The 65744-nt window shown below is 41.0% G+C and overlaps 1 protein-coding gene across 1 annotated transcript; it reads right to left on the bottom strand.

Moving 5' to 3' along the window:
• Nucleotides 1-11502: 11502 nt before the first annotated feature.
• On the bottom strand, nt 11503-32353 carry MEX3C (mex-3 RNA binding family member C). Its single transcript, XM_047086248.1, has 2 exons — nt 31606-32353; nt 11503-14537 (listed from the first exon to the last, which is right to left on the bottom strand). The coding sequence occupies exons 1-2, from the start codon at nt 32351-32353 to the stop codon at nt 13312-13314; spliced, it is 1974 nt and encodes a 657-aa protein (XP_046942204.1). The 3' UTR covers nt 11503-13311.
• Nucleotides 32354-65744: the final 33391 nt, after the last annotated feature.

Here is a 65744-nt window from a genome sequence, read left to right as displayed (position 1 = left end):
CTGTTATCCTACACTTTGCCCTCAGCTTGCCCCCACCCCTTCCCCGCTCCCTCATCAGATGGCCAAGCATCCTCGTCCCAGGATGGCTCACTGTTCTCTTCTTGTTGTAGCAGATGTAGTAACTAATAAAGTGATTAAAAACTTCCTTCGTCAATAAATGCTCTGTATTCATGACATTGTCCCTGTCAAAAGTCTTGGGTCTACAGTAAAAAGTGTATTTGCAGTCAGGAGACGCGTCTGGGTGGCTGGCTCAGTCGGTTAAGCGTCAGACTTTGGCTCAGGTCATGAGCTCGCAATCTGTGAGTTCAAACCCCGCGTTGGGCTCTGTGCTGACAGCTCAGAGCCTGGAGCCTGTTTCAGATTCTGTGTCTCCCTCTCTCTCTGCCCCTCCCCCACTTGTACTCTGTCCCTCTCTCACTCTCTCTCTCTCTCTCTCTCTCTCAAAAATAAACAAACATTAAAAAAAAAGAGAGAGACTGGCTGAGGCGGCCATATCTAGATTCTGTCTCACAGGCCTTTAAGAAAAACTCCAGGAAGTGGCTTCCTTTTATGGCAGTCTCAGTTTCCGGTTCCTAGAAATAGCTGATTCCAATAGCACCTGACGGCCACAGGTCACAAGTCACCTGAGGGGGCCTGAGGCCAGGAGTGGATGACAGCCACATTTTATCTGGACATCCAAACACGCTGCAGTTGCAGGCCGAAGTGCAGCCACACCCTGCAATGGTCCCAGGGCGTGCAACACAATCTGCACTTGATGTGTTTATTTCCATTCCACTGACAGACACGTGTGCTCTTAAAAATGCAAACCCACACTGGCGCCCATGCCTAAGACAGTTGCAACAAATTGCATCACCTGGATTTTCTTGTTTAGAATAGCTAGTCCATGCTGGCAGCGCAAATTGGCCAGTTGTGAGCTATTTTAAACCCTTCCTGCTCTTTTTTCCCATTTGTGCCAAGGGCACACAAAGCTGCCCAGAAGGAAGGAATTCAATCAGCATTAGAAGAATGCACTGAAGTTCTGTTTCCTAAACCCCAGGGGAGATCTGAGTGGGAGGAGAGGACCCAGCTAGCCAAGGACAGAGTCCTTTCTCTGCGTCTGTTACCCCAGGCCAAAAGCTGGGCCCAGCTGACAAATGTTAGTGGGAGGGAAGGATGGAGGGTGGCTGGTAGCAAGGAGAGGCCTGGGAAGGAGTGGGGAAGAGGAGGGGGAGGAAGCACTTCCTGAGGATTCATCCTGGCCCCAAAGTTTTCAGCTGCCGCCCCCAGAGCCCCATCCCTCTTGCCTGGCCAGGTCCAGATGGCCCTGGCAGAAAGGGCTGCCGGCAGGACCGGTCATCATCCTGTCCTTACCCTGGTGTCTTTACTCCACCCAAGGCCAGAAACTTTATGGAGCCATACTATCGTTCTTGGACCCTCTAGTCAAGTACCCGGACTGCTGTGCTGAAGGTCCCCTTTTTCTCTGATCTTCCTCTCTGGTCAGTGTCAGAATCAATACATTTTTTTCCCTCTCTCCAGCCTCCTCCCCCTTTGTGAAATGAAACACAGGTCCCACTCTAGACTCACAGAGGGTTTGGGACGGCTTGGTGGGGTGCCTTGCATGCTGACTCCTCCACGCGGCCAGCCCACCGCCTGGGTTCATTCTGGAAACTGACGACTGCAGTGCCCACCGGCCTCCCATTGTGAATAGTGTTGTTCCTTAGTTCAGTACTGATGCGCTGGCCGGGACTGGAGTCCTCTACAGGCCCCCAGGGTGTCATGGGAGGAGGGGAGGCAGCAATGTGGGATCCAGTCCAACCTCAAAGAGGCACCACACTGCATTGTACCAGCTACTGGGGGTCAGGCTGGCCTTGCAGATAATAGGATACTGGGTGTCAACGCTGGTTCAGTGCCTGTGTGGTAGGTGCTCGGTAATGTGGAATTAAGATACACCAATGTCCAGGAGAGCCTGATTATTATGAACCCCATGGAATAGACGGGTATTTTTATGAATGAAGTACTTTATACCCGGGGGGACTCTGTTTGACCATAGTTAATATAAGGTATGAATTCAGAGCTTTAAATGCGGAAACGTTTTGAGTAAAGGTAGGTTCCAGGCTGGCCCTGAGGGAGACTTCCTACCAAATGGGCAGCGTGGGCTCAGCCTCCCCAGTCTTCGTTCTGGCTCAGAGTCTCCTGGCTTTCAGTTCTGACAAATCTCTCGGAGCCTCATCTCCCCCCACCCCCATCTGCAAAGTGGGGGGAACTGCCCTACGTCATAGGATTGGCAGAGGCGTCAAATACAATCATATAAGGAACTCTTTCTGGAATGAAGTCAAAAAAAGGAAGTGAGGCATTTAAATGAGAGACCTGAAGGCCCTGAGTCTGGAGACCTGAGACGAAGAAAATTCTCTCCCTAGCTTGGGCTTCTGTGTCCCCTGCCGTGTGCTGTCAGGGTCCTCCCCCATTTGTACCATCTTTCCTGATCAAAATAGAATGTTACTCAAGTACAGAGCCGTTCGTTCCTCTTTTGGGTTTAGAAGCAACTGCAGCCTATGAAGCCCCTGAAGGACCTGACCTCGGGGAAATCCAGGCACGGATTCCAGTGAGGAAGGGGTTCCCAGAAGCCCGAGGAAAATCATCATCTGTTGCGAAGCCGGAGGATTTCTTCTCGTGACGTGGTTTCGTAGACAGCGAGAGCACAAAAGGTTCTTCAAGATCTCAGTTCCACCTGCCACGAAAGACAGCACTAACGCCAGGGATATGCGGTATGTGATAAGCACCTAGGCGCATCGATTTTACTGTTAGAAGTGCATGTGGGGAGTTGAGGCGTTTTGATATCAAATAGGGATGTTGTTTTGGAAAATGCAAATTGCTCACTGATCAAGATTAAACACAAGTCTTCCAAGAAATATCGGGCTTGCAGCTTAAAGCAGTAATCCACAAGTCTGGCTTTGGGAGAGTGCAACCCCTCCACCTCCTCAGCACACAAGGCCTGCGTGGCCACCCCACGCAGACGGAGTCAGGACCTCCAGGGTGAGGTCTGGCCTCAGAGCGTCCAGAAAGGCTCCCAGGTGACTCTAATGTTCAGATGAAATTGAGTGCGGGCTCAAGGGTGTGCTTGCTCTTGAAACTCAGGGTAGGGGCTGGAAAGGTCTGGGGCACGCTCCCTCAGCACTGGGTTCTGGTCCCTTTGTAGATGAGCTCGTGATTTCTCTAAGATCCGACTGACATCATGACAAATCCAACGGGGAGCTTTGCTGGATCAAACCAGTGTTCATATCAAGCCCTAGAGGATGAGGACGTCCACCGAGGTTAGCCCCAAATCTTGTCACGCTGCACAGCGTGGCCTAGGACACTGTATATAGATTCGGCAAAAGGAACCAAGGTGGTAGGTGGCTTTTTCCATCTTTTGATAATGAAGAGTGAACTATCTAAGGATGTCTCACAAAGCCCTGCAAGAGTAAGATAGCATCCCCCAACCCCTCCCACGGCCTAGAAGGTTTCTGAAGACCTCTGCTTCCTTCATGGAACCAGGGTTAAATGGATAAAACAGAAAAATTAGACTTCTCAGAAAGGTGCAAATGTCCTAACTTTTTGAATAAGACCTTGGCACCAGTTTATGGACTTTTAGGCAGCTTAGCCCTTCATTGTTTGTTCCACAAACAGCATAGTGTCTTTGACCAAATAGCTTTTGGGGTGTCTTGATACAGCCACCAGGCTTGTGGACAGCCTGTCCGAGGTGGTGGGTGAAGCGGAGAGAGCCCTCAGTCCCTGGAAAGTGCAAGAGAAGGCTTTATGAAGAAGCAGGGGGAGTGCCTCTTAGGAACACCACCTGTGGCATCCCAACCAGAATAGAAACTGCTCAAGGGCAAGGAAGTAGTAAAGAGCACGGGTGAAGGAGGGCCTCAGAATCCCACCAGCCTGCGTGAATGCCAGTTCTGCCCCTCACTGTGTGGCCTCAGGCAGGCTCATGCATCTGCGATGGTCTTGTCATCTGTAAAAGAAGGGGTACTTCCTTCTCAGAGTTTAAGGATTAAATGCGGCTATATAAATAATAGAACGCTTAACTCAAGTACTCATAAATGGTGGCTATTTTAACCATTTAAAAAGTTTTCTGTCCCTTGCCAATAGAACGTCTAGTGCCTAGGATTTACTCATGTTGACTGGCTGAATGAGGGCTTGGTCAAATGTTTACCTCAATAAATTCAAATGTTTATCTAAAGCAATGGTTCTCAAAGGGGCAATTTTGCCCCCCCAGGTAACAATCAGCAGTGTCCAAAGGCATTTTGGATTGCTGCAACTGGGTGTGTGTGTGTGTGTGTGTGTGCACGTGCGTGTGCATGTGTGCATGTGTTTGTACAAGTGCCATCTAGTAGGTGGGGAACCGGGATGTTACCAAACATCTACAATGCACAGGACAGCACCAGTCCCCAATTATTTGGCCTGAAATGTCAGTAGTGCGGAGGTTGTAAAAAGGGAGAAGCGGGGGTTAGCCCACTCAGATGAGGGGACAGAGGGAAGCAAATAGACTGAGTCTGGGGTCTGGTAGTAAATGAAAACTCCTGCAGATATCCCTGGAAGAGGAAGCCTCATCTCACTGAGGATAGCATTAGCAGTTATAACACATAAGGTTAAGTTAGAAAACCTGGATTCTGAGTTGATACTCAGAGATCAGAGATCACATCTTTGGTTAAGATGTGAAAAGGCAACAGAAATTAGAAGATCAGGGGTGCCTGAGTGGTTCAGTCAGTTAAGTGTCCGACTTTGGCTCAGGTCATGATCTCACCAGTTTGTGAGTTAGAGCCCCGCGTCGGGCTCTGTGCTGACAGCCCCGAGCCTGGAGCCTGCTTCGCATTCTGTGTCTCCCTCTCTCTCTGACCCTCCCCTGCTCACGCTTTGTCTGTCTCAAAAATAAACAAACATTAAAAAAAAAAAATTAGAAGATCAGAATGGGAAAGTGGCTGGAGGTTGAAACGGTGTCCAGAAAAGAAAAAAAAGGCCTCACATAGTAGTAATAGATGAGATCCACCCCTGATTTTTAAATTTTTTAAAAAAGACTTTATCTGTGAGTAATCTTTCCACCCAATGTGAGGCTCAAACTCACAACCCTGAGATCAAGAGTTGCACACTGCACCAACTGAATCAGCCAGGAACATCCCCATCCCTCATTTTTTATTTTCTTCCCAGGAGAAGGCAAGCTACCCACTAAGAGACTATAAAGCACTAAGCAAAGGGAAGCTTCCAAGATTCCGGAAAGACCAATTCCTCAGAAAGTCAACAAAGGTATCTGGCTGGGCCAAAATCTGCTCATCCTAGGGCCTCCAAGATGAAATTAAAAACCTACGTAAAAATCCCGACTTGAACACGGTTTAGGCCAATTTTGACATTTCACTTGCTGGCAGGGCGCTTCAGTGCTCAGTAGGAGTCCACAAATCAATTTTGAAACAAGAATTGGTGCCTTAGCCCAGTCCAAGTCCTTCTCTGTCCTGATAGTTTGAGAATACAGTGGGGCCCTATTGTGGGCTATGGAGACCTTTGATGGGAGTGCCCACGGACTCCCGAACCAGAGTTCAATGGAAAATGCTCACACCTCAGTTGTATAATCTTTCTGAAAATGTTTTCACATTTGGGGATTTTTATTTTTGCCTTAAGCTAGTTAAGCTTTTAAGCTTCAGCTTTTTTCCCTGCAAAATGGAGATAATAGTCCCTGCACCCTGAGGGCTGCGGGAAAGATTCCGTGAGATTATGTACCTGAGTTCACTGTACCAACCGGGTCACCCAACTAACAGTGGTTTTCTAAAACCCAAAGGCTTTTTACTGTTGGTTTACACTGCTCTTTAGCAACACTTCATATTTTCTCAGGGCTGTGCGGAGATTTAAAAAGAACCAGAACAAGAGGGATGCTATTTAGGAAAGCAAATTAGTCCCCTCACGGCACCTCTAGGTCTCTGTTTCTTGAGTTTCAGGCAATCCTCACTGGTAATTACTCCCATTTCACAGATAAAGACAATGAGGCTCAAAGTATACAATCTGCAAAATATGGGGTTAGATGCCCTCTACTGAAGCCAGGAAAGGGAACTTGAATTGAAACTGAGACCAACACTGAAAAATAAGCTTTGTGGGCCTAGCCCAGGAGCGGCTTCCAAGATGAAATGACCAGCAAAGCACAGGAAATGACAAAAATGAGATGTAGTCCCTATAAGGTGGCATGCTCAGTTCCTCTCAGTGCTCTACTTGGATTTCAAGGCCTCAGAGAGACAGTCTGTCTGATTCCACCTTTTACCTGGAAAGATTCGCCTAAGGATATCCAAATGGTAGTGATGGAAGAGACTGCGGAAGAATGCTAATGCTAGCCAAGTTACAAGAGGTAGGGGCAGGAGCTGAAGGGCCACTGAAGAGGGTGACGAAACAGAATAGCAAGCAGGCTGACCTATTAGCAAAGAAAGTAAAAGCAAAAGGGCCATCTCTGTAATTCTTTCCCACAAATACAATCTTTAACCGGAGGCTAGATTTTCCAGAACATACTAGGAATCACCTGCTTGGGAAGAGAAAACATAAAATATGATCCTGGCTCAAGAATCCTCAGCATAAGCTTCTAGGCATGAGAATAAGATTTCTTTGATTTTCATGTGGATCAAGAAAAGCCACTGGGATAGGCTAGGAAAATTAGACACTTTCGGAGCTTGTTTTCTCAGCTTTGAATGAGACGGTGGCTCTCAGAATGTCAACTCTGGGAAACTTCACCATGTACTGAAAAAAACAAACCTATGTCTAGCCTCTAGATACTGGAACTTCCAGAATTAAAAAGAAATATCCTACGCAATACTATTGGGTGACTTAACACACGTGCAAAGAAGAATGTCCTTTCCAAGAAGTACGAATTCAGTAATGTACAGAATAACAGGAAAGCTGCTACTGAATCCAAACACAACCGAGAGCCCATTCATCATCTTTTCTTGGTTTTCCCCAATAGTCTGATACAGAAAAAAAAGTCCTCAGCTGAGGTAGTACAGACTTTTAAGAAAGAAGCTTTAAGAGCTGCTTTCAGACACCCACACAATTATTTTCACACATACACAGTTCTTAAAATTATTTCCACCAAGTTCTTGTAGACTCCACCAACATGGAAGAAATTAGCCCATCTCTCCTGTGTTCTCTGTGGTTTTAAAGTCTTACTTTCAGAAAAACTTTTTTTCCTAAGTGATATTAACCATTTCCTAACAATAAATAGGCATGGCTTTTCTTACTAACTCTACCATCACATTCTTCTAATTGTCACCCAACAGTGAACCTTGAAGACTTTAAATAAAGGTTATTTACAAACGTTCAGCATTAGCGAAATCCACAAGCTAGCAATCCTTTTTGAAATCTTAACTGTGTAAGTTTTAAGTTCATCTTTCAAGTACAAGGCCTAGTTTCCGTATTTCAGCACATCTATGACTCAGGTAGACGTGAAATCACTACCCCATTCAGGTCACTTGTTATGTCTTGGTAATTCCCTTGAAATTGCAGGAACAGAGAATGTCAAAAGTTCCACTGTTTGCTTTTGATCTTGGGAAATGTCACGGAAGATATGAGCCTTGATGCTTTAAAATAGAGAAATACCTACAATTCATTTCCCAGTTAAAAAAAATTGCCTTCTTACAGTTCCAGGATCACATTTAAAAAGCCCTCCAATTTTTGTAGTTAGTAGAGGCTAACTACTGTTGACTTTTCCAAGTACATTCTAACTTAGCCTCTCCATCTGTCTCTGGGGGGGCATAGGTCATCTCTGTATTTTGAAGTTTCATACAGCCTTTAAGATGGTGAGACCACCTTTTCCCATCTTGATGCTCAATATTAATGTATGCCATAAATTATGCAGAACACTGCTGGAGGCTTTGGGTAAACACTGAAATGTTGCTGGGAGGCACTGAACAAAAATTTACATAATCTTGGCCCTCATTTCCCGTTTCAAACTAGCAAGCTTCGTATTACTAAGCCAGTTCTTTTCAGTTTTGCTGTTGTGTGTTCAGCTGAGTGTCATAGCTCCTCCTTAAGACTTTCATGTTTAATAAGTTATTTATGCACACTCTCACAAAGATTGAAGATTTATAATTTTTAAATTTTCTTAAATGTTTATTTTGAGAGACCAAGCTAGAGGGCACAAGTAGGGGAGGGACAGAGAGAGACAGAGAATCCTAAGCAGGCTCCGTGCTGTCAGAGCAGAGCCTGACACAGGGCTCTATCTCACAAACTGAACCCTGAGATCATGACCTGAGCCGAAATCAAAGGATGCTTAACCAACTTGAGCCACCCAGGTACCCTGAAGGTTTATAATTTTTAAACACAAACACAAAGGCAGCAGCAACTCATTTAGGCAAAATGTTACACCTCCATTTTCCATTAGACGTTAAAAACAACACCCTGACGACCTAGAAATGTGTGGTTTCTCTTCAGCTCTTTTCCTCTTGGGTTATCAAGCCCCATCTCAGATCAATGAACTCTGTTTACCATTTAAAGTATCTAGGGGCACCTGGGTGGCTCAGTTGATTAAGCATCCCACTTGGGCTCAGGTCATAGCTCACGATTCGTGAGCTCGAGTCCCACGTCAGGCTCTGTGCTGACAGTTTAGAATCCCTGCTTGGGATTCTGTCTCCCTCTCTCTCTCTCTCTGCCCCTCCCTGACCCATAGTCTGTCTCTCAAAAATGAATGAATGTTGAAAAGAAAGTTATCTAACCATTTATCCTCCCAAAGGAAGTTCTCTTGCATTGGTGTACCAATGCTACCTCTAAAATGTAAAAGCAGGGGTGCCTACATGGCTCAGTCTGTTGATCATCCAACTTTGGCTGAGGTGATGATCTCACAGTTCATGAGTTTGAGCCCTGCTCAGAGCCTGGAGCCTACTTCAGAGTGCGTTTCCCTCTCTCTGCCCCTCCCCCACTGGTGCTGTATCAAAAAATATATATATGAAAAAGATATTTAAGATGTAAAAGCAGATGAACATTAATACGGGGGCAGCATATGGTAGGGAAATCTAACATTCACAACTTTCAGTTATTTCACATGGTCAGCTTGAAGATACGTAATGGGAATACTCTAGATACCCAAAAAGGAAGGTATGGCAGTTTAAAGAAAACAGCTATTCTGAATCTTTATTAAATGGAATCTCATTAGGTTACTCAACACCCCTTCCTAATTCATCAGTGCTCCACTGCCCATAGTTAATCACTAACAGAAAACAGTTAAGGTGTGGAATAGCCATACAACAGTATTACTGCAACCACTGAATTATGTGCTTCAGGAGACTGAAGTATACAGACATGAAAGACATGTTTGCAGTATATTATAAATAATCCTAATCCTTATTATTTACAAAAAGTTTTGGAATGAGCAAAGTAGAAACTTAAGTGGGGCTGGGAGTAGGGGGAGTTGGTAGCATATTGAGAACCATCGTCTGGTTTTTATGCTAACAGATGCACTGATAAGAATAATTGGAAGTGTTGTAAGTACCTGTACGTGCTTTAAAACCTAATTATTCTAGCCTCTTCATTCTTGCTAAAAACCTGCTTTGCAAGGGACTTTTGATAAAATCCTGTATTGAAAGAATTACTGCTAGCTGTTTTCAGTTCAGCATCTACCCTCCAAGGCTATGAAAATGGAATACAGGTGACCTCTGCTATCTGAAAGTTTGCACTGCTTTGCTTTTATGAAAGACCCACATTAGTACCTGTTTTCGTCAACCAAAGGAAATCTGAAGAGGATTTTTACTTTTTTTTTTTTTTTTTTTTTTTAAAAATTTTTTTTCAACGTTTTTTATTTATTTTTGGGACAGAGAGAGACAGAGCATGAACGGGGGAGGGGCAGAGAGAGAGGGAGACACAGAATCAGAAACAGGCTCCAGGCTCCGAGCCATCAGCCCAGAGCCTGACGCGGGGCTCGAACTCCCGGACCGCGAGATCGTGACCTGGCTGAAGTCAGACGCTTAACCGACTGCGCCACCCAGGCGCCCCGAGGATTTTTACTTTTTAACTGCTTCTATGTCCGGTTTACAAAAGTTTTCACAGGAACACTTCAATTTCAGCTAGGGGGGGAAACATGTAATATCAAGTACTCAGTAGGTCTGCCTAATTCTTAATTGTTCACGTTGTGGATTATCCAGTGGTGTAGCAATTCCCTGGTAACACGGGTCCACAGGCTTCCTAGAGCCTCTCTTCTCCAATACTTCCAAAAGCAAGAAAATTAACGCAAGCATCCAAGGAAAGGCGGATCCAGACTTAGAACTTGGGTAAGTGCTTATCCGTTTTGCTAACATTGGTTTCAGATAGTTTCAGTTTCCTCTGGCAAGGAAAGCCTCCAAAGTAGCTTATTTTCAAGGTCCTCTGAAAGATCTTGACCTTATATTAAGTAAAAGAAATTCATATTCACTGGTCAGCCTGCACTGGAGCTGACCATGGTTAATACTGAGCCCTAAGTTTACTGTTTTTCCTTATACGTGCATGCCTACGATCAAGTTAATTTATAAATTAGACACAGAAGATTAACAAGAATAAAAACAATTATAACAATATGTTGCAATAAAAGTTATATAAATGTGGTCTCTCTCTTTCTCTCAGAACATCCCCCTTCTTTCGTGATGAGAGATGATAAAATGCCTACGTGACGAGATGAAGTCGGGTGTCTGTCTCCAGACCAACAGCAGCTGACCGTGGGTCACTGAAATGGCAGAAAAGGAAAACTGCGAATCGGGGGGACAGAACCTGGCACTGTAACACACCCCAAAATTTTGCCCTTGTAGAGACTGATCCTAAAATTAGCAAAGTAATTCCAGGGCAGTGATCTTACCCATCGTCAAATCTATGTTTTCCAGTCTCCTAGCACAGCCTCAGAATTTGTCCAACACCTAGTATGGAAGGACTTACTATGGCTGTGCAATCTAAGAATGAACAGAATTTTGGTTTCTTTAAAACATCTTAGAAAGGTCTTTATTTTTGTTTTGTAACAAATGGCAACAATTTAATCAGTATCAAATTGTTTCATTAGTGGAGTAATATTTTTATCAACCACAAACCTTTCAGAAGGTACTAAGCAACTGAAAGTTAAAAACTTGTTACCTTCGTATTAGAAAGAAATTGTTTTTCTAGATTTAGTGATAAAAAGATAAAAACCCGTAACAAAGGATAGAAACTGAATAGAGTCTAAATGGATTCAGGATTTTAGTTAACGTCAGTGTATAAAAAGTCATTTACTGTTTTGTCTAATGTACTTGTGGTCAACTACACGAACAAGCAACCAATCTAACACTAGCTAAATCTCTAATTTTACTATAATGTAACACTCATTTAAGGGAAAAGCTAAATTTGGGTAGGAGCCTAAGTGACACATTTAACACTAAGAACACACTAACAAAAACCACTGCAAGAAGGAACACAGGTAGCTGGCGTGTGAGAGGGGCAGTTCTGTAACAGACATGTTCAGTTTTGGTAAATGGCTATCCTCCAGTCTAAACTAATGATGGCATGAAAAACACCAGGGAGAATACATTCAAGTTAATGGAAACAAGTCTTTATTAAGTAACTTTTAATATCAGAAAAATAAAACTCTTATAATTCTCTTTACAGCAAATATATAATATCAGTGCTTTGGCCATCTTAAGTTAAAGGCCCTTTATCATAAAATATATGGTTTTAAACTTTACTCAAATTGAATTTATAATCCCTATGACTTCCCTACATATACATAACAAAAGAGTGTAGTAAAATTAGCAAATACTAAACTATATTGATAATTTATCATTCTTAGTTTGTGGTTTTTAGAAACAGTACACGCACCTAATATATGTCGATTCCTTGGCTTATTAGTTGCAGTGTACGATGCAACAAAATACAAAATACATGCTTGGTGAACATTCGTTCGTATCTACAAGACGGCAGCTAAAGATTAGGTTTCAATACTGACATTTAACTATCCTACAAGCAGTTAGCATTACATCATAATATGCCATCAAGGCAATTTTTATACTGAAAAAATCAAAATAAAAACCGTTATTTGTAAACTTTTATACGAAATGTAACTCTTCAAGTGGAAATAAAAAATAAAATTTGTCTATTTACTATTCAATACACATAGGATTTTCAATTTTTGTTATATTGAGAAAAAAAGCTCTTTTGTGTTGGGAAAATAATGCTTCAAAAAATAATTAGTAGAAAAACCCACCAGTATATTGTTTTTGTCCTTTCAATGCCAGCACAGATTTGGGAACATACTGAGGATGAAGTTACAGACATCCACAGGTGAAATGTAAAAGTGTATCTTAAAGAAATCTTTCCTCGTGATTGGAAATAGTTTTGAAATGAAGTAAACTGATTGAAGGTCATCACAGCTGCTTTTGTAAATTATGCTAAGGGCATTATTATCCCTCTCTCCCTCCCCTCCCCTAAATTACTAAAAAATAAAAATATATTTATAATGTGCAAGACAAATATGGATTGAACATAAAATGTTTCACATTTTGATCTATAGTCTAAAAATTAATCAACAGCTTGATCAGACTAATGAATGGAATGTTCGCATCCTCAATTATTAGCCAATATAGGTGCATCCCAAAGCCCTTCCCGAAATGGGAAAACCCAGGTGGTCATTTCCACATTCACCGAGGGAGGCAATGGGTAGGAATTCACAATCGACACAATTGCATTCCTGATCCAATGATCATACCAGCCGTGAGCATTCTGGGCGAGATGAAGGTCAATGTAGCAGTTTTTGTCCCAAATTATAACCAGTGATCGAGTAAACTGCCATCAGCCCTATTATTACCAATAAGTAATCACAATGCATTAAAAAGTTACTTGCAATCCTGCAGAATTAGGCATAAGTTGTTGTAAAATAAAAAACGAACCTGTTTTGTCAAAACTGGCAGTGTAAAGAAGGCAGCACTGGAAGTGTCTGAATCATCTGTAATGCCAAGTACCCTCCATAAACTCTTAATGTGGTTAGGCTTTGGGACCCACTGTTTTGAAATCTAGACGTATATACTTTTCTCATAGGCCACACAACCTATGATTATCTTCACTCAGCCAAGCTGAACTTCAGTTTTAGCAATTCTTATACAAGCTATGTCTCTGGGTCTACAGGATAGTATTAATAATTCAAACCAAACTAATAGACAAGAGACCACTTAGGTTTAGTGTTACCATAGCAGCCTTTTATAAGTTTACTAACAACTTTAGCCTAATCCCAATAAAGCCTGATAACAGTCATAAGAATTCATTAGGAAGTTTACTGGGGGTACCATTATACCCATGCCTTTACGAGTCCATATAGAGATATAGTATTTATGTATATATATATAGTTAAGAGTGAATCTGGATTGCCTGAGTAACAGCTGTCTGGCAAACTGGACATGATGGCGTTCTCTTTTCACAGATCTTGTTGGCACATTCCATGCAGAAGAGGTTGTGGCCACATGGAACTAGGGCAGCAATAACTTCATTCTCAAAGCAAATCACACAATCGTGCTTTCGTCTCGATTCTGGAGGTGAGCTAGAGGTGGAACCACCATTGGAAGAAGAGTAACTATTGGTACCATTAGAAAAAGCAGGGATGTATATTGGAAGGCCGACATGGTTGCCTGTACTAGGTGGGTCGCTCCTAACCCTCCGAGCAAGTGGGTGTTCAATGCTCTCGGGAAACGTAGGAGACAGACGAGGAGTAGATGGCTGACTTCCTCTACGCTGAGTCTTCATGTTACCAGAAGGATCACTCCCAAAGCCAGAGAGTGGGTTAACTGGTTCAAAGGGGGTCCAGATAGTTTGAGCAGATGTTGGTAAAGAGTCAAAGGCAGGAGAATCAACCGCAAGATCTTCTGAGCCTACAGATGGTAGTGTATCTCCAAACCAAAAGTTCCCTGTGCTAAATGGGCTCGTTGGACTAAAGTCAGCCAGCCTATTGCTTCCAAAGTAGGAATCTGTGGAGCCGCTTCCCAGAGAACTGGAACTATCGTTTCGGTAATTGGAGATCATTCTTGCGCGGCTAGGAGGAACCGGATTGGAGGAGAGCCACGCGGAGCCAAGAGTGCCACCTTCAAAGCTTACGTCGGTACCGTTGTAATGGAAATCATTCTCTTCGTTGAGCTCAATATAGTTTCCTGTACGCATGGCAATATGCATTTCTATTTCTTCTCGCGCTCGGTCGACATTTTCGGGCATCCCTGTCACTTCAAAGACAGGCTCCTTATCTCTGCTTGGAGTTACTATGTATGTGTGGGTCTGCTGCTGAATTCTTTTAATAGTTGCTCCTTTCGGTCCAACTACCAATCCCACGACACGATAGGGGACCCTCACTTGAACGGTGGTTTGACCGGGCAGATTTGGACTACACGACAATCCTCCCAGGGCAGGGCCATTTTTGTTTCGAGATGCACGAATCATGGAGAAGTGCTCTGCAGCTGAGAGAATCTCTCTTTTGGCCATGGCAACATCTTCTTTCCGTCCAGTGACAACAAAAATGGGCTCCTCACCACGAACAGGTGTCTTGATATATGTGTTTGTCTTGGCTCTCAGTGCTTTAATTTTACAACCTGTTAGAAAGAACATATTTCATAAGAATCAACATTTATGTCAATGATATTGATAAAGACAAATCACAGAAAGCTCCGTGCAAGCCAAATGTCTGCTTCTGGACAGCTGCGTTTTTGTTGTTGTTGTTGCTGTTGTTGTTTTAATTTTAGTTTTTCTTCATCATAAAAACTTATCACTAGATGAGAAAGCTTTCCTAACTCCACAAATGCTCCCTGGTCCTCCGGTATACTTGTGACCTGGTCTTTCACTTAGGAAGAGGCGGTGCCTCTACCAGGAGATCTTAGAAGTCATGCTAATTGTTTCCTTTCCCTTGTTATCAGTCACTGCAAATGATGCACGAAATCCTCTGTACAGGCAAGCTAGACCACAAGCAGGTCTGACTTTCAGAACGGTAATAATTAGCTCGCTTGCAGGATGTTGGTGGCAAAGAAAAAACCACTAATGCATATGTAAGACACTGACCATCTACTGTCTCATTCAATCTATACAAGAACCCTAAGAACTTGATTATTACACTTTTATTGATAAGGAAAATGAAGCTCAGGAAAACGGTTAAACCCAGTCTAACTTAAAATCTATGGTCTTTTTGTCAGTCGAGAATCTCAAATTTCATACAACTATACTATAAAACAGAAGTTCTTTAACAGCTTTCCACTTAATTGTCATCTTTTAACATTACTCTTTCCTCTGTAAACTCACCTGATGAGCAAAATGCTCATGGCCCAAAGGCTGTCTCACATCTGCTGCCATCAGTTGAATGTGAGGCTTACTAAGTAAGGTATCCCCATAACTGCTTATTCTAGTTGTACGCAAGCACTAACTCAATTAACTATGACACAAAAACCAGTGAAACATGAATGCAAAAAGACACTGTACTTGTATGAAAATTAAGATGATTATTTTTGAAAGTCTCAATAAATATATGTACCTTAAAGAAGAGAAGGGTGAATTATGCATGAGTGAGATGACTGTAAAGGCCTGGGGTAAAAAACTAACACAGAATGATGCTGCACTCACTGTAAAGTTCTTGCTAAATTCAAAAGAAACATATTGGAAATTGTATGGAATATGGGCACTGGATGGATTTTATTAAAAGACTACTCAGATTGGCAGACCCACTCTCAAATGAAAGGTTTTGGCCCCAAATCCTAAATGCATTTAAGTTAAAATATCGGAGATGCACATACATGACAATCCATTAATTCTTTTTTTTTTTTTTTAATTTTTTTTCAACGTTTATTTATTTTTGGGACAGAGAGAGACAGAGCATGAACGGGGGAGGGGCAGAGAGAGAGGGAGACACAGAATCTGAAACAGGCTGCAGGCTCTGAGCCGTCAGCACAGAGCCCGACGTGGGGCTCGAACTCACATACCGCGAGATCGTGCAAATAGGGGAGAGAGGGAGAGAGAAAGAGGGAAAGAGAATCCCAAGCAGGCTCCATGCTCTACACAGACCCTGACGCGGGCGGGGCTTGACCCTTGGGATCATGACCTGAGACAAAAATCAAGAGTCACTGGCTGAGAAACCCAGGTACCCTGAGGCCAGGTGCTCTTAAAGACACATGTCACACTTTGGGGGTGGTCTTTTTCTTAAATCTTTCCTCCCTTTTTTGCCCCCAATGAATTCATAACACATACAAACTGAGTCTTTACATATATCATTTCTAACCTGCTAACTGTAAAAGCTCCTCCTCCCCCAAGTCTCCCTGCCTCCAGTCCCACCTCACTCCAACCCATTGGCTATATTCATTTTAATCAAATGATGGTTTCTAAATAAAGCACAGATCACATGATCACTTCTTTGCATAAAGTGCTTTAATGGCTCCCTTTTACCACAAGGATAAAGTCCAAGCAATTTGGCACACAAGGCTCCTCTTTACCTGGGAACCGATTACCTCTCTCTAGATCTATCTCTTTACCACTTGCTTTTTCTCCTTCCTCACTTCTGTAACTCTGCAGTGTGCTCTTATCGTATTAAACTCCTTACCCATGCTCCCTTGCTTCTGTGACTAGAATGTTCCTTTGTCCTTGCCTCTTTACTCCCACCTCTGCTTGCTTTTTAATTCCTGCTGGCCTTCATATTTTAGTTTAGATGCCTCAACCTCTACAAAGGTTCCTATCCCTCAGGACTTCTTTGTGTACCCTTCTAAGCATAAGCATTCCCAAACCACTGGATGGTTGACTAGAAGTATATACCTTTAGGGCGCCCATACAGCACGTGTTGAAACAAAGATTTGTTTCCTTTATAAACACTGGGCCTTTCTTATACATATTGCTTTGAATGTAAGGTTGTTTTTTGCTGAGCTTTTCAAGACTTTCATCTTCTAGCCCCACATTGCTAACGCAACTTTGTTGAAGGGAACTGATTATGCTAACTTCAATTGTAACATATGCAACACAACTTTCTTCAACCTACCATTGGATTTTTGGAACTTAACCCACACCTATTCCCCCTTTCAACAAACTGTAAAACTTACAAAGAAATGGCTTGTTTTCTCACTGCTGGATCCTAGGTGCCTATCATAAAAACACTTTGAGAGTCAAGATTAATTCAAAGATATTCATTTGAGAAGATTTGGCAGGGAGGGGCTAAAAGCAAAACTGCAAGGAAAGCATTTAGTGCAGTAACTGGATAAGGTAAGAAGGGTCAAGGGGAGGAGGTGGCTTGGGGGCAATCAAGAAATTACTTCAATGAGTTGAATTTATGCTACTGTAAAACTCGAAAGTTTTAACTACAAAGACTGCTGCTGTAGGGGTGCCTAGGTGGCTTGGTCGGTTAAGCGTTGAACTCTTGATTTTGGCTCAGGTCATGATTTCACGGTTGTGGGATGAAGTCCCGCATTGGGCTCTGTGCTGGGCACGGAGCCTGCTTGGGATTCTCTCTCTCCCTCTGCCCCTCTCCCTTGCTTGTACATGCTCTCTCTCTCTCAAATGAATGGATGAATGAATAAATAGTGCTGCTGTAAATTTACATTTATAAAGAACTACAAGAAGATTGAGTTGATAGTGAGAACTACAAGAAGATTGAGTTGATAGTGTTACTTTTGACTATAAGGCAATGCTACTGCTTTTGCTCCACAATAGAGAGTGAATTAGAAGACACGAGCAATAAAACTTCCATATCTATTTTTTTATATAGACTGAATCTTCAGAAGACTCCCTCTTTCAGCACAAAAGATGTTGCTTAGGGCTGTGAACCGAGAGCACTTTCCATTGGCCAATATGTGACTGATGGAGAGCTATCTAAGAAATTCTAAAAGGCTGTGATGTGAACAAATAACTAACTGTTCACATTATACATCCAGGGGAGTTATTGTTATTATTCAGATACTCTGGGCTACAATTTAACAAGAAGGCAGTCTGCTGGAATCACATTTCTAACAAAGAGGGTCCTGTTCATCCTGCAGAAAAACACTGGGAATTTCTATTAAGGACAAAGAGAGAAATAACCAAAGAATTTGAGGTTAGTTTCTCTCAATCCTTACTAATACTGACCACTAGAAAATTGAATTAAGTAAACTTCTCCAAATAAATACTTTTGAGACTAGAAGCAACCATCAGTCGCATGATACAACACTTTTTAATACCTAGTAGGATAAAAATATGCCTAAAGGTACCCAGAATGCTATCTGGCCTAAGGCCGGTACTAACAAAGAGGTGTTTAATAACTGGCTCTGGAGGACTGAAGACAAATATTTTGAGTGGGGACCACTTCTGAGATAGGGGAGTCAGATAGGCCTATCCTGCCCCAAAGGACTGTGTACTTATTTAGGTCTTCCAGGTCAGAGGAGGTAATGGGAAGGTAGCAAAGCCCAGCCCCTCTAAGCCACTGCCAACAAAAATAAAAGAATGTATTTCTTCTCTCTCCTAAATTTTCTAAGACAGTTTTAACACAATAGCCTCAATTTGGATTAGGACTACAGGAAACCTCATCAATCATAATGTTGTTTCTATAGGAACATATACACTGAGGTTCAAACAACCAACACATGATTTCTAGGAATGAATATATATATATGTATATACACACACACACACACACCAAAGTTGGGGACAATCTGACTAGGGAGACTTCTAAATAGGCAACACAAACTAAAGAAAAAACAAACTTGTTTTATTATTTTATAGGTGAAGGAGGTCAAAGGTTTTTAGAGTATTTTAGATTAAGTTTCTATTTGCAAAGTCTAAGATATTTAAAAAATCATTGAAGAATTTATAATCTCAGAGTGGCATAAAATTCAGAGGCCATAAAAGTACAGATAAATTAGATTACACTTAAAAAATCTGCTGCATGGCAAAAGTCACCAAAAATAATTTAAAGAAATAATTATTTACAACTTATATCACAAATGGCTAATTTCTCTCTCTTACATACATACATATACCTGCCCTACGTATCAGAACACCAAAACCTAATTTAAAAAAATAAAAGAAACTGTTCACAGAAAAGGAAATCTACAAATGGCTACGAAACATGAAAATTCCCATTTCCATGTGAACTGAAGGGTCTTTTTCCACCTATAAGAATATCAAATATCAAAACAAGTATCAAAAACAGTGCTACTAAGAACAGGGAAAAGGACCTTTATATTTAGTTGCTGGGAGTATGAACTGCCCAAGGGCAGTTTGTATTATTTATCAAAATTACAACTGCATGGATCCTTCTGCCCCTACAGTCCCACTCATAGAACTGATCCTGCAGAAATACTTGCACAGGTATAAAATGACCTTTGTATTATATTACTTAATTATATTAGCATGAGGCCAGTACAGCTATATAATGGAATACAATGCAGTCATAAAACTGGTTCACTTAGGGGGACAGGGTAGAAGGGAGCCTTAATTTTCCTCCACACTCTTTATTATTTTAATAATTTTGAACCGTACAAATGCATTAGTTTTTTCCAAGAAGTATGATTAAACCAGAAAAGTTTTTTAAAATATAAAGAAATGACACATTTTACTGGACTTAGCATATATATTCATTAGACTTTTGGCTAGTAGTGACATTATTTTAAATTGTATGAACTGCAGGGTAAATGATTTCATAACCTGAAATCTGAACAAGGCTTTTTAATTCTAAGACGTGAGATCTAACTATGGTCTTCTTACAGCTACTGATAAAAAGAACAGATGTCAAGCTTTGTACCAGAATGTGTAGATGTAGAACGTGTAGATGTAGAATGTGTAGAATGTTAAGAACTAGGATAGCACAAAGTTTTATAGTTGTAATTCTGTTTTGATTTGGAAGTAAATCCCCCACATGAAAAAGTCTCCAATCTAGCCCTAGTATACGAACTCATTTCCCCTTTCTATCTATATCACTTGGCTGGGGCTGGGTTTGCCTCAAAACCCTGGAGCTGTGGCCAGATTCATGGCCTTCTTGCTCCCTGGTGAGCAGAGGTCCGGTCCCGCCTTGCTTCTGCAGAGTAAAGAGAACCTCTCCTGCCAGAGGCCTCAGCAGTTAAGAGGGACCCGTCTCTCTCTCATTGCTGGGAGAGGAGTTAAAAGGAAGGAAAAGAGCTGAAACGATGGATGTTCGGGGTTTCTCAAACCTGGGGTTGCAGTATCAATTTAATAGGCTGTAATCAACATTAAAAACAACAATTAAAATTAAAAACAATAACAAAACTCAACATGTTCCAAATATTTCAGTACAACATGTGTAAGAAGGGCTGCAATGCCAAATGTTCTTTTACTGGGGGTGGGGTGGGGGTTATCGAAGAAAAGTTTAACTGAAAGTAGTAGAGAGATGTGATGTGCTCTGGATAGCCTGCGAACAAGCCAACAGTCCCCACTGGGAACTGCCTATGGAGGCCTTCTGGCACGACACTGTAGGTGGACTCTAGAAGCTGGAAGGAAAATGGAAGGCTCAATCCAGAAATCTTTTTCTGTTCTTTAATTCTGCTTACTATCTGCCTTAGATTTCTAATGCTACCAAAGTTACCACACACAGTGAAAGGTGGACACATCTTCAATGACAGCAAGGGGTTTAAATTCCATCTTGTAGGGGCAAAGAATCTTTTTTTTTTTTTTTAATGTTTAGTTATTATGAGAGAGAGGGAGTAGGAGGGAGGAAGGGAGGGAGGGAGAGAGAGAGAGAGCATAAACGTGCACGTGGGGGAGGGACAGAGAGAGAATCCCAAGAGGGCTCCACGAGGGGCTTGATCTCAGGAACTGTGAGATCATGACCTGAGCCGAAATCAACAGAGTTGGACACTTAACCTACTGAGCCACCACATGCCCATTTTTTTTTCTTTTCTTCTTCTTCTTCTTCTTCTTCTTCTTCTTCTTCTTCTTCTTCTTCTTCTTCTTTTAAAGAATCAAGCCCCAAATGTTATGTGAACTGTTGCTGATTTTTCACAGAGTATTTTGTTTTCTAGAAGTTCATTGTATTTTCCATTCACTTCATAAATTAGCTACATACACCTTAACTTAAGGTGACTTGAGAAAGCTAAACACCAAAATTGCATTATGTGTATATATCCACTTTGGGTCATCCTTGGCATGTACCTTTATTCAAAACTTCTCCCCAAGAGTGTTGTTTTAAGGGAAAAGAATCCTACTAGGATATCGGTGTAGTACACACACACACACACACACACACACACTTTAAATAAGTCGTGGTGGTGGTAGGGCGCCTGTATGGCTCAGTTGGGTGGCTCTGCATTGACAGTGCTGAGCCTGCTTGGGATTCTCATTCTCTCTCTCTCTGCCCCTCCCTTGTTTGCAGGCTCTCACTCTCTCTCAGAACAAATAAACATTTATAAAGAGATAGACAGATAGACAGACACACAGATGAGGAGGGGGAATGAAACTCTGTGAGTAGCTCTTTTACCTTTGAGAAAATTAGAACTCCTTGGCCTGACATTAAAACCACCCGCTGCCCCCCTCCCCCACTTCTCTCCCATCGAGTAGCCATAACCCAGCTTCTTCTAGACTTTATCATCTCCTAAACATGCCCTGTTCCTCCTGTTCCTCTTCTGTCTCTGCTCAGATACTTCCCTAAATAATGTGGAAAACCCATAGTACTTCTGCTCCACACCTTATAGCTTCTGAGTAACAACCATGGCCGTTTGGAAGATGAGGCTGTACATGTGAAGGCTGGCTCTATGAACTCAAAATAGTACAAGGTGCTATTAGTAAAGGTGCAGACTCATTATTACTGCTACCACATATGAATCTTCCAAGGCATAGTTTAAAGGAAACAATGTAAGAAGCAAAATACTGATCATCTGAAGGCCTGGGTCTTAAGTCTATCACCAGTTTCTCCCCCCCCCCCCCCCACCCCGTTTCTACTCCTGGTTTCAATGTCAGGTCATTCAACCTCTAGGTCCTTTCTGATGCTTACATTTTTGACCAAGTCCCTCTTCTCCTAGGAAAAAGTCACTGTTTCTTTTTTAAAGTTGTAAAAGAACTTGGGACAATCAGATACTACCTTATTTCATACACATATATCTTTTCTTCCTTTCCTCAAGGAAAAGTAGGTTGAGTAATAATGGTTGGGAACATTGACTTCGGATGATCACTAACCAGCTTTGTGAACTTTAGCAGGTCAGTAAACCTTTATCTTTCCTTCATGGGTGAGGAACTACGATTAAAGATACTTTTCTCACTTGGTTCTTACAAGGATTAAATGAAATCATGTATTAAAAATGCTTATTACAATGCCTGTTTTTCAAGTAGGTGGCTCTGTAAAGGGTAACTTTTTTTTTAAGTATTTATTTTTGAGAGAGAAAGAGCACACACATATGTGACTCGGGAGGGAGGGGCAGAGAGAGAAGAGGACAGAAGATCTGAAGTGGGCTCTGCTAAGAGCATTGAGCCTGATGCGGGGCTCGAACCCATGAAATGAACTGTGAGATCATGACCTGAGCTGAAGTCAGACGCCTAACCTACTGACCCCACCCTGGCTCCCCAGTAAAGGGTAACTTACAAGACTACCCAACCATGCCCAACCACTCTTCAAGTATTTCCTGAAATAATAATGATAAAATAAAAATCTGTAGCACACTTTTCAGTTTTCCAAACTTGTCTAGATTTATTCCCATTTAATCATCATACCAGTGCTTTAAGAAGGGCAGGAAAGAACCTGAACTGCTCAAGATCTCCCAGCGGGAAAGTCAGATCTCAAACCCACGTTGTCTTAACAACCCCACATGCCTCTTATGACTCCATACTATTTTTTTCTAAAAGCACCGGAGGAACATATTATTTCATGTTTCATGATACATTAGAATTAAGAGGGGATCCTATTCCTTGAGGGATAGTCCAGACACACTATTCAAAAGCTCCTTTAACTTTACCGGAACTCAATTTCGGTATTATGTTTTCAAAGACTGATGGATATCATCAGCTAAATCCCAATAAGAGAGTGTTTCTTACGCATACTAACTTAACCCAACAGTTACATTGTTTAGATCAGCAATGCAAACTATTCATAAATGCGCAGTATCATAAATGCTTTCCTTTCTAGAGTTCAAGTGAAGTGTCCTTGTAGCTCTTCTAGTCAAAATCCTCAAATTTTTTGTGAATACAGTCTCACTGTAGATATCATTCTGTCAGCACTTCAAACAGCTTTATTATTGTGATTTTAGTTTTGTTATTATTGACTTTTAATGCTTTAAATCAAGAAGGTTGCTACTGGCCATAAAACAAAGCTCCAAATTAAGTTCAGGTTGACTGGCTCCTTACATAAAGGGTTGGGGATAAAAGCAAGAGGGAAGAAAACCCCAATTACTACAATATGGAAATTAAAACAGGAATAGTAAAATGGCAAGTCTAATCCAACAATCCAGTTAAACACAATAAACATCACAAGCATCTACCTTGCTTTGGGTACTTTATCAAGGATGCAAAGATGACCAAGATTCAGTGCTGCTCTCACTGACTTGTATCAGTTTCAAGCACCAGAATGATCTGATGTTTACACATGTTCATGTACAGATATCAGTCTCTCTTCTTATATTGTAGACAGTATTCAAACCTTCTGTATCTTTGCTGAGCTTTTTGTCTGCTTGTTCTACCACTTACTGAGATAGCAGTGTTTAAGTCTCCAATTCCATGAGATTGAGACCCTGGGTAAGTTACTTATATCCCCATAGATCTGTTTCCTTATCTGTATGGTGGGAATAAGAATGGATCAAATGAGACGATACACTGTCTCACACACTTGAAGGTTTATAATTAAAAAAAAAAAAAGCTGTTTGACTTTGAATCAATTTTCTATAGGAAGTTGAAAACACTTAAAGGATTTATCTCCTGAAGATAAAACTTAACATTTTGATTATATAAAGCATGCTGAAATATTATCAACTTTACTGAACTTGGAGGGGATATGTTGAAGTCAACCTAACTGGGAATCTGAAATCTGGTATACTTTTGCATGATTGCAGGGACTCTTTTTGGACAAAAATCAGAATGTGAGAGCACTAAGAAATAATCTAATTCAACCTCATTTTATACATGAAGAAAACCGAAGCCTAGAATTGCCCAAAATTATGAACTAATAACTCCTAAAATACACCATTCTCTCAACCTAACTTATTTTTCTAGTAGATTCTTAAGAAGGAGTTAAACAAAATCTAAAATTCCCCTTCTTTTTTCACTTAGACAAGAGAACTACTTAATAAAAAAAAAAAGGCTCATATTTAGCCTTTCACCAAAGCTGAAACACCTAGATAAGGGTGTAAATTAGAGAAGAAAGCTAGAACAATTCTCCTAACTGGGGATTTTAAAATTAGGATCATGCGCTTTAGAAGATGTTAATAGAAACCTTAGAATTACTTCTATTTGGGTACCATATAATAATCAGATTCATTTGTAAACTTTAAAAAAAAAATATACTGTGGACCATTTAGTTAGTGGTATACCCTGGGAAAAACTTACTAAAGTGACAATTTTCAGTTTCAACGTAGTATGTGCTCAGAGTACAAATCTAGCAGAAGATTTATAAACTTTACCCTGCCTCATATATAATTTATTATGTCTGTACTTTCAATTGTGCTATGAATCTGTACTAATGACATCTTCTCAAACTTGATCCCAACAACAAGTGGGGGATGGAAGGGGCCAGGAAGAACAAGTCATTGGAACAGGTTTTTTTCCCACAAGAAATGCTCAGTAAGGTTAAGTGATTTGTCCAAGGTTACAGGCAACAAATGGTGAAACCAAGTCTTTAACAAGTTTTTTTCTAAACTCCCAAGTTCCAATGTCCTTTCCTACAGTACATTAAAATGGTACTGATGGCAAGGGAGAAGGTATGTCAAAGGGAAGATGAGTGGTAAGGAAAAAGGGACAGTAATAAAAAGGTCAGCCTGAAATGTAAATACTGTTAATAATAGCAACCCTTCTGGGAAATTTTTTAGTTGTTTGGAACTATTCCCTCCCTACACTCCTCCAATGGTGTCCAAAAGATCAACTACTTCACGCTAATCTTGAACTACACCTGCAGTTTTCATTAAAGGACTGTCTTTATAATTTCAAGGCCAATCTTATTATTCCATGGTACTTTATTTGTAGTCAAATCAGGATTCTCTGCATATAATGAATTGTAATTTTTGCTTACTGGACAAAGGCAACAAACCATGCCCACATGAATTGTTCTTAAATCCCAAACACTGGCACGGAAGAGGTTCTAATGTTATGCAGTGCTCAATCATAGAATAAAGACTCGAACTGTCCAAATGGCACTAGGCTGTGCATATATTCAATGTAGCATAGTTGGACTTGGTAATACTAATACTAGAAAATTATTTTAAAAGCTTAAATATCATATTTAATCTTTAAAAATGTCCATATGGTACCTAATGGTGGCATGGGGAAAAAAGTTAAAAGTAAACTCAGAAATTATGGTCTAAAAGCCATCTGGGAGGTATTAAGATGTAGTTTAATAATAATAATAATAATAATAATAATAATAATAATAATAAAAAACTATCACTTTGGAATTACCTGAAGATCAATGGGGTTTTAAAATAGATCTTCCATAATCTACCTGGAGTTTCCTAAAGGAGGTTTTAAACTGCAAATACACTTACCTATTTAGTCTCTTATGAACATTGTTACTTATTTTTTCATTTGGAGTTCAACTTCAAAAATTCTACATGGCCTAAATTACATTAAAAATTCTGTAACAATCCCTTTCATCATAAAATAATACTGTGGTGGTCACTATAGCTGTTCAGTAATATTCTGGCTCTCTTCTGTGGGCACATGGTTGTAATGGACCTTCTTACCTACTTGAAGTTAGGTGTGGCCCCATGACTTACTCTGATTAACAAAACAGGAGATGTAATTACTACTTCCGGGTCTAACATTTAAAGACCAGCATGTCCTATGCTACTGTCTCTTATTCCGCTGGCACATGGGAAGACCAGCTAACACTTGAGATGGTGGCCACTGCACTGGCCCGTGTCCCTGAATAACTGAAATGAGCAGAGCCCCTGCGAATAAGAAATTACCCTTTATTGTTTTAATACTGAGATGCTGGGGTTCGTTGTCATCACAACATAATTCAAATCTATCCAGACAGAAGTGCCGTGTAGCCAGAGGCATTCAGACATCAGATGGTTCTAGTTGTTACACGTTAGAAGAATATAATGTGTGAAACTGCTAAAGCCAATAAAGGTAAATGAGATTAAAAAGCGGTTCGACTTAATTTCAGATTTAACTCAACAAAAACAGTATGTACTTATTGCTTAAACTTTCATGTGTTTCCATTTATTTGTATCATTCAGTTTCTAGAGGTATTATCGATAAGGTTACATCCAGCTGAAGAGGTATCTGAAGCCTAGGGAGCTTAAGTGACTTGTCCAAGATCACAAAGTGAGTTACTGGAACAGAGTAATCAAATTTAGAAATTTTAATTTCTGATTGTAGACTCTTTCCAATATACCACAGCTGAGCAGAGACTGTTGAGGGAATTTGGGTAGTTTTTTATATTAAAACATATATTCTGAACATTTTTGTATTCGGTTTAAGGCAAAAGTATCAAATCTTTCAATCTGTACAAATATCAAATTCATTCAAAACCAAATCCACAAAATATTAAGCACTATCTTATAACTAAATACTATCTTTCCTTGAAAACTTAAGATATAAGAAGAGCTACATAGAATTCCAACCCATAAACTTTGTTGAAAATTTTCCTAAACAGGAATCTCTAACAGAGTAACAGTTCCCGTATACTTGACTCCCTGGATCATTTTTAGATTGTTGGTAACCAGGGGGTAGAAAATACACCCTTGTATTACCACCTTATTTTCCATTTCCTCCTAGTGAATCCAAATAGTTCATTAGCTGAATGAGCCAGGAAGAAAAGGCAGTAGATTCCCCACCCATTTGCAAAACAATAATTGAACCTTTCCCAATGGTCCCAGAGCTAACAAACTATTATCAACTAAATTTAAATTTTAAAGCCTAGAAGTTACAATATAAGCTTTGTAAAGCTAGCAGGTATATAACACAAATTAACTTTCTGAACTATAAATAACAGTGAATTTTTAGTTAGGCATATGAGAAGGAGAATATTAGAATGATAACTGTGCCTTCTGGGTAGCAGAGACATCAAAATTTTATTAAGTAAATTAATTTGGAGAGTGAGGATATTTGAAGTTATCTATACTAGAAATACAGTATCCCAAAGATTAGGGAAGAAATTAACTCAAATATCATTAACCTTCCTGAGCAGGATGCTTGAATACAGAGGCAGCAACTTAATCTTTGATGTCAAACAAACTGGTCTAAATCCAAGTTCCACTTTTTTTTCTTGGAGCAAGTTATCTCTTGGAGCTTCAGTTTCTACACCCATAAAATGGGGATAACGGCCTAGAAGGATTATGGTACCTGGCAAAGAGATGGCCAATAATCCCCCCTACTCCATAAAAGAAAAAGATAATGTACTTTAGCGTTGTTCTGAAACAGTTCCTCCTCAAGAAATGTGTATTTCTTCTTGAATAGGGAATTTATGTATGGCATGACCTAAGTTTCTCTTTTTCTTTTGAACAAACATACACAAATAAGCATATACCTTATTTCAATTATGTTAAAACTTAAGAGTGGTTCTACCCTAATAGAATGGGGAAAATTGTCACAAGGATGTGTTTATGAGATATTGAAACAATGTAACATATTCATTATTTTAAAAGTGACCACACAAATAACCACTGGGAAATCAGTGGAGACAGAGTGGCTCAATAAAGAAGAAAACAATGTCCGAAGGGTTCTAGCTCAGTGACAGCCAAAGGTACAGAGCCCACTAGAGTGTAGACACAAAAAAAATAGAACTCCAATTTCCACTGTTACCTCATTCTTTAAATTTTTTACATGTTTTTATAGTATATATCAGATACATATCATTCATACATAAATATACAAACTTTGGAAGTACAAGATTAATTTTTTTGACAGGATGTACAATCAAAAAAAGCTGGAGACAACTCTTCCAGGCTATGAGGCAAGAGAACAACATACATATAAAGTCACTATTGAAAATAGATGAAGACCCATGTTAAGCTTAAACAGTAACATACACCCCCTATGTTACAAATTTCTAAGACAACTGAATATATGACATTCAATATTTACTTATAATGTAGTTAAGAATGGGTATAGAGTTTATTTTAACTCACTTTTTAACCTAACTGGACATCAATGGCTGTACATTAAACCTCATATTAACCACTGCGAATGTGTCTTGTGGATACTATGTTCAACAAAAGTTTAAGTCTGTTGTCAGGTTTTTTTTTTTTAAGTTTACTTCATTTATTTTTGAGACACAAACACACAGGCACGCGCGCGCGCGCGCGCACACACACACACACACACACACACACACGAACGGGGGGAGGGGCAGAAAGAAACGGAGAGAGAGAAGGCCAAGCAGGCTCTGCACTGTCAGCATGGAGCCTGATGTGGGGCTTGATCCCACAAACTGTGTGAGATCATGACCTGAGCCTAAATCTTTCAAGAGTCAGACACTTAACTGACTGAGCCACCCAGGCTCCCCAAGTCTATTGTCAGGTTTAATCTCTAGCCCATATTCTAAAACTTCAGTGCTTATCAAAAAGCCCCTTTATTTAGCTCATGGCTTTATTTTACAGTATTGTTGGTTTCAATATGAGATGCAAATCTTAAAAAAATGGGGCCAATTTAACATTTGCAAATATGGGAGTGCAAATATGAGGTCAACACTGACAACTTTCATCACTATCAAAAGCAGTGGGTTGTTTTTTTTTTTTAAAGATACTGGAACCAGAGGCCATCTACATGAGTTCTAGTCTATATGACTCAGAATTCCATTTGTCCTACCCTTTGCTTCAGAGCTGAAGTCAGAAATGTCTCCATCTGTGTCATATTTATTTCCAAAACCAATTAAGAGATGACAAACAGAAAATTACGACTTTAGGTAATGAACAAAATGGCAAGAATGGATAATCCTTAAGAATGAAAGTTTAGTTCATCCAAAGCAGACAAGTAAATTAAGTGATTTGCCCCATTTATTCGCTTGGAGAAAAGAGAAATTACCACCCTATAGAAGGATGCAAACATTAGAAGTTGCCTTGTTCCTGGTGGGAGTGGGAACACACTTTACAGGTTTGGTTATGGTGCTGGCTGCCAGGTGGAGATGGGGAAGGGGTCAATGATCCACTAGGTGCATGGTTCAGAACAGGAAAAGGGGGACAAGACTTTCTGCTCTTAAGATAAGATAGCGGATGATGACATCCTTTTAACAGGACTGTCAGCTCTGGGAAATATTAAGTGCAAGAGAATAGTCAGCAATTTGTCTCCATGTCCTAAGACATAAATAGAACCACATTTCCTTATTAACCAATGAGCACAGCCCAGAAAAACTAAAGATTTTATCTCATTTGCTGTAATTCAGGAGATGGTACAAAATAAAAACTCAGAATGAATTCAGTTTACTTTTAAATAATGGATTTGTATAAAGACAACAGTCTGTGCAATTAGGGATCATTTTTTCGTGCTTTAAATATAGAAAAGGACAAAAGTTTGTATTTAACTAAATATACAAAAGATATCATTATCTTGTCCTTAGTCAAACTGGCAAATAACGTAAATGTTCTTTTCTTTTGTTATCCTAAACTGTAAGCACACTGAAGCAACTTGTGCTCAGGCAGTGCAATCCTAGTATAGCATTTAGTTTTTCGTACTTTGGCCTGAATAGACACCTTCCCAGCCTCTTTTCGCCACACTCCTTTTAAGACCCCAAGTATCAAAAACAAAAACAAAAACAAAAACAAAACCCCCAAAACTTTCTAATCATACTTAAGAGATCATTCCTCCACACCTTTCCTCACATTGTTCCTCAGTCCTCCTTCTTCATCTCCATTTAAGTCCTATCCATTCTTCAAGTCCCTACAGGGTTGATGTTCTCACAAGCCATGTCTGTTTGTCACACACTCACTAGAGTGAGTGCCATTAAACGACATGTTAGTTTAGTGCCATTCCACTGTTTATTAGACTCCTAGTTTAAGGGCAGCAAGTTTGTCTGAATCAACCTCACATTCCCAACTGCCATAAACCCTCACCTGGCAAAACAGAAGCTTGAAACATAGCAATTCCTTGATGTACTTAATTGAATGGCCAACTCATTTTGGATTTATAAATTGAGATGTTACAGTTTTATTCTATGTAAGGTGAAACAGCGCTCTCCTAGATTAGTATCTTAAGTATGGCAAAACAAAGAACAAAAAAGCCCCCCAAGCCCATCCAAACAAGACAAAACAAAACAAAAACAAGGCATCTGAATCTTATTTACCAAACTATAGGAATAAATTCTCAATTGAATGGTACCAGCTTCGAACAGTGCCTTTAAAGTACTAGTCATCAGGCAGTCTGAAATAAGCTATCTCCTTTATCCAGATTTCAGACGGGTTTTTCTTATTAAAATCCGAGAGGTAAGAAATGAGCCAACTCTGACATTTGAAACCACCATTTCCACAGACCTCTTATTTATGTGTACTTTAGACCACTTGGGAAAGATGAGATCATTTAAGCAGCAGCGCCATTATTTCTCTTTATTTGACCCCAACAATGCTCTCAAACTAACAGTAAAGAGACATGCATCAACCAGGCTAAGCTATATTGAAATAAGGCAGCTGGGGTAGTATTTACTCCTTTAGTATTGAAGGGGAGGGGCTGGGGGGAAGCTATACTAAAGAGCAGAGGACCTTCCCTAAAAATGTCGGTTACAGAGGTACTCTGGGCATCCCCTTCCCCCACCTTCACAAATCTACTCCTGGAATCTGAGACATAGGTCCTTTGTCTGAACAATGTGGGAGGAGTCTGTCTGCAGTGCTGGTGTGCTGGCAAGTGAAGAGAATTTACTGAAAACTGTATAATCGCATAGAGTTCCTTAACTCAATTACCTTAGTGTCCATTTTCTCTTCATCGTGTCCACTAGAGTAGTTCTAAAAGACAGCCAATGTGGCATTTCGAGAGTTAAAATGTATCAAAGGGAATACAAAAAGATCAACAGAGTTAGGCTGCTCTTCAAAAGCTAAGTTTCTGAATAGCGGAGGGGTGGAGGGGGGTGATGGCATTACCCACCACTTGAACATCCCCTTCCCTCTCGACTGAGCTCTCGTACAAAGCCTCCATTCCTGTCAATTTCTTCGTCTGAACAAGCTGCTCCCTAAGGTGAGCTGGGTACTGTCGGCTGCGCAAACTTGCAATCTCGCAGCTTTCCGTGCACAACACCGAATCCACCACCGACCCGACCTTTTACCACCTCACTGAGGTTTTTGGTGCCACGCCAGCCTGGTGTTCCACGAATACAGCCCGAGTTAAGTGAACACCACCGGATTGGGTGCCTCGAGAAACTTAACACCTTTCACCATGCAAAACGAGCGGAATACCGTGGGTTTTCGCAAGGTGACCCACCTTCTCATCTTATCTACCCACGGTTCCTCGCAGACCCCTTCGCGATGGATTTGGGGGACTCGCCGGGTTCAATGTAGCAGCCGGGAGCTCGCCTCTTTCGGCTCCCCCACCCACGCCCGGGGCCATGCCCAGCTGGACTCCCCTCCTCCCCGCCGCACTCACCCTGGCGACCGACAATCTCGGCGACATGCTCGGAGCTGGGCACCGGGACGCACTCGGTGGTGTTGACGCTCTTCCTCCGGAGCAGGGCCGCCTGCTCCCCGTTTAGGGCGGCCGCCGCCGCCGCCCCGCAGCCGCCGGGGCCGTAGGCGTGGGACAGCATCGCCGCCATCATGCCCTGGGCATCGTCCCCTCCGTAGAGCACCCCCGCCGCCGCGGCCGCCGCGGCCGCCTCCCGGGCATCGAAGCCGGCGGCGGGCAGCAGCACCGACCCCAGGGACCCGCCCGGGATCGGCTGGGTCTGGGAGGTGGCGGTCGCGGGCGGCGACAGCAGCAGCAGCGACTGTCGGTCCTCCTCCTCTGCCTCCTCCAGCTCCTCCTCCTCCAGCAAGTCTCCGTCCAGCTCCGCTTCCTCCCCCTCCTCCTCCTCCTCGTCCTCCTCCAGCTCCAGCTCGGCCGCCTCCGGGGCCCCGGGCCGGCCGGGCGGAGCCCGCTCCTCCGGAGACAGCCCCGCCGCCCGCCGGGCCTGGCCCTGCGCCGCCGCCGCCGCGGCCCGAAGCGCCGGGGTGCCGGGCTCCGCCGGGCTGGGGTCTTCGAGGCCTAGCGCGGCCAGGCGCTCCCTCAGCAGGAGCCCGTCCCCCTCCAGCTCCGGGCCGCCCGCGGGCGGCGGCAGCGGCGGCGGCGGCGGCGGCTGCGGCAGGGGGGCCGGGGCCGCCGCCAGGGCCAGGGCCGCGGAGCTGCCGCTCGGCATCGCGGCGGCGCGCTGTCAATGGCGGCGGCGGCGGCAGCGGCCGGGTCAGGCGCGGCGGGCGGCGAGCCCCATGGCGGACAGGGCTCGGGCCCTGCTCAGCGCGCAAACACCTTTCCTCTGGGGAGGCGGCGGGGCTGGCGACCCGGGCCGAGGAGCGCCAGGGCCGCCCGGAGACTGGAGAGGGCGGGGTGGAGGGGCAGAGGAAGGAGGCAGAGGTAGGTAACTAGGTGGGTGGGTGGGGACGGCAGCGGGGCGGGCTGCTGGAGGTGGCAGCGGCTCCCCTCTCAGGGTTTCTTTTGTTTCATGGCCTTAACCAGCCCCCGGCGCGCGCGGCGGCGGCGACGCCCCACGCCGCTCTCCGAAAGAAGCCGGCGAGCTCTGATTGGCTGCTTTTAATCTCTGGGAGCCCGCCCGCTGCTCCCCGCAGCCTTCTAATGCCTTTCCCTAGCCCCACTCCCCACCCTCTTCTCGGGCCCCGCCCCACTCCTCCCCAGAGCTCTCTGATTGGGTGACCGGGACAAGCCAGTCCCCGAAGCCTTTTCCTTCCGTCCTCTCCCCTCCCCCCTCCCCTCCCTCCCCTGTCCCTACTGGCTCACGAGGAGAGGGACTGTGATTGTTCGCTTTACACGTCACTCATTGTGACGTACCCAGGAGGGGGCGGGGAAAGTAGGAGGGGCGAAGGCGCTGTAACAGGCTGAAACTGGGGCCGAGCAGGGGTTTTCGCGCAGGCGCGTGCAGCTGCAGCGCACAGCTAGGTTTCTTCCTTTCTCCTCGTCCCACTTGCCCACAAGGGTCGGGTCTTTTAGGGCACTGTGTGAGCGGCCTTGGAGTGGGGTAGTCGTGGGCACGGTGGGCGTTGTTTCCCCGGGTTGAGAACGAGATTACCTTCTTTCAGGGTAAGGGCCTAGGGAGAGTCATCGGAGGAGGGGCCAGTGAAGTGTCCTCCTATCCAGCCGTGGGGGTGGTTTGCTGAGCCGCGTGGCTTCTGGGCCTTCCCTGAGCGACCCGGGAGCGCTCCTCCCTCCGGGCAGGGCCCTCCCACGCCTGGCTGGCCAGGCTTCCAGTGCCAGGAGGCCGCTGGGTTACTGCGGGAGCCTTGATGGGCCGAACTTTCGATCTTTGGGGCTTTTCAAGGAAATTAAGAAGTCATTGTTTCCTCCTCCTAGACGAGAGCGTCTTCCCACGGTATGGCCCGGGTGATTCCGGACCGTGCTACCTTTTCTAAGAGGTTTATTCTTAAATGGCTTGTTAAAAACGAAGTCTATTACTTTCCAGCATCTTAGGCCATGCCATAACCCCCACCCCTACCCCAGGTACCAGTTGGGTCTCCCCAGGTCAATCTTAACCCACGTTGCCCTAAGAGATATAATGTGAGCAACATAGTGTAATTTTAAGGTTTCTAGTGGCCCCATTAGAAAAAATGAGAAGAAATAGTAGACTTGATTCAGTGTTTAAAATGTCATTTCAACATACAATCGATATAAAATTATTAGTGAATTGTTTTATAGTTTTTTCAGTCATTGAAAATGGTGTGTATTTTACTCTTGCATACACTTAGCATACCTCAGTTCAGTTCGCTTCACATTAGTCATATTTTAAGTACTAAGTACAAGGACCTCTGGACCTCTTGATTTTTGAATTATAACTTGGGACCCTTTCTACATTGGATTTATTTATGATATCTTGCTTCAAACTCAGATCTTATGAATGAATTTTAATTGAGCACCTACTCTTCTAAGTTGTCTAGAATGTTCCAAAGCCAGTACAAGAGAAAGCTATAAACTATGTCTTCTCTTTCTCTTGTTTGATCCCTTACAGTTATCTGCACAATCCTTACTCTAATTTACCCCACCCCTCCAATCAAAGGCCTAGAGAATTTTAGCTAAGAATAAAACTTCCCTGTTACTCCAAGGTTTCCCTAGACTTCATATTCTGTATGTTGCTTCTGTAACAATTTATTTGTAGATCTAAGAGAGCTCTGGAGCAGTGATTTCACCCCTGGATGTACATCAAAGTCAAGAAGGGCTTTAAAAAAAGATAAATGCAGAGCGGGGAGAGGCAAACTCTGGGTATTGGGATTTACTAGATCTGGAGTGGACATGTTTTTAAAAAGCCACACAGGTTCTTCTGAAGCTCAGCCAGGGTTGAGAACACTAATCTAGGGTGTGGTTTTGGGTTTACAGAAGGAATTTGCTATTAACTGTACTGAAAAGTGATCTTTTTCTCCCCTACCTTCCCAATTAGGTACAATTTTCACTGATTTATTACACCTACACCCTTTGTGAGATATGCCCCAAGGACATATTATTTCACAACATCTTAATAATATACCAGTGAATAGCTCGTATAACTCAACATTTACTTAATAGAATATACAAATACTGTATATTTGCTGTCTGATATTTCAGTTTAAACAATAATCATTATTTGAAGGGTAGGTCATCTAGCAAAGCAAATCTCATCAAGGGTGAAAATCGAAATATGCAGTGGCCACTCCCAGAATACGTTGTTCATTGGCAGAAAATATGTAGAAGTACAAATGAAATTCTCGGAAGTTCCTTTCACCACCTCTTTCCATGAGTTGTCATGTAATGCTCATGCCTGGGTCCTAAGTTCTCTTCCCAAGGACCCAAAGCAAAAGCGGGAGTGATCCTCTGCCAAACAGTTTTCTTCTGAGAGGGAGAGATGTGAAGAATAGATTCATACAGGGAAGGTCCACTCAGCTAAGATTTTTTAAAATGCTAAATGGTTTAACTTAGGTGTTCATAATATAAAAATTGCTTTCTGCTTCATTCTCACGTAATAAATGAGGTTTCATTAAGTTCCCATACACAAATGTATGCATTCATGCATTAATTTATACTTGATCAATATCGTGATTTATGAACAAGGTAGGCGATATTGAAGCTCACGGACCTTCCCATTTGGGTCTAAATTTGTCTTGTATTAAATTTTGTTTAGGAAGCAAATTTAAGATTTGCTTCTGCTCTAAATATATGCTTGGGATTCTTTCATTTAAGTTCACTTAACAACCCAATCCTTTCTATCCCAGCCACACAACACACTAATTTGTCCCTGAGTAGGGTTTCTCTTTCAATCCTCTGCTGCCTTTATGAGGTGGGTTGATACACTGGGGCAGAAGAGTTGCTTTAAGGATCTCAGGACAAAAGGTGAAGGACAGAATTGGCTACATTTTATCAACTCACAGGCTGACTGCTGAACTAGCCTTTTAAACCTATCTAATTATAATGATTTTAAGGTTGGAACAACTGTACACTAAGCAAAGCTTAACAAAGATGTTGGCCCTGGCAAGAACGCAGATTATTAGACAGCAATTTTGCAGCAATTCCTTAAAGACTGCCTCAAAAGTGCCCACAAAAGCACACTGAAAGATGCCACTGAGACCCTCATCTAGGACCCAAAACTAAACATCTGCTTCATTTTAAGGCAGGATAAGTTTCTTTAGGATAGGACGTCCCGTGGGAGTGGCAGTACCCAGCCCCAAAATAAGTCTTTTAGAGCATGACAATGACTATGTCCTAGTGCTTGAAATGGCTCCTAATCGCCTAGGAGCCAAGTCTCCTACCTGAAATTCCAGGCCTTCCACGCTCTGGTCAGTCATTCTTCCAAGTGCTCAAAATTGTTACCTAAACACATTTAAATCTTTCCTACATTAACAAACAAGAAGTGTTCCTTGATGGCATCCCCCTTCCTGTCACCACTCTTTTTTCTCCAAATCCACTGCTCCAACAGTTGTCTGTTTTTTTTTTTTAATTAAAAAAAAAATGTTTATTTTTGAGAGAGAGAGCATGAGCAGGGGAGGGGAAGGGAGAGAGGGAGACACAGAATCTGAAGCAGGCTCCAGGCTCCAAACTGTCAGCACACAGCCCGACATGGGGCTCGAACTCACCAACCATGAGATCATGATGTGAGCTGAGGTCAGATGCTTAACTGACTGAGCCACCGAGGCGTCCCTGTCTGTTCTTCTCCACCGCACACTGCTGTGCACCCATGGGCTCTTGTGGTTTCCTTGAAATTATCCTCACCCTGTCCCTGAATTCAATGAGCACTGTTTATTCTTCCTCAGCTTAACCTTTCCACGGCAGGATTTGACACCGCTGACTGCTCCTTAAAAGCACTTTGTCTCTTGGTCTGCCTTCTGCTTCCCTTCCTGCTTCCATAGTCCTGCCTCGTTGTCTTCTGCAGGCTCCGTGTCCGTATCACTCCCTTGGGTAAGTCATCCAGGATCTGTCTCAGGCTGCATTCTGCTTACTCCATACTCTCCACCTAAAATCTTATCCATTCCCAAGATTTCTGTTACCTTGTTGACAATTTCCAGATTCCTGACCTCTCCATTGAGTTCTATCGATGTCTCCACTTGGCAATTCAAGTTCGACCCCAATTTAAGCTCCACTTCCTAAACTGAAATCTCAGTGAAAAGCCACTTTTTAGCTTCATACTCAAAATCACCACTATCTACTCAGTTCCTCTGACCAAAAGCCTGGTAGACATTCTTGACCTCCCCTTAACCTGCATGCCCTGTAAAGATCAAGTCCTGTGGGTTTTACCTCAAATCCATCTATCTTTCTGGATTTTTACCACCATTCCCATAGTCGAGGCCACCATCATTTACATCATGAACTATCACAATAGTCCCCAAACAATATTCTTCTATCCAGTCTTTGCTGCCCTCCAATTCATTTGCCATGCTGCAGCTGAAATGATTTTAATTCAGGTTTACATCTTCCACTGCCCTGCTTAAAATCTTTGCTGTCCTTAGAATAACATCTTAATTTGTTAACATAACTTACAGCGTCTTTTATATCTGGGTCCTGCCTACCTCTTTAGCCTGATTTCATGCCATTCTTCCTCTTTCATTCTTCCCCTCTGCCAAAGAGGACTTCTAGCAGCCATTTCTCTGTATATGATACGTACTTTATTATGCCTTCAGGCCTGAAATATGGCTCTCCTCTGCCCACTCTTAGCTAACACGTGCTTGTCCTTCAGGGTTCAACCTATATATCACTTCCTCTAATCTTCTAGGGGTAAGATTAGTGTCCTTGTAGCAGGCTCTCATGGCATCCTACATATCCGTAGCAGCTATTCATATCTCATTGTTTAATTGTCCCTCTTGCTCTGTTTTCACCCTTACCGAGCCAGTGTCTACTCTACGTCCTGGCACATAGATGAGCCATATGAATTTGCATAACTAAATGGATATTCTTCCAAATAAACTCTATACTTCAGCTAGTCTGAGCTTTTGGCCATTTTTCAAACACATAATCTCCCATCTTTGTGCCTCTGCTTGTGATGTTTTTCTGCCTAGATTCCCCTTACCTTCTATCTTACCCTCCTACCTCTCCACCTATTGTTAAGCCTCAGTTTAAATTTGACTTCTCCCAGCATACTTTCCTAATTGAGAAAGGGCTAGTTGGTCCCTCTGCCTAGGAAAATGCAATTTTCCCTTGCAAAATGCAATTGAAGGCAACATTTTGTATACGTCTTCTGAATGCTTAAACAAACCCCTAAAGTCTATCCATGGACCCCTTTAGGTTCCTTAGACCTGTGACACAGACTGGTGAGATGCTCACTAAGACCATTTTCTCTTCTTCCTGAGCACATAGCTAGCCTACATTTCCTGGGCTCTACTGCAGTTGGGAGGAGTTTTACACCATTTCCATTCCAAGCCCTTAGAAATCCCTCACACATTATCTTCCGCATTCCTTTCCCATCTGTGATGTAGATGAGTGTGATGCCCATGGAGCCACATGTTAAAGATGTCAGAGCCACAAGATGAGAGGAGTCTGAATCACCACATGGAGGAGAGGTGCCCTCCTATCAGAGATCTGTGTTTTAGACTTATGTGAGAGGAAAAATATTTTTGTTGAGTTTGAAGTATTATATATTTTTGTGTACATTTGTTAAAGCAGTTAACCCATTTTAACTAGTATAAATGGCTGGGTTGAAAACCTCCAGTTTGTAAGGAGACAGTGAAATGATCAGTTGTACCAGGCATTAAGGAAAAGGAAGAAATAAACATAAGGAGCACAGAGGCAGGTTTTTAGGGTAGTGAAACTATTCTGTTTGTAACTCTAATAGTGGATATATGTCATTATACATTTATCAAGACCCATAAAATATACAGTACCAAGAGTGAACTCTAATGTGAGCTAATGGCTTTGGGAGATAATGATATGTCAGTGCAGGTTCATTGGTTGTAACAAATGTACCACTTTGATGCAGGGTAGTAGAGGGAGAAGCTATGTGTGTGTAGAATCAGGGTGTACTTTCTGCTCAGTTTTGTGCTAGCCTAAGAATGATTTAAAAAATAAAGTCTTTTGGGATGCCTGGGTGGCTTAGTCAGTTAAGCGTCTGACTCTTGTTTTCCGCTTGGGTCATGATCTCATGGTTTGTGAGTTTGAGCCCTGTGTGGGGCTCCACGCTGACAGTGCGGAGCCTGCTTGGGATTCTCTCTCTCTCTCCACCCCTCCTCTGCTCATGCTCTCTATCTCAAAATAAATAAACTTAAAAAAAAAGTCTACTAAAAACGTTTTTAAACTTGTTTTGCACATTGGCAATATTGAGTTTGAGAATTGGTATGCTTTGGTCACAAACTGCCTGGGATGATCCCACTTGTAGCACAGAACCTGATAATATTTATTTATACGAGGATCAACCCACCGAGATGACACAGCATTCCTCAAAGTACATGCACCAAACAACAGAGCTTCAAAATATATGAAAAACAAAAAACCTGATAAAGCTGAAAGGAGAAATAAACAAATCCACAATTATAGTTGGGGCCTTCAACGCTCCTTTCTCAGCAATTGATAAAACTGTTAGCCAAAAAAATGAGAAAAAATGTAAAAGAACTAAATAATACAGTTAGCCAAGAGGATCTAATTGATATTTATAGAGTACTCTACCCAACAACAGCAGAATACGTGTTTTGCCAACTGCCCATGCAAACTTTCACATACATATCCTGGGCTGTGAAAAAAATCTCAACAAATCTAGAAGAATTGAAATCATATAGAGTACACTCTCTGACTATAATAGAATCAGACTAGAAATCAATAGCATAGAATAAATAAATTTTGAAATACATGGAAATTATATAACACTCTTCTAAACAATCCGTAGATCAATGAGGAAGTCTCAAGGGAAAAGTTAAAAAATACATCAAATGGAATGAAAACTAAAACGCAACATTAAAATTTGTGGGACACAGCTGAAGCAGAGTAATTTATGGCATGAAATGCTTTTGTCAGAAAAGAGAAAAGTTCTCAAATCTTTGTTAGAAAAGAGAAGAGGTCTCAAATCAGAAATCTAAGTGCCTATCTAAAAAAAAAAAAAAAAGAGCAAAATAAACCCAAATAAAATTGATACAGCTTTAGCAAGACTGACAGAGAAGATACAGATCACCAATATCAGCACTGGAACAGTGGACCAGTGGACATCACTACAGATCCTGCAGCCAGTAAGAGGATAAGAATACAATATTGTTAATGTTCATGACAGCTTAAAATAAATGAACTCATTCCTCAAAAATCACAAAGTACCAACCAATATGAAATAGACAATTTAAATATCCTGTAATGGTTAAGAAAAGTGAACTTGTTTTTTGTTTTTACTTTTTTAAGTTCTTATTTAAATTCCAGTTATTTAATATATAGTGTTACATTAGCTTCAGGTATACAATTTAGTGATTCAGTACTTCCACACAACACTGGTACTCATCACAAGTCACTCCTTAATCTCCATTACCTGTTTCCCCCCTCCTCCACCCACCTCCCCTCTGTTAACTATCAGTTTGTTCTCTCTAGTTAAGAGGCTGTTTCTTGGTAAGAAAATTGAACTCATAATTGAAAAACTCCTGAAAATGAAATCTCCAGGACCAGATGGTTTCACTGGAGAATTCTACTAAATATTTAAAGAGGAATTAAGACTAATTTTATGCAGTCTCTTCCAAAAAATAGAAGAGGAAGGAATACTTCACAGTCATTTTATTATGGCAGCACAGATACTAAAACCAGACAAAGACAATACAAAGAAAACAAAATAAAACTATAGACCAAAATCTCTCATAAATACAAACACAAAAATCTCAACAAAATTTTATAAAATCAAACCTAGCAACATATAAAAAGAAGCATACATACATCACCACCAAATGGAATTTATTTCAGCTATTTAAAGCTGGTTCAATATTTAAAATCCATCAATGGAAAACATATGTTCACACAAAAACTTGCCAGGAATGTTCATTACAGCATTATTCATAATGGCCAAAAAATGGAAACCACCAAGATATTATCAGCTGATAAATGGATAAACAAAATATGCTGTATCTATCCCATAGAATATTATTCAGCCATAAAAAAAGAATGACACAGAGGAACCCTGAAAACATTTTGCTAAGTGAAAGAAGTCAGTTACAAAAGGCCACATACTGTATGATTCCATTTATATGAATATCCGGAATAGGAAAATACATAAAATCAGAAAGCAGATTAGTAGCTGCCAGGGACTAGGGAGTAGGGAGAAAGGGAGCGACTGCTGAAAGGTATGGAGTTTCTTCTTGGGGTGATGAAATGTTTTGGAATTCATGGTGATGGTTTAAAATCCTGTGAATATTTTAAAAGCCATGGAATTGTACACTTTAAATGTGTGCATTATGTTGTAAATTATATCTAAGTTAAAAAGCCAATGAATGTAATCTACCATATCAACAGTCTAAAAATCTCATTATCCTCTCAATTGGTGCAGAAAAAGCATATCACAAAATTCAATACACATTTGTGATAAAAACTCTCAGAAAACTAGGAATGATGGGACACATCCTCAACTTGATAAAATCTAGGGGAGCCTGGGTGGCTCAGTTGGTTAAGCATCAGACTTCGGCTCATGTCATGATCTTGCAATCTGTGAGTTCAAGTCCCACATTGGGCTCTGTGCTGACAGCTCAGAGCCTGGAGCCTGCTTTGGATTCTGTGTCTCCCTCTCTCTCTGCTCCTTCCCCACTCACGCTCTGTCTCTCTCTCTCTCTCAAAAATAAATAAACATTTAAAAAATTTTTAAAAAGCAAATGAACATTAAAATTTTTTTTTATTAAAAAAAAAAAAAGAAAATCGGGGCGCCTGGGTGGCGCAGTCGGTTAAGCGTCCGACTTCAGCCAGGTCACGATCTCGCGGTCCGTGAGTTCGAGCCCCGCGTCAGGCTCTGGGCTGATGGCTCAGAGCCTGGAGCCTGTTTCCGATTCTGTGTCTCCCTCTCTGCCCCTCCCCCGTTCATGCTCTGTCTCTCTCTGTCCCAAAAATAAATAAACGTTGAAAAAAAAAAATTAAAAAAAAAAAAAAAAAAGAAAATCTACCAAAAAACCCTATAGCTAACATTATACTTAATGGTGAAAGACTGAATGCTTTTCCTCTAAGATTGAAAACATGGCAAAGATGTCTACTCTTAGCATTCTTATTTAACATAGAACTGGGAGTTTTAACCAGAGCAATAAAGCAAGAGAAAGAAACAAAAGATATGCAGCATGGGAAGGAGGAATATTTATTTATTGTTATTTTTTAAAGTTTATTTATTTTGAGAGAGATAAAGCATGTGTGCATGTGCTTGCATGAGCAGGGGAGGGACAGAGAGAGGGTGAGAGAGAATCCCAAGCAGGCCCCATGCTGTCAGCGTGGAGCCTGACTCAGGGCTTGAACCCATGAACTATGAAATCATGACCTGAGCCAAAACCAAGAATCCGATGCTTAACTGACTTTGCTACCCAGGTACTCCAGAAAGGAAGAATATTTAGATGGAATTGTCAAATATAAACAGGAAGTTAGTTGAAAACCCAAAAGGGAAGACCATCTCAATAACAAATTTCTGTTGTTTTTTTTTTCAAAAGAGAAACCAGCAGAATTGATCCCCAAATTTATATGGAACTGGTTTAAAATTCTCATTGCAAAGGAGTAGTTATTACGAAAAGTACAGTCAGAAAAAATGACACATAGGCACCAAAAAATTGAAAAGGGAGAAAAAGTTTCATTGGCTAACTAAAGAGTTAAGCTAACTAAGAATTAACACAAAGATAAGCTATGGCAGATGCTGTGCAAAATATATAAAACAACACATTTGATGAAAAATTAAACAAAAAAAAAACTGAAGAGGGAAGTAAAATGCAAGCTATAAACAGGGAAAGGAAAACTATTGAAATGAATCTGGAATAAGTAAGTAAATATTAATTGATAGAGATGCTAAAGAAAATGTCTTCATAAGGCTGGAAAGGAAATCTGATTACACAACCATGTTGCAAGTAAACAACATGATTTGTATTGGAAATTTATGATTATAAGTTTATAATTATAAGTTTAAATACTCAAGCTATGTAAAGAAGTTTGATGGATGAACGTGTAAACAATTACATTCTTTCATTTTTTCCCTTATTTTGGGTAGCAGCGTACAGGACTCTTACTCCACTCTATTTCTAATTGTCTGCCTGTTTTTAAAATTTAATTATTGTGTAATGTTGGCTTTCATAACTTTGGAGGTTCATCCATTCAGAACTCAGCATCTCTACCAAGTTCTAACCCATGGACTATGTCTTCCGAAGACAGTGGGAAATGTGTACCAAACAAAGGGGAGTTTGCTACTTTTCAGCTCGACAAATTCTTTATCCTGTCTGTGCCTCAGTTTCTTCACAGATAAAATATGGAGTCATTCATTCATTTATTCAAAAAATAATTATTTAACTTCTACATGTCCCAGGTGCTTGGAAGTATTTGGAATACATTAATGAACAAAAGAAAGATCTCTGTTCCTGAAGAACTTACACATTTAATGGGGGGGAGGGAGCATAAAAACGTAAACAACAAATGTAATATATAAACTACATAGTATGTTAGAAGGTGATCGTACTATAAAAAAGAAACAAGAGTGGAATAGAGGAAGGATGGTATAGACTGCAAGGTCCTAGGGCATGATGAAGCTTTGTATTGGAAAGTCGGAGTAGGACTAATTGAGAAGATGTCTAATCAAAGACTTGTAGGTGAAGACGTCATCCAGGTGCAAATCCGGGGGAAAAACAAGCCAGGAAGAGCAACACATCTAGAGTGAAGGGCTAAGTTTGGAGCAGATTAGCCAAAGCTTTGTAGGCCATTTAAAGAACTTTAGCTTCACTTTGTGTAGAATGAGAAACCATTGCTGGGTTTTAAGCAGAGAAGTGATGTTTCCAAAGGTGTTGAGAATTTTGCTTATAGGAGCCACAGATAAGAGCAGGGTCATAAGACACAGTAGGATTCAGGACACATTTTTGAGGACAGGGCCAGGTGGCTCTGTGGTTTTGACGATCGTGGCAATCAGAACGATGGTGATTCCATCAGCGGCGAGAGCTGCAGCCAGATCAGGTTTGGGACACATATTTTTGGATTTCAGGATCATTGGTAGCCTCTTTTGTGGCTCTTCTCTGACTTGGTGTTTCTCATCATCCCTGCTGGTCATTCCCCTCGTCAGCTTTGCAACCCTCTAAGTCTTGTTTTTAGGGAGGTAGATCAGCCTAATTTTCCAGGCAGCCTATTGGCTGGTTTCTCTCACACTTAGCACTTAATTGTCAGTGTCTGCTAAGCCCTCTCCCACAGGACGGTGGTCCTTGAGGGAATATGAATGATTCTTTGTTGGGAAGAAACAGAAACAAAAACAAAAAGCCTCCTAATACTTTCATTCTTCTTAAAGTTTTTTGATGATTAATTTTTTCTTAAAAATTGTTCTTAAAATTATCTTTTACAATAACTCAACTTTTGGATGCAAATTTGATATTCATTTTGCAATACTAGAGGGTTAATTTCTCTAGATAAGGAGTATATGGAAGTATTTTTTTCTTCCTGTATTTAGTAGAATGTTTGGACCTTGGTCAGGAGGAACTCCCCTTAGGGATGAGCATGAAATACACCTTCCATATCAATGTAATCTCTGATTTCTTTATTTTGGGTCAAGTGTAGGAGTTTTTGAGTTTGCAGTGGATAGGATGAGTTTTAAAATATGCCAATTGTCCCCTAGGACTTGGGTTGAAACGATAAACTTATTTTATTCTGGTCCCTGCATAATTGTGATAGAGGCACTGGTCCCTGTGGTCAGGTTTGCACTAAAGTCATTGCACAGCAAAACTTCCCCAAGGCTACGTTTTTATGTTTCGTTTTCAGACTGTTGGTGCCATAGGAGCAATTAAAATTTGTGAATAATGTCTGTTTCCCCCTTGGTAAGTCATGTGGATGGCCTGCAGTCTGCTCTTATTCATGGCAAGGGATTTAACAGGCTATTGTGTTAGTAACAATGTGGATGCAAATTGTAAACATTTGTCATCGCCAAAGTTTCTTGCAATTTTCAAAGCAATGCCAATTGAAACAGATGCTCTGAACCTCCCAAATAAAACAATCTTTAGCCGATTTCTCCACATTCCTCAAAAACACTGTGTCTCCCCATAACTGGTAATTTCTTATCAAAAAATAATATTGTAAAATCTACTAGAAAGTGAGTAGTAAGGGATAAAAAATTTAATGTAATGTCCTTTAAAAGTAGTTTCTTATCTCTTTAGATGCTATGAACTATTATTAAGATGTATCAGTAACACCTCCCATATTCTGGAATGTAGGAGCAAGTTCCCTTTGCATGTTTACGAGGAGGTAAACTGCATATATGCTAGTGAAATTTTCCCAATATATTTATCTACAATCTCAGGATTTTACAGTTGATATTATCTTCACTCATGAAAATCACTCATCCTAATAGGAAAGGCCAACGATTTGAAAGGCTTAACATGGAACTAATATTTTGCCAAGAGGGGGAAAATCTTGAAGAATTCTTACGTCTCCCAATACAGCGGGTTGAAGGAAACAGACATGGACCAACATGTATTGGCTAATTTCTTCTTACAAGGCCTTGGACTAAGCATGTGGAAATACAATGATGTATAAGGCATAGACTTGATCTCAAGAGGCTCACAATCTAGTTTGCAAGATGGTCAAAAGTTAAAACATTACATGGGCATAAAAGACAATAGTAATTAAATGGATATCAGAGAAGCATATTTTAGGCATTTTGAAAAAACTATTTTTGTGAGATAATCAGGAAAGACCTTTTTAAAAAAGTTACTTCTTTGTTTATTTATTTATTTATTTATTTATTTATTTATTTATTTATCTATTTTGAGAGAGAGACAGAGCATGTGAGTGGGGGAGGGGCAGAGAGAGAGAGAGAGAGGGAGAGCGAGAGCGAGAGCGAGAGAGAGAGAATTCTAATCAGGGCTCCACACTGGCAGGGCTTGAATTGATGAACTGTGAGCCAAAACCAAGAGTTGGACGCTTAACCTACTGAGCCACCCAGGTGCTCCCCGCTCCCACTGCCTTGTTTTTTAAAGTTTTTACAATTTATTTAGATACTCAGGAGAGACTTAATGGAATAAGTAAAATTAAGCAGAGATTCAAGGAAGGTGAACTCTCAATAGGGTGAAAAGTGGGGGGCAGGGGAGTAGGCAGAGCACTGGTGAGAAAGGATATCTTTACTCCAAGTACAAGAGAAGCTGTCAGGCTTAGGGGTAGAGGTGGTGGCATTGGGAGACAAACACACAGGCTTGATTAAAGTGAGGGATAGAGGTTTGGCAACAAAAGGAAGCAAAGCCTGGGAATTTGAAAAAAGTTAAGGTGTTTAGACTATTTTGAGGCCCATCCACTGTGAGGAGCTTGGTTTTCTGTATAAGGATTCAGGCAACATAGATTCAGTCCCAGGTCCGCTACATCCAAACAACATGTTACTTAGTGATTTAACTTTTCCAAGCCTCAGTTTCCCTTCTATACAATGGAGATTTTATCTACCAAGCAGAGTTGTGAAGGCTGCACAAAATAACATTTTCATTGTCACATTAGCTGTCACTTCCTCTCTAGTAAATGGGCGGGGCAGGGAGGCTTGTGAAGAGGAAAATGACATTATTAAAGGGATGGATGTGATATTATGGGAATGTCAATTTTGTGAGGGTGTGCAGGATGAACTGAGGAAGGGGAGTGTGTGTGTGTGTGTGTTAGAGGTGGGGGGAACCAGGAACATGAGCTTGTTAGACCACATAGAAAGACACAGGGCCCTGAACTAGCCATACTGGCTATGGCCACATCAGTGGAAATGATGAAGTGAATATCAGGAGGAGGAATGAAGCATTTGGTGAAGATAGAGCCACATATAAAAAATGAAATCCAGAAGAAAAATTTCTTGATTTCAGGATGAAAAAAGCAGCATACTAGTAAAAGAAAGTACTGAAGAAAATTGTCTAATGGACACTTGAATTTTTGTTTCTGTTTTATTTTGTTTTGCTTGCTTAGTGTCCTAACCCACTGTTTCAGGTTAGCTGCCCTATTCTCTCTGGATAGATCCTTTTTCTGGCAAATCAGAGTCGTTCATTTTCTTGGCACAAGGACTGGCCTGGAGGTAAGCTTTTCACAAGGTTAAGTCAAAGTCAGCCAGAGTCCTTCTCTAGGATTTTCTACCCGAAGGTAAGTCCTCTTGGCATCTCTTTTATTTTTATTTACTTATTTATTTTTAATTTATTTTTTAAAAAATTTATATCCAAGTTAGCATAGAGTGTAACAATGATTTCAAGAGTAGATTCCTTAATGCCCCTTACCCATTTAGCCCATCCCCCCTCCCACAACCCCTCCAGTAACCCTCTGTTTGTTCTCCATATTTATGAGTCTCTTCTGTTTTGTCCTCCTCCCTGTTTTTATATTATTTTTGCTTCCCTGCCTTTATGTTCATCTGTTTTGTATCTTAAAGTCCTCATCTGAGTGAAGTCATATGATATTTGTCTTTCTCTGACTGACAAATTTCGCTTAGCATAATACCCTCTAGTTCCATCCACGTAGTTGCAAATGGCAAGATTTCATTCTTTTTCATTTTGGCCTCTCTTTTAGAAGCTAAAAGGATATCAGTCTGGAGAAAGCTGAGGGTAGACAAATAAGAAGCCAAATGGAGACCAGAGGAAATGAGGGAAGCAGAAGAACAGACTTACAGGTTGGATGATGTTGAGATTAGTTTCATTTCCTAAAATCAGAGTTGCCCTGATTTCTGTAGGATCTCTTTGTATGTTTCTGTGAGCTAACTACTATCCTTCTAATAACCCTCTTTATATTCTTAAATAGAATAGGTTATATGTTATATGAAAAAGACTCCAACAGATTTGATTGAACAAAAGTTAAAAGTTTCTGCAAGGCAGAGTATGATAAACAAAATCAAATCAAAGAAATTGGGAAACATTTGCAACAAATACAACACGACCAAAAAAAGGGGTAACTATTCTTGTTACATGGAGTTTATAGATCAGTAAGAAAATACTAACATTGCAAGAAAAAAATAAGTAGAGGCCATGAACCATTTGCAGAAGAAGAAAGACAAAGAGTCAATAAGTAAGAATCTGCCTTAATTATTTATATATATATATATATAAATCAAAACAATTCGATATGCTATTTCACTAATCAGACTGCAAAGGTGAAGAATATGGTAAAAATGATTGGGTACAAGGTGTGTAAGGGTTATTCCACTTTAAATAATTATTTATTTATTTATTTTTAAGTGTTTTTTTAATGTTTATTTATTTTTGAGACAGAGCATGAGCTGAGGAGGGTAGAGAGAGAGAAGGAGACAGAGAATCAGAAGCAGGCTCCAGGCTCTGAGCTATCAGCACAGAGGCCGACACGGGGCTTGAACTCACAAGCTGTGAGATCATGACCTGAGCTGAAGTCGGACACCCAACTGACTGAGCCACCCAGGCACCCCTCCACGTTAATTTTTTAATTAATTAATTAATTAATTAATTTACTAGAAAGAGAGAGCACTTGGATGTGAGCCAGGGAGGGGCAGAGAGAAGGAGAGAGAGAATCCCAAGCAGGCTCTGTGCTGGCACAGAACTCAACATGGGGCTCAGTCTTACAACAGTGAGATCATGACCTGAGCCAAAATCAAGAGTTGGACTCTTAACTGATTGAGCCACCCAAGCATATCTTTTTTTTAAATTTATTTTTTTTATTTATTTTTTGAGGGGGGGAGGGGCAGAGAGAGAGGGGGACAGAGAACCCAAAGCAAGCTCCTCACTGACAGCAGAGAGTCTGATGCAGGGCTTGAACTCATGAACTGTGAGATTATGACCTGAGCCAAAGTTGGATGTTCAACTGACTGAACCCTTTTAATTTATTTATGATTTATGATTATTATTATTTTAGAAGGGGGGTAGTTATTCCACTTTTCTTGAAGGGTTTTTTCTGCTTTATGTATCAAGAGCCTTAAAAATTTCCATAACCTTTGATTGAAACATTTTCCTCCTAGGAATTATCCTAAGGATATAATCAAAGATGTGAACAAGGTTACATGCAAGGATGTTTATTGCAGTGATAATTATATTAGCCTAATTGTAAGTGTCTGATCAGGTGATGGTTGAATAATTAATGAAAAATGGACAGTCATATAATAAAAATTATGAGCCAATAAAAATCACATTTTTGGAAAATACTTCCTTGACATAGGAAATACTCACCATATGATACTAATGAAAAGCAAGTAGGGTGTAAAATGATGTGATGTGGTTCCAATTATTATTATTATTATTATATTATATTATATTATATTATATTATATTATATTGTGTGTGTATGTGTGTGTGTGCGTGTTATACAGGTATTAGAATGTGAAGTGAAATTTTTCTATTGAACTTTTTGTCAAAGCCCAAAGCTGAAAATAATTGATAATAGTATCCTCACATTCTCAAGAAAGGGGTTAAAATACAGTCTTGCATTATGTAGTATAAATTTTAGAAAGAAAAAGAAAAATTAAAGAAGCCTAGTACTTTAATTTTCCTTTCCTTTTTCTTTTTCAGAAGGAATGATCTGAGGTGAATGTATAGGGTTAGAGTGTGCTTTTCGGCACAGACCCTTGTGCCTGATGCTGCCCTGGAGGTATCTGAAAGTGAGAAATTGGCTGGGCAGAGAAAGGGGTGGGGGGCAGCAGTGGGACCCAGGCCTTGGTTTTACATTTGGGGTAAGTGCATGGGGAAATTCCTGGGGGATCCCCGCGGTGGGACAAGGAGCAGGAAAGACCAGGCCATTGCCTCCTTCTCAGCTCCCAGTCCCCAAGGTCCAGAAAGGCCTGGGCTGGTGGGAGAAAGCAGCATTGCCTTGATGTAGATCCCATGGGACTTTTTCACTTCTGCACATGCAAGGGTTTTGATGTCTGAAAGTGACGGGACAGCTGTGGCTCTGCCTGCATCATGGCCAAGGGCCAAGGACGGAGAAACTCAAGCTGTTTTACCTTTGTACTCAACCTAGCTCACCTCATTTAATAATCGCTCCTAAAGTCACCAATCAAGGCTGGGAAAAATACACCAAAAACGGTTATCTCAAACTATCTCTGGGCAGTGAGAGGAGAGGTGCTTTTCAATGCCTTCTTTATATTTTTTCTATATTTTTCACATTTTCCAAAGTAAAACATGTGCACTTTTATAATAATTTAAACAGACATAAAAAAAGAAACGTGGAGAGAAAATGGCTCAAGAGAAAAAAGAAGACCCAAAGTTAGAGTTTTAAAAGTAAATGCATTGCCCCCTTCTTAGTCTAATGAGCTGCCTATTACATCAGTATTTCTGTTGACAAGCCTTTTGTAGGTCACCCTGTCTTCATTTTCATGCTACCACACCGGTGCTGACCCTCCCATCTCCCTCTTAGGGATGGCAGTGACCTCACAATTAGTGACCTTCCTCCCACCCACCTCCACACCCCAGGTAGGACCATCTTTCCAAACACTATCTCCTCTCTTTCATTGCTTCCCAATTGTTCCCAACCCTCCTACACTGCTCCCTGCTTCAAGCAGGACAGTTTCTTCACAGTCTCTTGTGAGGGCTGAGCTTGACCTACCTGGGCTCTCCAAAGTGACCTTTCAGTCTATTCAAATAATAGCCATCTCCCAGAGCTCACCTGGGTTCCCGCCCCTTCTCTCCTTTCAGAAAGCAAGAGGCAACCTGGTTTGGGAGTTGGTTCCATGTAAAACAGAGATCTCTACTTTGTCATACATGTAAATTGAATAAAGACATAGAAACTCCACAGGTGATGGGGACTTTTTGGCCCACAGTGTGCTTTTGTGTGTCTATCTCCACGTCACACACTACATTGTTTAGTACAGAATGTCTCAGAAGATATTGTTGAATTGATTGAATCTAAGAAGTTATGGAACTATTAATCTGTTAATCCATTACCAAAGCTACTAGGATTCTGGCATGTAAAATAGCTCATCGGTTCCAACCTTTCCTGAATCTGGTAAATTTTCTAAGCCACCTTTTTCTTTTTTTCACTTCTGTTATGTGGTCATGTGAAAGTAGCTTGACATCATAATATCTAAAATGTAGAACAAGAGGGATGCTGGGTGGTTCAGTCAGTTAAGCGTGACTCTTGATTTCAGCTCAGGTGATGATCATGAGATCCTGGTTCCTGGGATCAGTCTCTGCCTTGGGCTCTGCCCTGACAGTGTGGAGCCTGCTTGAGATTCTCTCTCTCCTCTCTCTCCACCACCCCCCTCTGCTCCTCCCTCTGCACGTGCTCTCTCTCAAAATAAATAAATAAACTTAAAAAAAAATGTAGACTACAAAAGTGGACTTAAATAAGAGAAAACAACACTTAGTTAAGTCCATTGAGTGGGTGGGGTGATGGGTGAAATAGGTGATGGGGACTAAAGAGCTCACATAGCATGGTGAGCAGTGAGTAATGAATGGAAGTATTGAATCACTATATTGTGCACCTGAAACCAATATAACACTGTATGTTAACTATACTGGAATTAAAATTTAAAAACCTACAAAAAAATAAATAAATCCATCCATACTTGCAATAAAAAAAACTCGCTTACATATTACTATTGTCATTTAAATTTTACTTTTCTGAGCCTTCTAACAGGAGCAATTAAAAATACAGCAGTCCCCCTTTGTCTGCGGTTTTTCTTTCCTTGGTTTCTGCCCCATCAACAGCCAACTGGAGGCAGATGGTCCTGCTGACGACGGGTCAGAAGGTCAGTGGTTACCTACCTCTACGTCACAATCCTGCGTCCTTCACCCGACTTCTCATCACAGAGGCATTTTCTCATCTCACATCATCACAAGTAGGGTGAGTACAGGGCAATTAGATATTTGGAGAGGTTCTCATAACTTTTATTACATTACATCAATTTACAATGGTTCTTTTTTTATTACTAGTTATTGTTAATCTCATACTGTGCCTACTTTATCAATAAGACGTCACCCTAGATATGTATGTATAGAAAAAACATATATAGGGTTCAGTACCATTTGTGGTTTCAGGCATTCACCGGGGGTCTTGGAACCTATTCCCTGCAGATAAGGGGGGACTACTGTATGGAAACCTTTTGTACCCCTTTCCCTACTCCACAACCTAGGGAAACATTTTTTTTTCTTGGCCTTTCAAACAGATCCAAGGAAATAAAATAGAGGCTCATGCTTGTTTTCTCCACACTTAATTTTTTTTATTTGCAAGCAGATTTACCCTGACTCCACAGAAGCGAAGTATTAATTAAAGTGTAAGTAAGAGAGAGAGATTGGACATAGAGGTGAAACGTTCTCTCATGTCTGCAAAAGGGTCACGTCCAAGGGGACTTATAAACGTTAAGTATTTCTGTGGGTTGTATAATTCAGAAAGCTACGGTATAGGTGTTAAATTTGATCTGATCTCCTTAACAAACATAGTACTGATCACAATATCAATCTAGCTTTAGTTTTTAAAAGTTTTTTTTTTTTTTAACTCCTTATTTGACCTCACCTAGAAACCCACAGACCACAGACACATTTTCCTTAGTTCCTACCCGCTCTTACACTGGAACTCCCCCCTCTCTAGCTCTCTATAGCAGCAATGCTGTAGTGCGGACCAGGCGTGTCTTGTGGGGAGAAGCTCAGGAAAGCAGCCTGTGTCTCTGGAAGACCCTAAAACCCAGAGGCTGCTGGGCTCTCCCACCCTCCACCCCAGCTCTCCTCCCTCTACAGTCTGGTTCCTCCTCCCAGCATCCCCCTCACCCAAACCCCTTTCTTAAAAATAAAACATTCTAGGCTTCTGGCGTTTCCCTACCATTGGGTTGGCAGGCTGCGGAAGGTGGATGCTGGCCTGTCCCTGCTGATAGCAGAGACACAGGTATGTTCACGGCTGGAACTCAGAGCTCATTTTCCCATAGAGACGGTAGAACTGTGCTGTACTGTTAGGTAGGTTCTGGAGTACATTTAGAACTCTAGATGAGGTAAGTGAGTCAAATGGACTTTTGTGAGTTCTCTCTCTCTCAACATACTCCTTTTCTGTTGTTTCCTTAGGAAAATGGCTCTGAGCTCCAAACAGTTGACCATAAATTTTCTTTGTGTAGAGGGAACCCCAGGGGCAGAGGCCTAAATTGTTTGCTGTGAATCCAGACTGGTGTGGGCCCCTTTGGGGGGCATGGCCCACTCTACACCACTCCAGGCCCAAGACTTCTGAGCTGTTAGAGAAACCAGGAGCCCCCTTAGAGTGAGCACCCAAAAGGAAAATAACATACCTAAATGGGGGGAGGGTGTGTATGAACTTGGTACAAGACCATGGCTAAGGCAGGAAGGCAGGAGGCTAAGGGATGGTAGGGGTGAAGGCCCAGCTCCTAGAGATTTTAATCGTGGTATACTTTGAAGGTAGCTTCTACAGATAAGTGCCAGTCATTGACAGGAGGGTTATAATAAAAAGCAAGTGGAACAAAGAACTAAATCTTTAGAGTACTCCATGAGATGGAATCTGGGAGTAGAGTTATTTTGTAGCCTGGGAATACAGTACATCACGTGTGTGTGTGTGTGTGTGTGTGTGTGTGTGTGTGTGATTCCACTGTTCAGCCAGAACAAAATAAACGTGTAGCTATAGCCAAGGCCACACCTACCTGGTGATGACAGGAAATGTGATAGTAAGAGTAGGGAAAGCAGGTAACCTTTTAAAGTGATGAATGAACTGGAAACTGCCATCAAGTAGGAGAAAAATGATCATGGCCATTTATGAATCTGTGTGGGATCTCCTAGGATCAGAAAGAAGAGGTTCAGGGACACTGGAATTCAGAGACTGAGATGGAGGGGTCTGATCTAGATTTAGCAAATAATTACTGTTCTTGTCACTCTTTTGATTGTGCTCTGGGGAATCCTAGCTGCTTTTATATATATCCTTTGGTGTTTAGTATGGTATCATGCATAATAAAGTAGCCCTCAATAAGTGTTACCGACAGCCTACACAAATAAAACTAAATAAAAATAGAATAAAACTAAATAAATATATTGAGATTCAGACAAAAGGTGAAGAGTGTCATGTGCTCCAATACTGAAGATACACTGCGTAGATCTGGAACCTGATTTTAGTTTTTGTTTGTAACTGTTGAGTGTGTCCATCCAGGAACTCAATTATGAAGAGAAACCAGCCTTTACTGAGATAAAGTTTGTTTTATGGTCTTTAGAAGTGCTCTGCTAGGGCTTTGAGCCTTCTCTCCTAACTGGGGATGTGGTAGATAATATTATGGAGCATGAGTTGGCAAGATCTCAAGGTGATGATAGCAGTGGTGGTCATGGTGGGGAGGAAGGAGTTTTGGATGAGACGTATAACATGTATTCTGACTCCTGTAGCTGGAAGGAGCTGTCGCAGGCATTGGGAATAGAGTATGACTGCAGACAGAAACTGGCCCTTCTATCCAAAAATTCCACCTATGTGTAACGTTTTGGCACATGAGTTGGGTGTGGGGAAAGAGGACTGCCTTGCTCTAATCTATGCAATAGACAAAATGTATGCAACCAAACTATTTATTGAAAGATCTTACTCATGAAAAGTGCCCTTAATCATCTTTTGATTTAACAAGCATATATTGAACTCTTAATATGTGCCAGGATTCGGCCCTCTGGAGGTACTGGCGATGGCCTCAAGTTTCTATGTTTTTATGACTATAATTCCTCAAGACCAGAGACTTAGACCATTTAATTCATTGTTTTATTCCTTTGTGTCTCTTTCCTGGGGCTTTTCAATGCAGCAGTGGAAGCTATAGGTCTCTTTCTTTTTAGATTCCAGACTGCTGGCAGACATGTCCCTTGCCACTTGGAGGGCCTTGAGAGAATGAGCCCTCACTATAGGCAGAAGCCAAGCAGAGAGGGAGAGCAATGAAAAGAAGAGAGAGAGAGAGGGCAGGACAGAGAGCAAGTCCTGATAATTTTAGATTTAGTTGTGAAGTCTTTGCTACCTATACCTTTCCATCATCTGGCTTTATGAACCATGAAGTTGCCCAAGGTAGTTTGACATGGCTTTCCAGGACTTGCAGCCAGCAAGTCCTGGATTACACAATATGCAACACTGAACCCAATGTTTTCCTTTCCCAAAGCTACCCCTTCCTGTATCCTGGTTAATGGTTCCACTTACAACCTCATCCCCTCAGGTCAGAAATCTGGGAGTCATTCTAGAATCCTCCCTTCGCATCACTCCTGACAGTCGGTGATAGTCATCAAGTCCTAACAATGTGGCTTATAAAGAGCCCTTGAACCTATCTCCTCCCCAATCCTATGATCACCACTTTAGGACAGGCCCTCATGAACTCTTGCCTAGGGCTTTGCAATGGCTTTGTATCTAGGCTTCTTTTAGTCTCGTCCTTGTTAAATCTCATTTCCACATGGCAGCTACCGTAAGGTGCAAATCTAGTTTTGTCAATACAATGCCCCAATTTCCCATGACCCAGTCCTTACCTCTGCAATTTCTCACTTGACATTTTACACTGTGTTGATCAACACAAAGTTTATTTCACACACGAACCAAGTTCAGGCTGTCATGTTACCAGCGATGAGGGCTTTGATACTGAGGAGGAGAGATGGTCCGCTTCCATTGACTTAATCTTCAGCAGTCTCATTTCCTACAAGATGTAGCTTAAATTTTGTAGGTTGTCATTTAATGACTTCCAGTCTTTTCAAGCTCCCCTCTCCCCAACTGAACTCTGTAAGAATCACTGCTTCAGCAGACTGTTCTGTAATAATACAGTTACCTGTCAACATCTTTCCCTCTCTGGTTGTTTGTTTATGCAGAGCTTTGTGCCTGAGGAGCTCTTTACTTCTTTTCTGCCCATTCACTTGTACCTAACCTCAAGGCATTCCATCCCACACTGATTTTTTGCTCTTTCAGCATCTAAGTTCTTATTATTTGCACAGTTCTTTTGATCACTTATTATATATTCCTTTATATTGATATTTGACTTTTCATGAATATGTCCTACCTCTGCCGCAAGTTTCCAAGCTCTGTGAGAACAAGAACCATGCCTTAAGCCTTTGAGTCTGCCTAGCACATTGTCTTGTATATGATGAGTACTCAGTAGATGTCTGTAGATTTTCTTCTACTGGATCCATTCTCTGGAGTCATGGCAGCCCCACACTTTGGTGAATTTTTAATAAATGGGTCCACAGAAGATAAAAGGTTAGTGTCTAAAATATATAAAGAACTTATATAACTCAACACCCAAAAAACAAACAATCTAATTAGAAAATGGTCAGAAAGCATGAACAGACATTTCTGCAAAGAAGGTATATGGATGGCTAACAGACATGAAAAGATGGTCAACATCACTCATCATCAGGGAAATGCAAATCAAAACTACAATGAGGTATCACCTCACACCTGTCAGAATGGCTAAAATAAAAAACACAAGGAACAACTGGTTTTGTCAAGGATGTAGAAGAAAAGGAACCCTCTTGCACTTTTGGTGGGAATGCAAACTGGTGCAGCCACTGTGGAAAACAGTACGGAGGGTCCTCAAAAAGTTAAAAATCCAACTACCCTATGAGCCAGTAATCACACTACTGAGTATTTACCCTAAAAATACAAAAACACTAATTCAAAGGGATACATGCACCCCTATGTTTATAGCAGCACTATTTGTAACAGCCAAATTATAGATGCAACCCAAATGTCTATAGATAGTTGAATGAATAAAGAAGATGTGGTATATATATTTGTGTATACACACACACGCACACACACACACAATGAAATATTCATTCATAAAAACAAATGAAATCTTGCCATTTGCAATGACATGGATGGAACTAGAGAGTATGAGGCTAAGTGAAATAAATCAGAGAAAGAAAGACAAATACCATATGATTTCACTCATATGTGGAATGTAAGAAATAAAACAAACAGAGGAAAAAAAAAAGGGAGAGACAAACCAAGAAATAGTCTCAACTATGGAGAACAAACTGATGTTTGCTAGAGGAGAGGAGAGGAGAGAAATAGGTGATAAGGATTAAGGAGTGCACTTGTGATGAGCGCTGGGTGATGCATGGAATTGTTGAATCACTATATTGTACACCTGCAATTAATATAACACTGTATGCTAACTATACTGGAGTTAAAATAAAAAAAATAAGCGGGTCCATAGAAGACAAGGTCAGTAAATTTTCGCTTCCAAAGGTAAAAGTTATTCAAGGTCAAAATCTTCAATTCCCACAAAGAGGAAAATCACTTTTGTGAGGTGCCTAGCAACGGTCTTAAGTTCTACTGAGCAAGTCCCAGGAGTCTGTAACTTTTGTGTCAATGAAAATTATAATTACTGAGTACAATTACAATGCCATGGAAATCATGAATATTATAATTCATGCATCTGTAAAATTGCCATTTCAGGGCTCATGAAAGATACAAGCTCAAGACAAAAGAGAACAAGAAAACCTTGGAACCAGATTTCTGGTCACAATAAAGAAATTACTTTAAGGCAGTCTGGGACTATAATTTTTAATTCTAATTTAATATATTCCTATTTATTTCTGACTGTTTCACAAATTGGAGTTCATAACATAGAAACTCTTCTGGTATTTTAATCTATTTTCCTGCTCTCAAGATATTTTTATCTGCTTTCATAATCTCTTATGATTATGATAAGAATTTTTGTCAACCTTTGATCATCTTGATATATAAGGCATTTTCTTTAAAGGCCTTAAACATAGGTTACATTTCATTTATCCTCCCATAGAATTTAGCATTCTTTCTATTGTAAGTGACATTTTGTACTTCCTTGGCTTATTCAAAAATAAAAGGATTTATTGGCTCATCTAAGTTGAGAGTGTAGGCTAGATCAAGCTTCAGGCACAGCTGGAGTTGGAGCCAAAAAAATGTCATAAATATTTGGTTTCTCACAATCTTTCTTTTCTGCCTCTAGTCCTATACTGGTAGCAAAATGGCAGTAACAGCTTCAGGCTCTGTATCTCCTCAAGTTTCAAGACCGTGGAAAAGAGTGATACTCTCTTTCCTAGAAGTATCAACAAATGGATCTCATTAACACTCTGTGGTTACATGCCCACCTCTAAACCAGTTACCATGGCTATAGTTTACTGAAACCTGGTGGGGAGGCATGGTAGTTACCCCTGACCTCAAGGGTGTAACCTGTTCCACTGAAGTTTATGGACTAATAGTGTAGGTGAATTGGTATTGATCTTCCAGAAGTCCACTCCCTGAATTCTTAGGAGCATCAACCTTATTGACGACATCCTCTTTTAATACTATTTTCTTGTCTTTTTTGATGCTGTAGGCTCTTGGTGCCTTTTTTATCGGGTCATTGAATGTTCAGGTCTCTCAGTGCTACGTCCTAGACACTCTTCTTGCTGGCCTCTATTCTAGGTGATTTCATTCATACACAAGGATTTAATAACCACCTAAAAACCAAAGCTTTGAATTTCTTCTGCAACACAGAGGAAACTCTGAATTTCTATCTCCAACTACCCACTGACCTTTCTGTTTGGTTCTCTCTCTTTTTTTAAAAATTTTTTTTAATGTTTATTTATTTTTGAGAGAGACAGAGACAGAATGTGAGTGGGTTAGGGGCAGAGAGAGAGGGAGACACAGAATCTGAAGCAGGCTCCAGGCTCCAAGCTGTCAGCACAGAGCCCGACGTGGGGCTTGAACTCACAAGCTGTGAGATCATCACCTGAGCTGAAGTTGGATACTCAACCAACTGAGCCACCTGGGTGCCCCTGTTTGGTTCTCTTAAAGTCACTTCAAACTCAACATGTTCAAAACCACATCCCTTTTCCCCCAAACAAACCTGGTCTGAGCTGTGTTTTTTTGTTGTGGTGAACTGAACCACTATTTATCCAGTTCAGCATGTTAGAAACCTATGTGCCATCTTTTTAAAATATATATATAAAGTTTATTTATTTTGAGAGAGAGAGAGTGAGAGAGAGAGAGAGAGAGAGAGAGAGAGAGAAAGAGAATGAACAGGGAAGGGGCAGGGAGAGAGAGGGAGAGAGAGAATCCTAAGCAGGTTCTGCACTGTCAGTGCAGAGTGTGATGTGGGGAACTTACAAACTGCGAGATCATGACCTGAGCTGAAACCAAGAGTTGGATGCTCAATTGATTGAGTCACCCAGGCTCCCCTATGTACCATCTTTAACATGGCCTTGACCCTTACTACCCACTGCTTAACTTATCTATTGCCAAGTCCTACAAGATTTACTTCTTCCATATCTGTCAAATATTTCCATTTCTCTCCACCTTTAGGGCCACCTCCTTATTCCAAGCCATTATGTTCAATCATCTAATTACTACACAAGGTCTCAACTAATTTTCAATGTTTTTTGCCTTCTTTCAACCTATTTTTAATTTTTTTAGTTAGAATGCATTTTTTCAAAATGCAAATTCAATGACTTTCCATTGTCTTAAGATACAGAACAAAATCCCTGCCATGGTCTACAAAACTTTGCTGATAGGGCTCCTTCCTTGTTTACCATCACTATAACTCTCCATGTTCCCTTTACATTCACCATTGTGGCCTTATTTCACTTTCTTGACATACCCTAGTAGACAGAATAATAGATATCCCAAAGATGCCTGTGACCTAATCACTAAAACTTCTGAATATTACCTTATATGGCAAAACTGACTTTGTAGATGAGATTAAGTCGGGGATCTTGAGATGAAGAGTTTTCCAGTTAGTCCCAATATAAGAGATTATCCAGTTAGTCCCAATATAATCACACTGAAAGGTGAAGAAGCAGGTATGATGATGGAAGGAGAGGTCAGAATGATACGAGGAGCAGATGGCAAGTCAAGGAATGGAGGCAGCCTATAGCAGCTGGAAAATGAAAGGTCCTCCTTTAGAGCTTTCCAAAGAAATGCGATGCAGCCGTGTGAACACCTCAATTTTAGGACGTCAGAACTGTAACTGTTCAGAACTGTAACATAATAAATTCATTTTGTTTTAATTCACCAAATTTGTGATGATTTGTTATAGTACCAACAGTACACATACCATTGAGCTGAATCTTGATTCCAACAAATTAATTTATGTTTAAGAACTAATAAAGTTAGCAGAAAACTTACGTATGTTTGAAAAAACTTGGGCATGTGAATCTACTTTATTAACTTCAAGTTTATGAAATTTAAATACAGATTAAATACTTCTGATGAAAATTTAGTGTCTGAATAGAAATGGGCTTTAAGTATGGAATACACGCTGGATTTCAAAGACTTAATAGAAAAAAAATGTAAAATATGTCGTCAGTAATTTACAAATGTTGATTACATGTTGGGGCTCCTGGGTGGCACAGTCGGTTGAGCACCAGATTCTGAATTTTGACTCAGGCCGACTGGCTGAGGTCGTGGGATCAAGTCCTGCAATGGGCTCCATGCTGAGCATGGGGCCTGCTTAAGATTCTCTCTCCCCTTCTGTCCCTCTCTCCTGCTGGTGCCCTCTCTCCAAAATAAAAATAAAAAAGTCAAAAACTCAAATACTGATTACATGTCAAAATGAAGTGTTCAATCTATTGAGTTAAATAAAATATATTAGAATCATTTTCACCTGTTTCTTTTTACCCTTTGTAAATACAGCTATTAGAACATTTAGAATTGTATACGTGGTTCGTATTGGTATTTCTCTTGGTAAGTTCTCTGACTAGAGAGTGCAATTCAAGAGGGCAGTTTTTTCACCTTTGTATCCCTTCACCCAGTGCCTGATGCTTCTTAGTAGGTGCTCTACAAATATTTAATGCATGAGTGAATGAATGGAAAAGTGTGTGTACTCCAATAGTGTGGACTAGCCTTAGGAACACTATCTACAGATCTGTAGTCTGCATCACTATATATCTTAAAAGCCAAAGTTTTAGGGGCACAGTGATAAAACCAATAAGTTTAATGAGGTCCCAGCATGTTTCTATCTCCATTGCATTCTGGAACCTGGTAGGTGTAATAGCTGTATCTAAGCAATGGCAAACTAGATCATATCTGGTGATGGGGTAGAGTGTATGACAGAGTAGATTTTGCTGCACTTGGTCAGAGGCTGGCTTCTAGGTGGTCTCTAGAGAAGAAGGTGAGAGCCAGCTGTGCCTGAAAGTGCCCTGGCACTCATTTATGAGAATAAGCCTTCTTCCTGCCAGCAATGCTCCCTTCTCTACACTGCCCATGTTTCCTTTTTGAAATAAAATTTTTTTAATGTTCATTTATTTTTGAGAGAGAGAGAGAGAGAGAAAGAGAGAGAGAGAGAGAGGGTGGGGGACAGAGAGAAGAGGGAGACACAGAATCTGAAGCAGGGTCCAGGCTCTGAGCTGTTAGCACAGAACTGGATGTGGGGCTTGAACTCATGAGCTGTGAGACCATGACCTGAGCTGAAGTTGGACACTTAACCAACTGAACCACCCAGATGCCCCACCCATGTTTCCTTTTTGCCCAACAAGGTCATCCCTGTCATTTTGTTCTGGTTTCATCCAGCCTACCACAGGGTGTTATACCCAACCCCCTGCATCCAACTGGGGATGCTTATTGTGTGGACAGTAGCCCTCTGCTTACCAATATGGACTCTTCAAAGGAGATGGGACGGTTAGATCACCCCCAAAGTTGATTTTTCTTAGAGGGAAATCAACTGTATTGATAAGACTTCTGCATTTTGGGTCACAAATCTTCATCTTTTTAGCCCCAAACACCTCTTTTCAACTTACAAAATGGTATCCTCCCAAATAGCTTACCTCTTGTCCCTGAGCTCTCTCCTCTGTTTCAGAAGAAATGCCTATAGACACGGGCAAGACAGTGACTTCACGTCTTTATGATTAAAGTCCCTTGAATGTTTACTCTGCCTGTCTGACTAGGAATGCCGTAAGGTCTGAGTCTGAGTCCTGGGGAGGCTCACAGGGGGACTCCCTTTGCCAGCCCATCCCTGCCTCTCTGCCCATCTCCTTGCGTTTTTCACAAATCTCGCACAAGCCAAATCCAGCAGCTTATTTTCATTCATTCCATCTTTACACCTCCTTTAGTGCAATGACCTACTTAAGTTAAAGGGAAATACAAACCCCCAAGGAAACTTGCTGACAGCTGGTTCCTGGGTAGAAGTAGGTTGGGCATGTGTCTGAGAGAAGCTTATGAGCTCTAAGAATCCTTTTGGCTGGAGAGGGCAGTGGAAAAGAAGGGCCTGAAGGTTTAAAAAGAAATGCCCATCGACAAGTGTCCCTGGGTAAGTGATTGGAGACGGACAATGGCAGGGAGGGTTGGGTAGGAAATAGTTTCTCCAGGGCAGGTCTAAACTGGAATTTCTACGTTCCCTTTAGCCCTCCTCCCTCAGTGCTGGCTCCAAAGCACTGCTCCTAAGGTCATGGGTCTAAAGAGTATCAGGGTCCAGATGCAGCAAGCAATGCCAAATCATGATTCGAAATAAAACACACTTTTGGCAGGCCGTACATGAGAGCGCAGCTTGGAAGATAATTTAAGGATGAAAGAGGACAGGTGGAAATGGCTTTTGACCAAGAGCCCGGACACTTGAATTTTTATCTTGAATTTGCAGGAACTAGCTGTGTACCTTAAGCGAGTCATTTTGACCCTGCTCAGCTTTACTTTTCTCATCTATAAAATGCGCGGTTTACACGAGCTGATGGCTAAGATGCCTTTTAGCTATTCAATTCTTTGAAACCCATAAAATAATTAACCTATTGGCTAAGCTAGCTAAAAGCACTATAATTTAGTATCGTTGTTAGCAAGTAATCAGCCTGATTTATGCTTTATCTTTTTCCTTTTTAAAATCCTCCTAAAATTTTTGAAAATTTAATTTAAAAATTTTCCTTTTCCGATTTTTTGACAGAGGTATTTTTGTAGGCTGGCCAAAAGGTGGGGCACAGAAAAGATCAGAGATTCAAATAAACCCCAAAACAGACAGCTGGCCTCTGAATTGGCTGTGGACTGTAGAATCCTTTTGGCGCCCTCTGATATGAGTCACAGGCCTCACAGTCCCAGGCATCCAATCCCATGAGGTGATCCTTATCTATTTGTCTGGTATGTGGGAGGGCCAACCACCTCCATGACTAATGGGCCAGAAGCTCCTGGCTGAGCCCTAATGCACACTTTGCATGCTACCTTCATTCAACCGCAATGGTGTGCGTGCAGCAGGCACTGATGATGTGTGGTGCTAAATTCCACAGTAGATCATCCGCTATTTAGTAGAGGAACTATCAGAACTAGGTAGAGCAAATAAAAGTACTCCTAGGTTAGTTTATAAGCTCAAGCTTGTAGTGTTAGAGGATTTTACAGTTAAAAGAGCCCGGACTCCTGTCTGATCTGACACTTTAGAGATGAAGGGTAGATGAAATGACTTGCCCAAGGTTACAAGGTTATTAGTGCAAAATCAGGACTGGAAAACACCACTAGATTCTCAGGTCTGTGGTCTTTACTATGCTCTATTGCTTATAGAAGAGTCTGACTACATTCTCCAACAATTATTTAATTTTAAATATGCAATGCATGCACTGTAAAATGTAAGCCACGGAGGGTTTACAGTGAAAATTTGGCCTCCTATCCACTACCGTCTCTAATTTGTCTCCTCTCTCTTTGATCAATCTGGACCTTATTTCAGTGTAAGGTCCAGATTTCAGTATAAGGTATGATGTAGAGATCCAACTTCATTTTCTTTAAAACAATTTTTTTTAACGTTTATTCATTTTTGAGAGTTAGAGCGCGAGTGGGGGAGGGGTGCGCACACACACACACACACACACACACACACACACACACACACAGAATCTAAAGCAGGATCCAGGCTCTGAGCTATCAGCACAGAGCCCAATGCCGGGCTCGGACTCACCAATGGTGAGATCATGACCTGAGCTGAAGTTGGATACGTAACCGATTGAGCCACCCACGTGCCCCTATTTTTTTAGATGGCTATTCAGTTATTTTACCAGCTGATAAGGTGTCTTTATTTGTGCTTCTGTTTTGGAATTTTTGTGTTTTGTTTTTTCTCCCAGGTGAACTTGACAATCAGCTTACCCATTAAAAAAAAGTTGTGTTGGTTTTTAAAAATGGGATTGTGTTAAATTTATAGATTAGTTTAGGGAGATTTGATGGTATTATGACGTCTACTATAGAGCTTCTGGATATACTTTCTTCCCTGATAAAAAGAAATGTGGTAGGAGATACTATCCTTTCTGAGGGTTGATATGGTTCTGTGAGGATGTGGTGTAAATAATGCACCTTACCTCACACCTTATACTAAAATACATGCCAGTTACATTGTCTTCCTTGCTGTTTCTTGAACTCAACTGGTAGGTTCTCTGTTCGGAACAACACCCCACTGCCAGATATCTGTATGTGTTCCCTCACCCCCTCAAAGTATTTGCAAAAATGTTGCCATCTCATCATGATGATGAACCCACCCTCATCACTCTATTTAAAATCACTATTGCCTCCACTCCCAGCTTTCTTAATTTTCCTCATCCTGTTCTGCTTTATTTTCCATACCTCCTACTGCCTTCTAATGCACTAGGTAACTAGTCATTATGCTTATTTTCATTGTTTCTCTCCACCACTAAAATGTAAACCTCAAAAGGGCAGAGGTTTTTGCCTACTTTATTCACTGCCATATCCCAAGAGCCTAGAACCATGCCTAGCATATAAGTGTCCAATAATTGTTTGTTTAGTTGTATTAAAATAAAGATAGTCTTCATCTAGTAAGAGATTATATTAAGAGTAGACATTACATTTTTATCAACTACCAAGTATACTTTCAGCACCTATAGAAATAATGACTACTTTCTCCTTTCATTCCCCAGACACAGTAAGTGATATGTTAAATTTCCTGATGGTGAAATATCCTTGCATTTCTAGAATAAACCCCACTTAATCATAGTATGTTAATTTTTTTCTGAGTTACCTGATTCTGTTTGCTATTTTATTTATTATATTTAAGTTTTTGAATTGATACTAAAAGTGAGATTGGTGTGAAGTTTTGTCATGACATCCTTGTTGGCTTTGTTATCACAGTATGCTAGTTTCAATAAATAGTTTAGACTACCCTCACCCACTTAATTAAAAAAAATGTTTCTTGATTCTTGAGAGAGAGAGCGTGCATGCACACAAGCTTTTGGGGTAAGGGAAGAGAGAAAGGGAGACAGAGAATCCCAAGCAGGCTCTGCGCTGACAGCAGAGAGCCCTACGGTGGGGCTTAAAGCCATGAACTGTGAGATCATGAGCTGAGCTGAAGCTCACCCACTTTTTTTTTAATGCTCTACAATAGTCTAAGTAGCACTGACTTGATTCTTTCTTTGAAGTATGGTTACTCATGCATTCCCATGATTGCAGTCTCTGGGTCCTTAAATTTTCTATTTTGTTATGCTTAGTATCTTATAAATATAGGTTTAATGTTTTTTATTTATACATTCAACATTAATCTAGAGTTAATTATCTCAGGAAATTATCAAGAACAAGTTATCTCATCCCATACATTCTTTTTAACCAAGTTTAAATTAACTTGGGAGTTCAGGTAATATTGCTATAACTTCCCTCCCTCCCTCCCTCCCTCCCTCCCTCCCTTCCTTCCTTCCTTCTTTTTTCCTCTGAAGTAATCAAGTCTTTGCTACATTTTAGATTTATGTTTTGTTTAAGCACATTAAAAAAAAAAACAACCCAATTCCTAAACTACGTATTTTCCTTCTTGAATGCTCCTACAATTCTAAAGCTATAAATTCTTGTCTTCTAGATGTTAAAACAGAAACCCAGGAAGTTCAAGTGCCCTGCCCACTTTCATTCTTACAGGAGGGTCGGAAGTAGGTCCCAGATCTCAGATGGCCTTTGTGTTATCCCATAGCTTCCCTTGTGTGTGTGTGTGTGTGTGCACGTGTGCACACGTGCACACATACATGTCTTCTTTTTCTTTTTCTTTCAATGTTTATTTTTTGAGACAGAGAGAGAGCGCAAGTGGGGGAAGAGCAGAAAGAAAGGAGACACAGAATCTGAAGCAGGCTCCAGTTTCTGAGCTGTCAGCACAGAGCCCGATGTGGGGCTCAAACCCATGAACTGTGAGATCATGACGTGAGCTGAAGCCGGATGCT

The sequence above is a fragment of the Lynx rufus genome, unplaced genomic scaffold, assembly GCF_022079265.1.
Source record: "Lynx rufus isolate CCGP_SWC_20201006 ecotype Redwood Valley unplaced genomic scaffold, mLynRuf1.p SCAF_20, whole genome shotgun sequence".
In the NCBI taxonomy this organism is placed as follows: Eukaryota; Metazoa; Chordata; class Mammalia; order Carnivora; family Felidae; genus Lynx; species Lynx rufus.
This window is presented reverse-complemented; position numbering and strand designations above follow the sequence as displayed.

Coding starts and splice junctions, on each gene's coding strand:
- MEX3C (XM_047086248.1), bottom strand. CDS start 32,353: ATGCCGAGCGGCAGCTCCGCGGCCCTGGCCCTGGCGGCGGCCCCGGCC. Junction 14,538..31,605: donor CGAGATTGTCGGTCGCCAGG/GTGAGTGCGGCG, acceptor TCTTTCTAACAG/GTTGTAAAATTAAAGCACTG.